This window comes from Hemiscyllium ocellatum, chromosome 4 (genome assembly GCF_020745735.1).
Source record: "Hemiscyllium ocellatum isolate sHemOce1 chromosome 4, sHemOce1.pat.X.cur, whole genome shotgun sequence".
Lineage (NCBI taxonomy): Eukaryota > Metazoa > Chordata > Chondrichthyes > Orectolobiformes > Hemiscylliidae > Hemiscyllium > Hemiscyllium ocellatum.
In genome coordinates, this window is record NC_083404.1 from 66302177 (window position 1) to 66374265 (window position 72089).

The following is a 72089-nucleotide window of genomic DNA, read 5'->3' on the forward strand; positions in this document are numbered from 1 at the left end:
AGAGGGTGGTGTGTGTATGGAGCGAGTTGCCAGAGGAAGTGGCAGAGGCAGGTTCAATTACAAAAATTAAAAGGCATCTGGATAGGAATGTGAACAGGAAGGTTTTAGAGGGATGTGGGCCAAATGCTGGCAAATGGGAGTAGGTCAGATTGGGATGTCTGGTTGGCCTGGCCAAATTAGACTGAAGGGTCTGTTTCCTTGCTGTAAGTGTGTTTCCTTATGCACTCTGAAATGGCCTATCAAACTGCAACAAAGGAATGAAACTGAATGGATAACCTGATATCCACTTAGGCATCAGAAACCACAACAGCACACATAAACAATCAGCTCAGCTCCAGGACATCTCTACAGGTATCTTTCACCAGAGTACAGTACACCCAATTATCTTCAGTTGTTTCAGTAGTGAACTTGCCTCCATCAAAAGGTTAGAAGTGGGGAGGTTTGTTGATGATTACACAATGTTCAGCACCATTTCTGACTCCTGAGAAACTGAAACAAGCCTGCAGCAAGGCCTGTTATAATAGTACATCTAAATGAATCTTTAGACAGCCACCTGAACCATCTGGGAAAGCTCTGGTAGATTCACTGCCACTAGTCAGTCTTCTTGTTATCATTGCACACATTCATGTTGTACAAGTGCCAAGCAAAATTGATTATTCAACACTGAGGGGCATCATACAAGTGCAAAGGCTGGCAGGGATTTGACAGATTAGGACACAAATTTGTGTTAGTATATCATGAATGATAATATTATTTCCTGCATTGCACAATCATCTTTTAATCATAATGAATTTTCCCCACAATTTCCAATTATTGTAGTGGCTGCTTTCTGGATGGTTGGTCTTGTAGTGGTGAACTCTTGTGTTGAGTGTTGCCTGGATCTCAGGAGTCCTGCTCTCTACAATATTTGATATTCCTGGAAGACAGTGGGCTGAGAAGATACAATATTTAGATGACCTCTTCTCTAGGCCCTCTTCCAATCTTATTAGTTTTTGTTTCTGTTTGCCTCTTTTAATCCATTCCAAAAGTCAGCCTCCAGAGGTCACAGCCATCTGCGGTAGTCTCCCGGTTACGAGTGTCACTATTATCTTCATATCTCACTTTCAGGTGTCCGTTTGGTAGAGATATGGATGTCCAGGAAGTTGTTATCCAATGACCACTTTACTTCCCAGTTGGGAATGTGAACTTTAGCCAGGTTGTTAATTTTACAACTCATTAATTTTAAAACAGTTATTTATTTGTGTCTGTTCTTCAAAAAGATGTTTTGTTTGCCGATAGGAAAACGTTTCATTCAGCAGTTTTACCTGTCCCTCTCACTGAACGCCAAGACAGGGCTGTTTGCCCTTCATTGTGGAACCCACATGGTATACAATATTGAAGTAGTATTTTGTATGGAGATTATCTTGCAAAGTGCTCTGTGTTGGCATACTGTATTCAGAGTGGGGAAGTGCGGTAGATTGTGCTGCAGTGGCGTGGTCTGCAGAATTTCTCTCTGGGAGACGATTTGATGAAGCTACACTCGATGTTTAGTCATACGTAGAGCAAGTTATAGTCTGTTGAGCGAGTTGAGTTGCCGCAAAGCCAGTGTCATGTTACAGCCTGTTGAAGCCGTCCCACTCGGTGTTGTGTAACTGTATGTGGCTAGAGGCGGAGACCAGCCTGTTATAAAAGCGAGTTGTTAAAAAAATATGCAACGTCAGCAGTTATTTTTTCTTCACATCTAACTCTCCCGCAGAAATCATTGCAAAGAGTATTAACAGTTCGCAGCTTGTGTAAAGTCTCCTGGTGAAGGATATTTTTTATTGACCAGTGTCTGCTCCAGTGAGTATTACTTTTCGTTCAAAGCCTCTAAATATGCCTCCGTTGCCAAAAGGAAGTGTCCAATTTCGCTTACACTGCTGTACATATATCCTTCTTAGTTCATTAACATTTACTTTTATACAAGTTTCATATAATATTCATAGGTCACTTGCAGGCCCAGTAAATGGTGTCAAGGTAATCCCAAACTAAAGCTACCCGTTTTAAAATTCCTCTTTTTTTTCTTTGGGATCACTATCTTGGGTACTTTCCTCCTCTCCCTTCCACATGTCTCCTACCACCCCACCCCACCCCCCAAAAAAACAAGCCTTTTGCCTTTAACAAGCTTTCAATATTTCAAAATCAGCTTTCTACTATATTCCAGGGAGCAGTAAATTTAGAGGCGGGAAGGGTACTTAATTAAACAATGTGGTGTTACAGGGTAGGGACGCTCCTGGTCACCCCACTGCCAATTCAAGCCCTCTTGTAGTCTTTTAAAGAGCACTTGAGGGCCTTGTTGCATCCCTGTGCTGCCAATGGATGGAGATTCTCTCAATCAAAGGCAACCAGTGGTTGATTGAGGGCCTGGACATTGTTTAGGGGTGTTGTGGCTGTCTGTTAGAACCCATGTTCCCCACCCTTGCAATGAAACTCCTACCCTAACAACCCTCAACCCCACAAACAACTCCTCCTCTCCACCCCAAAAGTAATTACTTGCCTTATACCCTGTTCCAGTTGCAGCCTGGCTTGCTGTGTGCTTCAGGCCTCCTGCTCATTTATCAGTTGCAGCTATGGCCTTCTCTAGATTGGCCAATAGCTCTCACTGTATGGGACTTTCACTCCTGGGATCCCAATGCAGATAAATGTCTGATTGACATTAGATTCAGCTGGCATTGTCTTAAAGAGTCCCTCACTAATAGTCACTCATATTCTCATCCTATTTTCTAGTACTTGGCCTGTAACCCAGAATTCTATGGCATTTCAAGTGTTCATCTAAAAAGTTCTTATATGTCTTGAGAGATCCCACGTCTGTCATCCTTTTCGATAGTGAGTTCAGATACCCCCAGCCCCCTTGGTGATAAAATGTTTTCCTGAAATCAACTTCCCTTAAAATGCACCTCCTGGTTATTTTTAGTCTCCACTAAGGGGAAAAAGCTTCTCACTATCACCTTAGTATTACCTCTCGAGAACTTTGTTCACCTCAATGAGGTGTTTTCTCCCCCCCCCCCTCCCCCCTCCTCACCAGCCTTCTTTGCTGTGAGGAAAACAACCCCAGTGAATCTAGTCTCTCTGTATAGTGGAATCCCTCCAACCCAAGGAATATCTTGGTGAATCTCCTCTTATGCAAACACATCCTATAGCATTGAGTACCTTCCAGGTGTGTGGTTTAACTAATGTTATAAACAGCCCTTATTATAACCTCCTTGCTCTTGTATTCAATGTCTTGAGTAATAAAGGCAAGTATTCAATATACCTTCTTACCCACCTAACTTATTTGTCCTACTGTCTTCAAGAACCTATGAATATACACACTGTTGTTCTTCTAATCCTCTACTTTCCAAGATTCTACCATTCACTTTGTACCCTTTTGCCTTGTTAGTCCTTACAAAATGCTTCACCCCATTTTTCAGGATTAAATTCCTTTTTGCCACTGTTGCCCATCTGACCAGCCAGTCCATATTGACCTGTAGTCCAAGGCTTTCCTTCACACTATTTACACCAACAATTTTCTTGGCTTCCGTGAATTTATTGAACATACCTCCTACATTCATGTATAGATCATTGATATCCACTTCAAATAGCAGGGGGCCCATTATTAAACACTGTGGTGCATTACTGAACACAGGCTTCCACTTAAAAAAAAACTTCCTACCATGACCCTCTGCATCCTGCCACTAAGCTAACTTTTGATTCAATTTGCCAAATTGCCCGTCGGCTTTTAGCTTTTTAACTAGTCTGCCATGTGAAATCTTGTCAAAAGTATGAATTTAAAAAGTTCATTCAGATTATGTCAACCGCTCAACCCACATTTAATCACCTAGACACCTCCTTGAAAAATTGAATTGAATTTGTTACACGTGAGCTCACCTTACAAAGCCATACTGACTATCCTTGATAATTTGTGACTGTCCAAGTGGACATTGTTTAATTCTGTTCCCCAATACTTTTTCAATAGTTTCTCTCCCAATAATATTAAACTCACTTAATATTAAGTCCAGTGGTTTCCTACTTTATGCCACCTTTCTTGAATAATGAAACCACGTTAGCTATCTTCCAATCCTCTGGCATCCCTCTTGTAGCCAGATAGGTTTTGAAAATTAATTTCAGAGTCTTTGCAGTCTATTACACTGCCTCTCATAGCAGCCTGGGGTGCATCTCATTTGGGCCTCAGGATTTGTCTATGTTCAAGCCTGTTAAAATCATTAATGCCTCCTCCCCCAGTGCTAATTTGTTCAAGTACATCACAGAGCACCTCTCTGATTTCTATACCTACATCATCCTCCATGAAAGTGAATGGAGGTGGAAAAGATTCATTTCAAACCTTAGCTATGTCTTCTGGCTCCACACACACACATTGCCACTTTGATCCTTTATGGGCCTTACTCTTTCCATGGTTATTCTTTCATCCTTAATATACCTATAAAATGTATTTGTATTTTTTTCGTGATGTTACTATCATGTCCCCCCTTTACTCACAGTTTTTTTTAAGCAATCCCTGCATTTCTAGGCTCCTCTAGAGTATCCACTGTTTTCAGCCCACAATATCTATGACAAGCTTCATTTATTTTTCCTCATCTGATCTTGTACATTCCTTAACATCCAGGGTTTCTTGAGTTGTTGGTCCCACACTTCACCTTTTTAAAGGAACATGTTGGTCCTGCACTCTCTCTGCTCCCGTTTTAAATGTCTTGCGATGATCAATATTACAACAACACTCCTCATCTACACCACCTACCAACCCACTCCAGTTTCATCTGAAGATTCTGTATCCTGGGATACTCCTCCACTTATAAGCACACTAATGTTGCCGTGCCCCTCCAGGCCCTCGCCATACCTCACTACACCTTTCTAATCTGGAAATCAGATCCAGAGCTCTCACTCCCCACCCACACTCCTGCACCGTGCTGGGGCAGAAGTCTGTCGAGAGTGGGTGAACTAACCCACATTAATGGGAACCCCAGGTGTGGGCAGAATATGATTGAGAGGCAACCTGAACCCCCCCCCACCTCAGTTTCTAGCACTATCCCCTTTCCCCTGCCACAACCATACCACTGCACAGCACGCTATGAATATCAATCCCATTTTGGCTTAAACATAACCCATCGTACATATATAGTTCCCATCTTCCCCAGAAACAGACCCTTTTCAACAACATTAATATTTTATTGCAATCTCTGAGGAGGCAATGGCCTAGTGGTATTATCGCTAGACTATTAATCCAGACATTTGAATTTGAATTCAATTAGATTTAAGAGTCTAATGATGATCATTGTTGACTGCCGGAAAAACCTATCTAGTTCACTAATGTCCTTTAGGGAAAGAAACTGTCTTCCTGACCTGGTCTGGCCTACATTGACTTCAGACCCACAACAATGTGATTGACTCTTAACTGCCCTCTGGGCATTTAGGGATGGGCAGTAAACACTGGCCTAGCCAGCAATGCCCTCATCCCGTCAATGAATATATGAAAAGTATTCCCTAACAGCAGTTTCTTACTAAGCAATTCATTTACAGATTTTCTGTGTTGTCACTCTCGTCTTTTTTTCAAACCTAGTGTGGGCTGGTACCCAGCAGCTGAATGGTGTGCCTCTGTGACTCGCGGGTAAGTTGTTGTTTCTCAGTTAATCCTTTTCACCGAAATAAACAGTTTTCAGTTATTAACCAATTAACCCAACACTTTCCTGTGATGTTCCTGTTTGAATTTATTTCTAAAATTGAGTGTTCTCCCAAAGTTACAACACCCAATTCTATGTTGAAGTTGAAGTGACAGGTTCATCCTGGGCCTTAATATTAATAACATTGAAGTAACTGCACAGAGGCCAATATCTCATCAACAAGTCATCCTTTATTTATATATGCATAATACAGTTCAGAGTCAGAGCCTGAAGTCTCAAATCCTCTATTTATTTATTTATTTATTATTTTAAACCCCAACACTGCCGCCATACAGCGTCTTATTTTCTCCAGCACCCGTGTTGTGTGTATGTAGGTGCAGGACACAGTGAAAAACACCAGTGGTATAAATAACTTTATTAATATTCTTCCACCAAGAAAAGCACCCATGTGACCAGGGAACCAATGACAAGTAGAGCCATGGCAGAGGCAGTGCTCGTGAAACATGAAGTGAAGGGGTGAGAGGGTAAGGATTAAATCAAAACAGCATTGGAGTAGGAACCCCCTGTTTATTATTCATCAGCCAGGGCTGCCTGATTAACCTCAGCCAATAACCCCAATGAAAGATCTCATAGTCAATGAAATCCACCTGGTTCCAATCATTACATTATTCCCCATACCTCTGTCCCTCTCCCAAGTCCAGGGATGTGCGTCTGGTCTTTCTCTGGTAGCTTCACCCCAGGTCTGGTTCCTCTGACTTGACTCAGACATGGGTGGCATTTACTGGATCGTAACCCATCTCCTGCATCTGGAGCATCCCGGGAGACTTGCCTCCTCATACTCAGTGGTAACAGTATCAAGGCTACATCCATCTCTGACTCCAAGGTTTCCTCAATGCTAGGTGGAGGGGACAAACCCATGGTTTTTGACAGGCTTTTTGGCTGTTCTGAGGAACCTGGTATGTTTTGCTCTTGCCCCATTTGTTAGGTAGCAGCTTTCAGGTGATCCAGGTGCTTGTTCAGGGCCACCTCACCTACATGAACTTTGTATGTTATGGGACCTGACTTCACATCAACTTCACCTTGTACTCATGCAGGGCCATTCCATTGGTCTTGGCACCAAACTTCATTCCCTGAAGTAAGCTGCCTCTCTTGCTTAGAGGAAGCATATGGTCAACACTGGCTTTCCTGCTGCCGTTTCACCCTCACTCCCCAGGTCCAGGACTATCAGGTCTAATCTGGTGTGGAGTTTTCTCCCCATTAGCAACTCTTTCTGGAACTATCCCTGTAGTTGTGTGAGGGGTGGTTCTGTAATTGAATAGCAGCCAGGACAGTTTGGCTCGTTCCCTGCCTTCAATGTTCGTTTGGCGATGGATGGTATGGAGTGAATGGCATTTGACTTTAAGAAATACTGGAATTCCCTGCTGGTAAATGACATCTGTAGATAATACTTCTAGGAATCCAAGTATCACAAATGCAGTTTTTCAATTGTGATCCCTGAGTTTGCTGAATGAACTCTATGAGCATCCAGCCACTTAAAATAGGCATCCACAATGACCAGGGACATTGAGCCCATTGAACAAGGACTGGCATTGACGACATGTAACCGAGTCCAAGGTTTATCTGGCCATTCCTACAAATGTGAGGGCATGGTAGTAGTAATTTTTCTTAGCACTCTGGACACTGGCCTACTAATGTAGCTATGTTGGCATCCAATCCTGGCCACCAGATATAACGTCTATCCAACATCTTCATTTTGGACACCTTTGGATGACCCTGGTGGGGTTTAGCCAGTATCTAGTCGCAACCTTTACTTGGGACAATCACTCTTATTCCACATAGTAATATGCCATGCTGGAAGGAAATCTGGTCTCACCAGATTCAGAAAGGTCTCAACCCTGTTATTGATGGCTCTTCTGTTTCCCCCATTACCACCAGCTGGTTTAGTTTGGCCAAGATGCAGTCTTTTTGTATCCATAGTTGGATATTATCAGCAATGACTGAAAGCATGTCCAGAAAGTTTAAAATTAAAACAAACTCTTCCAAGGAAGGCACCCCCAGTGGAGTAACTGCCAGTGGGAGGCAGCTTAAGGCATTGCATTTGTCACTTGGCCTCCTGGACGGTGTTCCAACTTATAATTGTACACACTGAAAATAAGGGCCCACTGCTGAATTTGACCTGAAGCTATGGAGAGCATGGCCCTGTCCTCAGTGGGAGCTGAGTCAAAGTATCAGCATTAAGCACTTCGCCTCCTGGATGCTGTTCCAACTTGTACGTACTGAGAGTAAGGACCCACCATTGAATTGGACCAAAAACTATAGGCAGCACTGCCTTGTCTTCTTTAATTAGTCCTACCAGGGGTTTGTGGTCTATTACTATGACAAATTCATGTCCATAAAGGTATTGGAGGAACTTCTTCACACCAAGATGTCCATGTGGACATATTTGCATTCAACATCAGCCAAAATCCAGAAACCTTATAGAGGTTTATAAAGTCATGAGGGGCATGGATAGGATAAATAGACAAAGTCTCTTCTCTGGGGTGGGAGAGTACAAAACTAGAGTGCATAGTTTTAGGGTGAGAGGGGAAGAATTTAAAAGGCTTCTAAGAGGCAAATTTTTCACGCAGAGGGTGGTGCGTGTATGAAATGAACTGCCAAAAGAAGCTGGTGGAGACTAGTACAATTATAGCATTTTATAGGCATCTGAATGAGTACATGAATAGGAAGGGTTTGGAGGGATATGGGCCAAGTGCTGGTAAATGGGACTAGATTAGGTTGGGATATCTGGTCGGCATGGACGAGTTGGACCAAAGGGTCTATTTCTATGCTGTACATCTTTATGACTCTATGACCATTTCCAAATGTAAGGCTACCAAGACGGTTACGTATAAATTTCATGCAATGATTCACCAACACAAGGGAAGACCTAAGCTCTGGTACAGACAAAGATCACTCTCATTTTATCTTCCAATGGATCTAACCTGATTTTGTCGTGTCTGTAGCCCAAGGGTGCCTGGAACATATTTTTAAACATATTTCTACCTGCCTGGGAGAAATTTCTAAACGCTATTTCCAAGATTTCCAAGTGCTCATTATTTGTCTCCCCGGTTAGAAAAACATCACCCAGATAAATTTCAACCGCATAAATGTTGTAAATGTTCTCCACCATCTGCTGGAAAAGGGCATAGGCTGATGATATCCCAAATAGCAGTCTTGTATATTGATACAACTCCTAATAGGTATTAATTGTGGAGTACTTCTGAAACTCCTCATCTAGTCGCAATTACAGGTAGGCAAAGCTCATGTCCAGCTTGTAAGGAAGCCTCCTCTCCCTGGCAATTTTGCATGCACGTCCTCTGTCAAGGGATTTGGTATTAATGCAGTTGTGAGAAGCGCTTTACTATTTGCTTAAAATCCCCACAAAGATGGACCAAGCCAGCAGACTTCACAATCAGCATGACAGATGCTGCCATTCCACAAGGTGTACTGATCTGATGGTTCCTTTACTTTCCAAACTCCTGATTTCTGCCTCTACTTTTATCAGTAAGGTAAATAGCACGGGGCAAAATCACAGATTTGCTTCCTGGTCAACACTTAAAGTGGCCGTGGCCCCTTTGATAGTCCCTAGCCCTTCTTGAAACACTGCTGGGTATTTAATTAGGACTTCACTCAGGCAGTCATTTTCTAACCAAACAATATTGAACCAATTTAGGTGAATTTTTCTCAACCAATTCCACTCCAATAGGCTTGGGCTTGACCCTCTTGCTACAATCGGTCATAACTCCACCAACAACATCTCAGAGGAGACCAGAACTGTAGTCGTATCCTTAATATCTTATGGTTCCCAGTATAAGTTATCAATCTGGCCAAAGTCTTGCACAAACGTAAGGGTTGGAGTCCAGAGCAAATCTTGTTAAAGACATGTTCTGCAAACTTCTGCTATCAGTCTCCATGAGAACCGGGGGACTATTTAACCAGACATTAATTTCATTTGGTTCTAATTTGAATGTTGCTAATTAACTTAACTATCCCACCCTACTCATGGGTGGAATTTCCAGGGTGTGCATTTTCCCAGATAATGGTCTATGCATTCTCTTACTGAATTCTGGATTAGTGCTGGAAGAGCACAGCAGTTCAGGCAGCATCCAAGGAGCAGCGAAATTGACATTTCGGGCAAAAGCCCTTCATCAGGAATAAAGGCAGAGAGCCTGAAGCGTGGAGAGATAAGCTCGAGGAGGGTGGGGGTGGTGAGAAAATAGCATAGAATACAATAGGTGAGTGGGGGAGGGGATGAAGGTGATAGGTCAGGGAGGAGAGGGTGGAGTGGATAGGTGGAAAAGGAGATAGGCAGGTAGGACAAGTCCAGACAAGTCAAGAGGACAGTGCTGAGCTGGAAGTTTGGAACTAGGGTGAGGTGGGGGAAGGGGAAATGAGGAAACTGTTGAAGTCCACATTGATGCCTTGGGGTTGAAGTGGTCCGAGGTGGAAGATGAGGTGTCCTTCCTCCAGGCTTCTGGTGGTAAGGGAGCGGCGGTGAAGGAGGCCCAGGACCCCCATATCCTCGGCAGAGTGGGAGGGGGAGTTGAAATGTTGGGCCACGGGGCGGTGTGGTTGATTAGTACGGGTGTCCCGGAAAGTCCACCCGTGTAGCATTCCTTGCTGTCTCAAGCCAGCATACTGACAGCAACTACAATGACCGGCCCAGATTCTGAAGAACGTTTTAGACATTTGGTCAAGGCTCAACTTTGTTCTAGGGTTTTGCCATGGGATGGCCTAGGGTCCCTCTGCTCAGGATATGTTCTGTGGGAGGCTTGGCAATTGCCTATACTCAAGTGGTATTCCCTCAGTCAGACAGATAAGGGAGTCCACTTCCATTGGGATGCGGTGTAACTCCCATGCTCCACTTGCCACATTTTCTAATGATAGAGCCAGTTGTAGTGCTTGTTGAAGTCCAATTGGGCTTCAGCTAGTAGATGCTTTTGTGTGGTTACATCATTAATCACAAACACCAGATGGTTTCTCAGCGTTCCATTCAGGGTTAACCTAAAATCACATAACCTTGTCAAAAATCGCATTTTGGATTCCCCTGGTTCTCGGACTGTTGAATAAAGCTGATAGATTCTCAGAATTGGAGGAGGTTTGGGATCATAATATTACTTAATCAAATCTGTCAACTTTACTGACTGGTGCCTCTGAGAAAGTTAAGCCCCTAGTTACCGAAAATGACATGAGTCTGCAAGCAGTCAGTAGGATTACTCATTGCTTTTCATCTGCCACAATGTCATTTGCCTGGAAAAGGTACTGCATCCTTTCCACATATTGAGCCCAATCTTTGATGACAGAATTGAACGAGTCAAGATTCCCAAATAAAGACATGATGCCAGAAATGCTTACCCAACTCAAAGACGACTGTTGCACGTGAACAGTTTTCTTTAGACACATCCTGTTTCTCCCTTTGCTGCTGAAATAAGTACACAAGCTGGTATTCTGTCACCAAATCATCCTTCATTTACATATGCACAGTACCCTGGCTGTAACCAGCCAGTTTGGAGTCAGTGCCTGAAATCAGGAGACACTCTCAGTCCTATGTTTACATCTGTCAGTCAGGGCCCCCTGAGATTAACAACCTCAATCAAAGATCTTATAGTGAGTGAAATCCGCCTGGTTTCAATCACTACCAATACAAATATGTGAACACACAAAAAAGGAAAACAGGTAGGTCACTCCAACCTTCAATCCTGCTCTGCCATTCAAGAAGATCATAGCTGATCAACTCTGCATTCTTGCATATAATCAAATACCTACCAACCACTGCCTTCAGAATTTTTGAGGATTCTGTATCCTCAGCCTTTTGAGGAAGAGAATTCAAAGACTCTGAATTCTCAGAGAGATAAAGTGTTTTCTTATCTCTGTCTTAAGTTAATGCCACCTTATTTTTAAACTATGAATCTCTAGTTATGGATTCTCCCAGAAGAGAGAACATGTTTTCAAGGTTCACCTAATCAAGTCCCCTCAGGATCTATAATCTTCCAATGAAATCACCTCTGACTCTTGCAAACTCCAGGGGATATATGCTTAGCCTGTCTAAGCTTTCCTTATAAAGCAATTTGTTTATTCCTAATATTAGGTAAGTAAACATTTTCTGAACCGCTTCCAATCCATATACATCATCTTGCTGCCTCTTCCAAAGTTTCTACGTTGAAGCTGAAGTGCTCGGCACCCAATCTGGACATCAATATGTCCTCTTTCTGCCTCCTGTCTTACTGCTGGCACCCTCAGAATGCCACCCCTGTCACCATTATGATTTTTCAACTAACTTAAACTGAGGCCTTATTTGCCATGTTAGTTGGTTGTAAAAGATCCCATGACAGTATTTTGAAGAAGTGTGGAGGACATCATCACATTTCTGCACACCAAATGGCTGCCAGGTTTCCTTTATTAGAAATGACAGCACTGCTTAAAATAGTTATTTGGCTGTGAAATCTGTTTGGGATGTTGTGAAAGGAGATGTGTGAAAGCCAATCTTTTTCTTTCTGGACTAATCATTCAACTACCCTCCCATCATTGAACGAACGAGAACAGAATGCCTGGCACATCTCTCACATCATACCATCACATACCAACAAGTAATATTCAAATGTCATGCAGCAAGCAGAGAAATCACACCAACATGGAAAATATGAACATATAAAGGTTGGTTCTAGATTGCAGATTGAAACTGGCAGATTCACTTGCAAGTTGCAAAGGTCCTCTGACCAAATAACATTTAATGATAATCAAACATTGTGAATTTGAAGCATAACATATTCCCCTTGTTCTAAACCAGTATATTATTGGAATACCCATGAGCTATGTTAAAGGTGATCTGTGAGTCACTAATCAAATACCACCAGGCTGCATTGTGAATATTATGATACTGATGATGTCTGAGAGAAATGAGGGATAGGCTCAAACCACCAGAAAATAACTTTCAGACGGGCAGCAAGGACCATACCTTCACACTTCACACAATTGTCACTTGTGGTGCACATTCTAGTAGCATCTAAACTCCAGAATCTTGCTTCCAGATAGCTGTTGTGCTGTGCTGTTATATATAACCATTTATGCTTACTAATATTAGCAAATGAGTGTTTTATCAGTTTCATATAGATTTCATATAGTGGTTCTCTTTCTGTACTCTGAATCTGTTTACTTCAGCAGATTGACATCTTTATAGAAGCAGATGGAGGAATGCCAGGTCACTGAGTGGAGTTTTCAATGGCATGCCAACAATTATTTACACACTTTCATGTCTTTCCTGTTGTTTGCTGAAAATGTGTTGCTGGTTAAAGCACAGCAGGTTAGGCAGCATCCAAGGAACAGGAAATTCGACATTTTGGGCCAGAGCCCTTCATCAGGAATGAGGAGAGGGTGCCAGGCAGGCTAAGATAAAAGGTAGGGAGGAGGGACTTGGGGGAGGGGCGATGGAGATGTGATAGGTGGAAGGAGGTCAAGGTGAGGGTGATAGGCCGGAGTGGGGTGGGGGCGGAGAGGTCAGGAAGAGGATTGCAGGTTAGGAGGGCAGTGCTGAGTTCAAGGGAATCGACTGAGACAAGGTGGGGGGAGGGGAAATGAGGAAACTGGAGAAATCCGAGTTCATCCCTTGTGGCTGGAGGGTTCCCAGGCGGAAGATGAGGCGCTCTTCCTCCAACCGTCGTGTTGTTATGTTCTGGCGATGGAGGAGTCCAAGGACCTGCATGTCTTCGGTGGAGTGGGAGGGAGAGTTAAAGTGTTGAGCCACGGGGTGGTTGGGTTGGTTGGTTCGGGCATCCCAGAGGTGTTCCCTGAAGCGTTCTGCAAGTAGGCGGCCTGTCTCCCCAATATAGAGGAGGCCACATCGGATGCAGCGGATGCAATAGATGATGTGTGTGGAGGTGCAGGTGAATTTGTGGCGGATATGGAAGGATCCCTTGGGGCCTTGGAGAGAAGTAAGGGAGGAGGTGTGGGCGCAAGTTTTGCATTTCCTGCGGTTGCAGGGGAAGGTGCCGGGAGTGGAGATTAAGTTGGTGGGGGGTGTGGACCTGACGAGGGAGTCACGAAGGAAGTGGTCTTTGCGGAAGCCGGGAGTGGAGGTTGGGTTGGTGGGGCCGGGAGTGGAGGTTGGGTTGGTGGGGCCGGGAGTGGAGGTTGGGTTGGTGGGTTCCTGTTGTTTGGCTAACTATGATAAGGAGGTGCTGGTTTTGGACTGGGGTGGACAAAGTTAAAAATCACACAACATCGGGTTATAGTCCAACAGGTTTATTTGGAAGTATGAGCTTTCGAAGCGCTGCTCCTTCATTAGGTAGCTACATGACGAAGGAGTAGCACTACAAAAGCTGGTACTTCCAAATAAACCTGTTGGACGATAAGTTGGTGTTGTGTGATTTTTAACTTTGGCTAACAATGACAGTTCAGATTGACCTTCATCATCTGTACTCCTTTTATGATCATGTCATCCAATCACAGCATTTGTCTTACAATAATTAACTGTTCTGTTAAACCTCCCCTAAGGTGAACTGAACAGAAAACTCTTGGGATACAAACAGAAAGTACAGAAAAAAAATCAGCAGATCTGGTGGCAGTGGAGAGTGAAACAAAATTAATGTTTTGTGTCCAGTATGACTATTTGGAACTCAAACTCTTGGGCAACTGCAGCCAAAGTGTTAAAATACTTGATTGATGCAATTCCTTTCTCACTTCTTCAGTAATTCCTTACCTTTAGAGATATGAATTGTACCTGTAAGTCAGATTGTTGTATGGGGGCTTCATTCTTTACCTAAAGCATTGTTACTTCTATTTAAAGTAATACTAATGTAATTACTGAAATAAAGAAATATAGGCCACATGGATTTCCTCTTGTTATTAGGTATTAGTGACTTTGAAAATATCAAAATTTCCTAAATTTATACCATGTTTATACATTCCTGGAGTTAGTAATCCAAGAGTATTTACCCATTAGGTAAATGTTTTGAAGGAATTAATGGCGAGGCTAACAGGTCTGAGGTTCACACATGAGCAATTAAATGCAGGAGGATATTACTCTCCAACTGGCCATGCCACAGAAATATATCATTGATGGATTTATCATTAAATCATTTAAATCACTTAAATCGTAAGTCAAAGGTATGAAGTTGCCCACTAAACATGCCAGAGCACATTATACATTAAGCATTCGACTGCAGTATGTTTAATGGAGCAAAAACAGAAGTTGCTGGAAATGCTCAGCGGGTCTGGCAGCCTCTGTGAAGAGAAATCAGTTAACGTTCTGGGTCCAGTGACCTTTCCTCAAAATTCCACCAGACCTGAAATATTATCTCTGATTTCTGTTCACAGATGCTGGCAGACCTATTGAGCTTTTCCAGCAACTCATGTTTTTGTTTGTGATTTACAGTTCTTTTGGTTTTTATAATATTAAAATGATATGTTAAGTCTTAATTGCTACTTAATAAGTAGTATAGGAGGCAATGGCCTCATGGTATTATCACTAGACTATTAATCCAGAGAGGTGAAAGTGAGGACTGCAAATGCTGGAGATCAAAGTCAAGAGTATGGTGCTGGAAAAGCACAGCAGGTCAGGCAGCATCCAAGAAGCGGGAGAATCGACGTTTCAGGCATAAGCCCTTCGTCAGGAATGGAGAACCTAGTAATATGTTGCCTCCCAGGTGCAAGGGTACATGATGTCTCTGATCGTGTTTTCCGGGTCCTTAAGGGGGAGGGGGAGCAGCCCGAAGTCATGGTCCACATTGGCACCAACAACATAGGTAGGAAGAGGGATGAGGATGTTAGGCAGGCTTTCAAGGAGCTAGGTTGGAAGTGTACGAAATAAGGTAGGTGACTTTGCAGTGTGGGTTGGTACCTGGGAGTTCAATGTTATGGCTATTACGGAGACATGGGTAGAACAGGGACAGGATTGGCTGTTGCAGGTTCCAGGGTTTAAATATTTTAGGAGGGTCAGAGGTGGGGGTAAAAGAGGGGGAGGTGTGGCATTGCTTGTCAAAGATAGTATTACAGCAGTGGAAAGGACGATGGATGAAGACTCACCATCTGAGGTAGTTTGGGCTGAGCTTAGAAATAGGAAAGGTGAGGTCACCCTGTTAGGAGTTTTCTATAGGCCTCCTAATAGTCCTAGAGATGTAGAAGAAAGGATTGCGAGGATGATTCAGGAGAACAGTGAAAGTAATAGGGTGGTTGTTATGGGGAACTTTAACTTTCCAGATATTGACTGGGAAAGCTATAGCTCGAATATGTTAGATGGGTTGGTTTTTGTCTAATGTGTGCAGGAGGGTTTCCTGACACAATATGTAGACAGGCCAACAAGAGGTGAGGCCATACTGGATGTGGTTCTGGGTAACGAACCAGGCCAGGTGTTAGAATTGGAGGTAGGTGAGCACTTTGGGGACAGTGACCACAATTCGGTGACTTTTACTTGAGTGATGGAGAGGGATAAGTGTGCACTACAGGGCAAGAGTTATAGCTGGGGGCAGGGAAATTATGATGCGGTGAGGCATGACTTAGGATGTGTGGCTTGGAAAAGTAGGCTTCAAGGGAAGGGTGCAATCGATCTGTGAAGCTTGTTCAAGGAACAACTATTGAGTGTCCTTGATAAGTATGTGCCTGTCAGACAGGAAGGAAAGGGTCGTGTGAGGGAGCCGTGGTTTAAGAAGGAATTGGAATCCCTTGTTAAAGGGAAGAGGGCGGCCTATGTAAAGATGAGGCGTGAAGGTTCAATTGGGGCGATTGAGAGTTATAAGGTAGCCAGGAAGGATCTAAAGAGAGAGCTAAGAGCAGCAAGGAGGGGACATGAAAAGTCCTTAGTTGGTAGGATTAGGGAAAACCCAAAGGCTTTCTATAGATATGTCAGGAATAAAAGAATGATTAGGGTAGGAATAGGTCCAGTCAAGGATAGTAGTGGGAAGTTGCGTGTGGAGGCTGAAGAAATTGGGGAGACACTGAATGAATACTTTTCGTCAGTATTCACTCAGGAACAGGACATTGTTGCCAATGTGAATATTGAGTCACAATTAATTAGAATGGATGGCTTTGAGGTATATAGGGAAGAGGTTTTGGAAATTCTGGAAAGGGTGAAAATAGATAAGTCCCCTGGGCCTAATGTCATTTATCCTAGGATTCTCTGGGAAGCAAGGGAGGAGATTGCAGAGCCATTGGCCTTGATTTTTATGTCCTCTTTGTCTACAGGAATAGTGCCAGAAGAATGGAGGATAGCAAATGTGCTTCCCTTGTTCAAGAAGGGGAGTAGGGATAACCATAGTAACTATAGGCCGGTGAGTCTTACCTCTGTTGTGGGCAAAGTCTTAGAGAGAATTGTAAGGGATAGGACTTATGAACATCTGGATAGTAATAATGTAATCAAGGATAGTCAGCATGGTTTTGTGAAGGGCAAGTCGTGCCTCACAAACCTTATTGAATTATTTGAGAAGGTGACTAAGGAGGTGGACGAGAGTAAAGCAGTAGATGTGGTGTATATGGATTTTAGTAAGGCATTTGATAAGGTACCCCATGGGAGGCTAATGCAAAAAATACGGAGGTATGGCATTGAGGGTGAGTTGGAGGTTTGGATTAGGAATTGGCTGGCTGGAAGAAGACAGAGGGTAGTCATTGATGGTAAAGGTTCATCTTGGAGTGCAGTTACCAGCGGTGTTACGCAAGGATCTGTTTTGGCACCATTGCTGTTTGTCATTTTTATAAATGACCTGGAGGAGAGGCTAGAAGGTTGGGTGAGCTTTGCAGATGATACGAAAGTCGGTGGAGTTGTTGACAGTGAGGAAGGATGTGGCAGGTTACAGCGGGATATAGATAAGCTGCAGAGCTGGGCAGAAAGGTGGCAAATGGAGTTCAATGTAGGTAAGTGTGAAGTGATTCACTTTCATAAGAGTAACAAGAAGATGGAGTACTGGGCTAATGGTCGGATACTTGGTAGTGTAGATGAGCAGAGGGATCTTGGTGTCCATGTACTCAGATCTCTGAAAATTGCCACCCAGGTAAATAGTGCTGTGAAGAAGGCATATGGCGTACTGGCTTTTATTGGTAGAGGAATTGAGTTCCGGAGTCCTGAGGTCATGTTGCAGTTGTATAAGACTCTGGTGCGGCCGCATCTGGAGTATTGTGTGCAGTTTTGGTCGCCATACTATAGGAAGGATGTGGAGGCACTGGAACGGGTGCAGAGGAGGTTTACCAGGATGTCGCCTGGTATGGTAGGAAGATCGTATGAGGAAAGGCTGAGGCACTTGGGGCTGTTTTCATTGGAGAAAAGAAGGTTTAGGGGTGACTTGATAGAGGTGTACAAGATGATTAGGGGTTTAGATAGGGTTGACCATGAGAACCTTTTTCCACGTATGGAGTCAGACATTATGAGGGGGCATAGCTTTAAATTAAGGGGTGGTAGGTATTGGACTGATGTTAGGGGTAGATTCTTTACTCAGCGAGTCGTGAGTTCATGGAATGCCCTGCCAGTAACAGTGGTGGACTCTCCCTCTTTATGGGCATTTAAACAGGCATTGGATAGGCATATGGAGGATAGTGGGCAAGTGTAGGTTAGGTGGGCTTGGATCGGTGCAACATCGAGGGCCGAAGGGCCTGTACTGCGCTGTATTTTTCTATGTTCTAAGTTCTGATAATATGGGGAGCTGTGCTTAAGTCCTACTATGTTGGATTGTAGATTCAATTAAAAATATCTGGAATTAAGAGTTTAATAATGACCATGAAACCAACAACAATTTTCAGAAAAAACCCAATTGTTTCACTAATGTCCGTCAGGGAATGAAATATGTCATCCTTACTGACCTGGCTTACATGTGATTCCACACATGTGGTTGACTCTTAACTGCCTTCTGAGCAATTAGGGATGACAATAAATGCTGGTCTGACCAGCAATGCCCACATCATGTGAAAAAATTATAAAATAAATCCTTAGGCCCTGAAAATTTAATTATCTTTTTTAAGTGCCTTTGTTTGATTTTTTTTAAAATCTCTTGTCGTCCTATCTTCCTCTCACTGTTTTTCATTTTCTAGGCATAATTTTCCATGAAATTAACTGTTGTAATTCATATTTCCTGATCTAGATTCTCTTTGTATCTGTGAGCATTCTTAACTCTGGTTGAAGAGACATGTTGCTTGTCCTGCTCTCCCATGTCATTACCTCTAGGTGTCTCTAAATAACAAATGTTACCACTCAAAAGCTCACAAGTCTGTTAGCTTAGTGACATGCATGAACACTCCTTCATACCCAATGCAAATTAGATTAGATTTTTTTAGATTAGACTTACAGTGTGGAAACAGGCCCTTCGGCCCAACAAGTCCACACAGACGCGCCGAAGCGCAACCCACCCATACCCCTACATTTACCCCTTACCTAACACTACGGGCAATTTAGCATGGCCAATTCACCTGACCCGCACATCTTTGAACTGTGGGAGGAAACCGAAGTAAACCCACGCAGACACGGGGAGAATGTGCAAACTCCACACAGTCAGTCGCCTGAGTCGGGAATTGAACCCGGGTCTCAGGCGCTGTGAGGCAGCAGTGCTAACCACTGTGCCACCGTGCCGCCCACCAAATATTGAGCAATTATATTTATGTTTTGAATAGTGCATACACTTTTGCTCTTAACAATGGTGGGAGGGATAGTTTACTGGAATAACCAAATGGTCAATTAATCATGGCACTGGAGTAGATGTTTATTTCAATAAAATCACTAAAGGTTTTTCTGGAGCAGCTCATTTCACTGATGCTCCACTACTCAGACTTCTTTGCTCAATTTAAAGTTTTAAAACGTTTTGCATAGACCATTGTTGGAATTGTGAGCTCTCACACAGCATAAACAATGGGGCAACTGGCAGCTGGGTGAATAACAGGATGAGCTCTCTAATTTGCTCACCAGATAGTTTTAAGGATTGAGCTCTAAACAGTGAATTTGCGTGGGGGAACTCAATGTTAAATCAGTACAGAAACAAAGATTGAATTGAGAGAGAGAGAGAAAAAGAGAAAGAAGTACAAAGCAAATCATTCATCTTTCATTTTTGCATGGAGTGAATATTTTTTCATCCATGGGATATGAGCATCACTGGCTGAGTCAGCATTTATTGTCCATTCCTAGTTGCCCTGGAAAAGGTGAGCTGCCTTCCTTCACTACTGTAGTCCATTGTGGTCAATGCTGTTAGAAAGTGAGTTTAGATTTTGACCCAGCAATGATGAAGGAATGGTGATATATTTCTAAGTCAGGACAGGGAGTGGTTTAGTAGAAAACTTGCAGATGGTGTTGTGCCCATGTATCTGCTGCCCTCGTCCTTCTAGATGGTAGTGGTTGTGGATTTGGAAGGGGATGTTTAAGGAGCATTGGTGAATTTTTGTGATGTGGATGGTACACTCTACTGACAGTGTGTGTGGAGGGAGTGTATGTTTGTGGATGTGATGTCAACCAAATGAGCTGCTTTGTCCTAGATGGCACCAAGGTTCTTGAGTGTTGTTCGAGAGGTGAGAATATTCCCTATATATTTCAATCATACAAGAATCTTTCTCTTACCTTCCTTTGCTGAAAACAATGGTTCTGGTATTATTGCCCCAGCACTTTCTGGTGCTGCATTCAACGAACAGTGTATCACAGTCAGTATTGATTCTGCTGCCTGACTTTGAGGTGCAATAGTGGTAATGTTAATGGACTGTAATCCAGACCTCTGGGTTAAATTTCTGGGGTCATGGTTTCAAGTCCCATTCAAATAACTCCAGAAGGACTAGTCTCCCATCATCAACTCACTTTTGTTTTAACACATGAATAATCCTTGACCTTAGTACTGTCCCATTTAGGATCAAGTACCAAAGTCAAGGACTGTTCATATGTAAATAAAGAGTGATTTGGTGATGGGAGACCAGTCTTTGTGGATTTATTTCAGAGACGATGAGAGTTGGATCATAGTGTGCTAATACCTTAGAGGATGATAACTAGGGCTTGACTACGTACCATTTCTAAGGTCGACCCCTTTTTAAATGTTCATGCAAAGGTGTCAGGATGGATGCCAGGTTATGTATGAACTTTCCATAGTAATTTACCAGCCCAAGAAATGATCTAAAGCTCCTGGACAGATGTGGGAGCCGGGATGCCTTTGATTATCCTCACTTTATCTTCCAACAGGTGTAACCTGGTCTTGTTGACTCTATAGTCCAAAAATGGCACTTGAATGGCCTGTAATACACATTGTTCCCTTCTTAGGTATTCACTGGCTTTGGAAAAATTTCTTAAGACTATATACTTATTGTTCCTCATTAGCTTTCCATATTATTATTATTATTATTATTAGGATGTCATCTAGGTAAATGGCAACCTGAGGTAGACCTTGCAAAATGTTCTCCATTGTCTGCTGAAAAATTGAACATAGCGACAATGCGCCAAATGGTAGTCTCATATATCAGGACACCCACTGTGGTAGATGGTGATATTTGGATTCAATTAAAAACAAATGGGATTAATGGCTGGCCTAATGATGACCATTTAACTACTGCTGATGGTCAGGGAAAAATCGATCGGATTCAGTTCCTTCAGAAAAATTTATCTCCAATTCTTACCTAATCTGCTGTACATTTGACTCCAGACGAAAAGCAATGCAGTTGATTCTGAAGTGGCCTAGTTAAGCGATTCAGTTCCAGGGCAGGAAGGGATGGGCAGTAAATGTTGGTCCTGACAGTGATGGCTATATTCTATGAAAAATTTTTTTAAAATGTATATATACATTTACTTTCCATCATATTGCCATTGAATAGTAATCAAGTGTGGGACTAAACTGAAATTTCAATAATGTATTGTGCCTGGGACACAGACTAATTTTAACCCATCCAGATAAGATCACCAGCAACATCCTCAGTAGTCTAAGTACTGCAATATATTTTGTTACAAAATGTTGTAGGCACTAATCAATACATTTTAAAGTATTTGTCTCATTGAATCCTTGTGCGTCCTTCCTGCCTTCATGTATTTATTGAATGAGTACTAGTGCCCAAAAGTTATGAATTCCCCAAGAACCAACACTAATCTGACTTTAACCAGATCTGAGCTAGAAGAAGCCCCAGATTGATTCCTTCATTTTTTTGAATTATAGAGGAGCAAATCTACTCTTCTGATCATTATACAGTAGCTCATGTTGGAACTGCATGTAAGTGAGCATTGGGTAAAGTGAAACTAAGATTGCTGTGGTGCTGGCTATCTTCAAAACTTACACAAATTTGAATACTTGAAAGAAGCCCCAAATGTAGAATATTGCACAATCATGAGTCAATGCATTCACATGGAAATCAGATAATTTATAAAGAATAATGAGTAGACAAGCTATTCACTGGCAGAAATGATGAAGAGTACATGTAAGCTCCCAATTCTGCACCTGTATTCCTGCCTTGTAGTATAAAGCTAGGATCTACCTTTGTAACAGCACAGCAAAAATGTTGTGAGTTATAAGAATGATTTATTACTAATTGTTAAACTGTAATGGAGGATTGGCATATATACTTTTGTATTCAAATTGTTAAGATGAATTATAGGACCGTTGCTTTATAGGAGCATTAAAGAGTCAGAAAAACAAGGTATTAGAGTAACTGAAAACGCTGTTTCTCTTCTGCATTTTTGACGTGCTTATCACTTAATGAAAATATTTATCTAGGATTCTCCAACGACCAAAATGAGTCCCTGGAAGATTAGTCTTCTGGTCCTTGCTTTAGTTGTCTACATCATTACTCTGGTTATGAATGCTCTTGCAGGACGAGGATCACAGTCAGGTAAGGTTTACCAAAAGCTGGTATGGTTCAACCTTAGAAACTAGAAAACACTTGAGCACATGATCTTGATCCATCTGAGGTCACTTAAAACCCACATTGATGAACAGAATAAAAAAAAGTGTTAGTCTGGATCAATCTTCTGCTTGATTGTATTAGTTTCAGTTTGCAAACATTCAGGCTAAAATTGCATTCAGCAGCCCCGTAAGCTGCTGCATTCATTTGCTCTGGTTTTAAAAATATCTTGTTGGAAGCAGGCACAACTCAAAGTTCTCCATATCCACCGAAGTCGAGTTCATTTCCATTGAGAGGTTCGATACATTTTGCCAGTTTTATAGTTCTATAGTTAGATTGCATTGAGACTTTTACATGCAAGAAGACTAATTTTCAGAAGTTTTTGATGATTTTCTTTAAATTTAAAACTTATAACATGCCATAATATAAGTGAAAAATAGATTTGTATATATTTGTAAGTCTTTTTCACCAACAGGTTACTCAAGATGGTATTTTTATTGTGGCAAACCCAACATTGACTGAGTTAATTAAGTTTTCTCAGCTCTGTGATGAAGCATCTGAACAAGTTGGACCCAGGACACTACCCTGAGAAAGGCCTGCTGCTCTGTTTTGTGATGAGATGGTTAACTTTCAGCAAACCTTACTCCTTCCTTTGTACTGGATATGACTCCAGTCAGTGGAGAGTTCCCTCCCACCTCATTCCTAAAGACTCTAGTTTCATTAGAGTGCTTTGATGCCATACTTTGCAAATATGACCTTGAGGTTCAGGGCAGTAAATCTCGCCTCATCTTTAGAAAGCACCTGCTTTATTTTTGTTTTGATCAAGGCTGTATTGTCCAGGAGCTGAATGGCCCTGAAGAAACTGAGAGTCAGTGAGCAAGATGTTCTTTTACAAATGTCACATGATAGCACTGTCAATGACCCCTTATATTATTTGATTGGATAATTGGATTTGTCCTTCCTTTTGAAGACTGAACATATCCAGTCTTATCCAGGCAATATTACATGATGTTAGGTAGATGTCAGTGTTGTAGCTGAACTGAAGCAAGTCTTGAGACTGGTTATGGACTAGCAGTCTCCAGTACAACAGCTGGGATGATAACTTTTGCAGTAACCAGTTACTTCATCAATTCCTTGACATCATGTGGAGTGAATTGAATTAGCTGAAGATTGGCATCTATCTGGTGACTTCTGGAGAAGGCCAAGATTGATCATCCACTTAGCACTTCTGGCTGAAGATTGTTGCAAATGCTTTGGCCTTGTCTTTCTCACTGATGTCTTGGCCTCCCTCCTCAATGAGGATGGGGCTATTTCTGGAGGCTCCTCTTCCAGTGAGTTTTATAATTGTCTACCACCATGCATGACTGGATGTAGTAGGACTGCAGAGCTTAGACCTGATCTGTTGATTTGTCACATTGCTTAATGTAGCTCTGCATATCGCACACTGTCTCTGCCATTATGAATATATATTGACTTGCATTGTAGCTTCAGGATGACACCTTATTTCTCAGTGTATTTGGGACTGCCTCTGATGTGTCCTCCTGCCTTCTTCATTGAATGAAAGTTGGTGCTGGTAGAGTGGGTAGAGTGGGGAATGGGTAGATGATAAGATTGTGAAGGAATTGACTGTGGTAGAATGCAATTCTGTTATTTCTGATGGTTTTTAGCATTCAAGGATATGGTCTTTAGTTATCCGATCTGTCCTCATTTGTATTTAATATGGTATTGGTGGCTAAAGCATGATTGCAGAAATTCTTAGTGTGAGGAATTTTCAATGTACAGTGGTGATTCCTGTCTATACCGTCATGGTGAGCTGCATCTGGCCCCATGGATGGGTCACCATTGCCGTGTCCCGTGCCAGACCCACACTCACACTACAACCAGGAGCCACTGGCTCTGCTTTCTGCTGCCTCACCAACAACCATGAGATCCTGGCTCGGGGTCTACGACAACCAGGTGTCCTTGGTTCTTCTGAAGTCACCACCCCACTGATGCCTGGAGTCCCTATTCCAGGCATACCATACCACTGCCGCTTCAGCCACCTCCTTGTCAATGCCTGGATTCCCTGCTCCAGACCCACCACAATCAGGAGTCCCTGGCTCCAACAAGTCTAGACCATCAGTCACCAAGTGTCCTGCTCCAGCCTCTTGCCTCTTCCGTCACTGCCAACATGAAGAAGATGAAGAGAAAAGAAAAGAAAGAAGACAACAGTGGTAGAAAAGAAAGGAGAAAGTGGGCACCTGGAGCTGACAGACCCAGGAGCCTAAGTGCTGTCTACCTTCCAGGCACTGCCTTTTTGGAGTTTCTAAAATGAGCATGACCTAATTTCACTAATTGGTTAAAAAGTCCTTAGCATGATTCTGCACCAACCAGCTCAAGTATTTGTTACCACTGTACAGTGTTTGTATTTGTTTAAATTTAATTAGAGTTATTTTCCTTCATATTATATGACCGTGCAGATTTTCAGTTGTCTAATAATAGCATTTGTCAATTTGCTAGGACCTTTTTATCAGTCTGTTGGAAACATATCAAAGAAATATGATACTGAGTTGACCCCTGCAGGATGGACCTTCTCTATTTGGGGAGTTATTTATACCTGGCAAGCTGTATGGCTTCTGTATGCATGCATTGGATTATGCAGAAGGTAATATGGTGCTCCAGTTAATGTACCTACATTCATTCCTCTGTATCTGCATGTGTTCTGTTCCTGAGAACCCACATGAATGATGAAATTTGAGAATGCTGACCTTGATAAAAAAATTGTTTAATAGTTTAAAATATCATGAATGTGCGATTTTTGCCTGCTGATATTAATTTTTGTTGTTTTTTTTGGTGTGTTAGGTGAATTCATGGTTTTGTGGATAGAAAGGATTTACTGTATTGTCTCTAATCTATGCATTTTCATAGAATAGAATCCCTACAGTGTAGAAACAGGCCATTTGGCCCAAGAAGGCCACACTGACTCCAAAACGCATCCCACACACATTTACTCCCCCTACCCTGTAACTCTGCATTTCCCACGGTTAATCCAACAAACCCACACATCCCTGGACAATATGGGCAAATAGCATAGCCAATCCACCTAAACTGCACATCTTTGGATTGTGGAAGGAAACCGGAAAACTCAGAAGAAACCCAAGCAGACATAGGGAGAACGTGCAAACTCCACACAAACAGTTGTCCAAAGCTGGAATTGAACCCGCGTCCCTGGTGCTATAAGGCAGCAATGCTAATCATTGAGCCACATGCCATAATAAGATTGCTCGTTGAATATCATTGAATATTGTTCAATCTCCACCCATAAGGGCAGTGCAAAAATAGGTAGATGTGGAACAACTGGAGCTATGAAATCAGGTTAATAAAACTGTAAATGCTATTTTATTTCGACATAAACATAGGTTGTCAACTTTACTCACTGCCTCCTGATCTGCGACCTCCACCTTTAGAAGAAATGAAAAGAAGTAGGAGAGAGGAGGGATACATGACTGAAATTGAGCAAAATATTCAACTTAAGTTGGAGCTTTGAGTTTGCTGTCCTTGTCCCACTCCTTCACTGATCAGAATAAAGTTAAATTGAACTAGTTATAACTGGTTTATCACTGAAACAAAGTTGCTCAAAAGCAGATGCAAAGATTACTGACAAACAATTTGAATTATGCAAATATTTAAATCTATCCTTTCCTAATAAAAACACTCACTCCACTCTGAAGAGAAATAAATAAATGAAAACTCTAGAGTGTAAACTTCAAAGTACTGTGTAACTAATTGTTAAATTCATTGTCCCAAACTGTGTTCTGATTCTGAAGGCAGTGGGAGTCTTCCCGGAAACTGGTTGACAGCAGGATTCTGAGCCTGTGTTGGAACATGATCATCTTGTTTGAAGGTAGTTCGAGCTTTCACTATAACAAGATTTCCATGTATGACTGGATTCTGAGCTTCCCTGGACTTTGTGAGGCTTCTATTAATTCCACAATGGAAGTGGAACCTCAACGATCTTACTGTACATCATAGTTAGATCTATGATGCTGCTGCTGGGGTTAGTCACCACTTCCAACAGTAAGGGATAGTTGCAAGCTCCGTGCAGACAACTGTGCCAAGTTAGTGTCTGATAATGAATCACTACCATGCACAGTTTTCTCTGTATGCCACCCTATGAAAGTCTTCAGCAGCAGAATTCATATATGCTCTCAACCTCCAGCAAGTGACACCCCCAGCACTCTTGCATAGGTGGCAAGCCCTTTGTGACCGTCTTCACCACATGGAAATCCCATCTCTAAGCTATCCTTTAACTTACACTCAATTTAATGTATCTGAGCTGGTGTGACTGTGGTGCCATTCCTTCATTATCCTTTTATCCCACCACTGGTTAGGTGGCAGTTCTTGGAGTATCTGAAAGAGAAGGGTACAAGGATATGGGGAGGTAAGCCAGAGTTACCCATTTGAAGATTGTAAATCAGAAGTAATTATAGAATGAGAGATAAGTGGATAAGAATTTAGGTATGATGATTCCATCATCTTTTGATTATTTCAGTTCTCCCTCTGGCCACAGCAACAGTGATGTCTGCTCCAAAATTGATTCACACAGTCTTCTCCAAAACCGTCATGCTTGTTCTCTGCCAGTTATCTCCAGATTGTATTAGAGTACAGGTTCACCCAGAGATGAGGAGGAATTTCTTCTCTCAGTCAGTAGTGAGTATGTAGAAATTTTTGATGATAGAAAGGTGTTGAGCTGGGTTGTTAACATATCCAAGGCTGAGATAAATGTTTAAATAGTAAAGGAATTTAGGATTATGGTAAAAAGCAGGAAAATGGAGTTGAAGATCGTCAGATTTAAACCTTCCCAGGGAGGTTAACGAGTATAGTACAATGAGTGACCTGGCAGTGTATGAAATGTGGTTATGAGAGTTGCAGCGGTGCTAAGTGTATGTCACTGAAACTGAAGGTATGAATGTTAGTTTGAATTATGAAAATTGGGCTAGTGAGGGATTGGTGTTTGGTACATTGAGTCAAATGTGAGGTGACAGATGCAGTTGTCTTTGACAGTGCACTAAATAATTTTTATGACTGGTCTGAGCTCTTGTGTAGCATTGTGACCAGGTCCTTTGGATGAGAAGTCTGACATCAACCAACATGGCTGTCTGCTGTCATTGCCATTGGAAAGTTTGTGTGAAAGTGGTCCTATTTGGAAAGATGTTTTCTCTTCAATCTCCACAAGTTGTTCAGTGCAATGTCAGAAAATTTTTGAACATGATCTCTTCCCCAGCGCAATATAATTTGCCTTGCTTCCTGTTCAGACTGCATTCCACAAGTAGCTGCTTGTCCTGAACAGAAACAAAGCTGGTTTTGATTGGTTCACTAAGCCTTGCCTCAACAAAACCACTCAGTAAGTTATTCAGCTCTGGCCCAGAGATCAGTTGTACGAGTTAGCGTCAAGTTACTATGCTGTCTGTGTCAGTGAGAATAGACATGGATTAGTTAAGCATCAATCCTCAAGCCTGCTTTTGGGGTCTGGCCAATTGAGGTACCAAGGATTTAATACCCATCAATTAGATTTCACCGTAAATCCCTTTAACTATTTTGAGGATTTACTTAGTTGTCTCTAAGCAACAAAGCTGGAGCAAGGACCAAACATCAACAAAATACCATGACCTTGTGATTTGTTCAATGATTTAAAAGACTGGCAAACAATTATATCTATAACAGGACATGGTTAGGAGAGACTGCAACTCAAATCCCAGAGTATTATGTACAGCTTTGGTGTCCTTGTTTTTGAAAATGAGAGATAATTATGTTGGAAGCAGTTTAAAGAAGGTTCGTGTTACAACTCAACTAGATAACATGCTGGAATTCAAGTCCCACTATTCCCAAAGTCATCACAAAAGTTAAAGATTTTAAAATTATGCAAAGTTCACCAAATTACCTGATTTTCAGGTAAACCCAAGTTGATATAAAGGTTTATACACAAACAAGAATGATTATTTATTGCTTGTAATTAGACACGAGCTACAGATAAGTAGTTATGAACCATCAGTATTTAATACTACTAATTACAACACCTATTGCCTTTGCACAGACAGAATTTGATAGGTTAGGGGCAGAGGGGATCAAAACTGGAAATACAGTTCAGTGGTCTTTGTTCCCAGGTTCTGTTATTGAGATAATCTTTATCACTCTCCTGCTGGCCAGCACGTTGCTTCAGTCTTCTCCTCAGATGCTTCCACGTGTTGATAAGAGACAAAGGCGGCTTGTTCCCTTATATAAGACCTGTCATTTATTAATTGAAACATCATAGAATGCCTACAGTGTGGAAATAGGCCATTCAGCCCATCAAGTCTACACAGACCGTCCAAAGAGTATCCTACCCAAACACCCTGTAACCCCTCATTTACCATAGCTAACCCACCTAACCTACACACTATGGGACAATTTAGCATGGCACATCCACCTAACATGCACATCTTTGGACTGTGGAAGTAAACCAGAGCACCCAGTGAGGACTCATGCAGACACAGGAGACACATACAAACTCCACACAATTGAATCTGGATCCCTAGCACTATGAAACAGCAATGTTAACCACTGTGCCACTATAACCTATAACAGTTACATGAAAAATAAGCTGATTCCTTCAGGTTTACAATGAGTTTTGATTATAGAGAGTGGAGAGGCTGCTCCTGAGCTGGGCAAGAATTGAAAATGTTTCTCTTTCTCTATCTATCTCTCCCTCTCTGTATGAATTGTTCCCAACTCCAAGCTGTTGAGTGACTTGAGAACCAATCACAATTGTTGTTGGCTGGTAAAAAGATCTCTATCATTGATGACTGCTAATTAGTCCATACACCAGTCAACTTTGTGAAGTCAACAAAGGTTTGCATTGTGTACTCCCTGGGCTCTAAATCATCATCACAAAGTCATAGAGATTTATAGCACAGAAACAGACCCTTCGGTCCAACTCATCCATGCCAACCAGATATTCCAACCTAATCTAGTCCCATTTGCCAGCACCCGGCCCATATCCCTCCAGATCCTCCCTATTCATATACCCATCCAGATGCCTTTTAAATGTTGCAATTATACGAGCCTCCACCACTTCCTCTAGTACACGTACCACCCTCTGCATGAAAAAGTTGCCCCTTAGGTCTCTTTTATATCTTTCTCCTCTAATCCTAAACCTATGCCCTCTAGTTCTGGACTCCTCCACCCAGGAAAAGACTTTGTCTATTTATCCTATCCATGCAACTCATGATTTTATAAACTTCTATAAGGTCACCCCTCAGCCTCTGACACTCCAAGGAAAACAGCCCAGCCTATTCAGCCTCTCCCTATAGCTCAAATCCTTCAACCCTGGTAACATCTTTGTAAGTCTTTTCTGAACTCTTTCAAGTTTTACAACATCCTTCCAATAGGAAGGAGACCAGAATTGCTCGCAATATTCCAAAAGTGGCCTAACCAATGTTCTGTACTCAATACTCTGACCAATAAAGGAAAGCATACCAAACACCTTCTTCCATGAGTCAATTGGCCCATCTGATCAAGTATCATTGTAATCTGAGGTAACCTTCACTGTCCACTACACTTCCAATTTTGGTGTCATCTACAAACATAGCTCCAACTAATTCTTGTTCAAAGAGTTCTTCACTATCCTATCTATGTGTGACTCTACTTACAAGGAGCTATGAACCTGCACTCCAAGGTCTCTTTGTTCAGCAACACTCCCTAGGACCTTACCACTAAGTGTATAAGTTCTGCTAAGATTTGCTTTCCCAAAATGAAGCATCTCGCAGTTATCTAAAATAAATTCCATCTGCCATTCCTCAGCCCATTGGCCCATCTGATCAAGATCCCACTGTATTGGGAGGTAACCTTCTTTGCTGTCCACTACACCTCCAATTTTGGTGTCATCTGCAAACTTAGCTCCAACTAATTCTTGTTCAAAGAGTTGTTCACACAGTGCCTGCAAATGCGTGATCACAGAATCAAACATTGATTTTAAAACAACCTAGTCCACTCATTTCAGTCCACAGTTTTTTTTTAAACACTTACTCATGTGATTTATTCCTGTAATGAAAATGTTATTTCACCATGAACACGCTGGGCATTTACCTATTGTTTGTTCAGAGAGTAAGGTGTCATCTTTATTGAGATCTATAATATGTTGAGGGAACTTAACAGTCTGAAAGGATGTTTTTCCATGTGAGGGAGTCTAGAAATTGGGGATGCAGTCTAGAATAAGATTCCTTCCCTCAATGTAGATTGGGCTGTTGAACTCATTCAGGGCTGAGTTGGATTTCTGTTAGACCAAGGAATGATGGTTAAGAGAATCAGGGTCAGGGTTCAGGGTAGATGGGAAAGTAGAACTAAGACCACAACTAGACCAATCATGGTGGAACAGGCTCGAATGTCTAAATGACCTACTCCTGTTCCTGAGACCCAGTTTCAAAATCAGTGAATCGTATTAGCACTTGCAGAGTGAGGCAATTGGTCAGGTCACTCCACTAGCTGTTAAGAATATAATGAAATAAAAATTACTGCAGATGTTAAGTGTAATTGTAGAATAGTAGATTGGCTGCAGATTGTGGACATTTTAGTTTCCTTCAACTAACATAATCATCAATTAAATATTAAATGAAAGTCAAGACCATATGCAGTCTGCAGCTAAATCAAGAGCAGCAAAGATAAATGTTTATCAACCAATGACACCAGGTACCTATTTTGTAATTTTAAAAAAATGGAATTAAAAGTAAATGAATAAGGGCACCAGGGTAATCAAATATGATTCACTTCCCATGTTAAAGTCGTGCATTCTGTTGTTGTTAGATAATAGTTTGTGTGTTCATGTGGATGGACCAAAACTTGGAAGTGTAGTAAACCGTAAGGAGAATATTGATAGACTTCAAAAGGTCATAACACAGGTGGAGGAATGGGCAGATAATTGACAGATAAAGTTCACTACAGATAAATGTGAAGGACTCAGTTTGTTGAAAGAATAGGAAGATGTAATTGAAATAAAGGCTACAAATAAAGGTGGCATGATGACACAGTGGTTGGCACTGCTGCCTCACAGTACCTGTGACCTGAGTTTGATCCCAGCCTTGGGTGACTCTGTGTATGAAGAGTATATCTTTTCTCTGAGTGGGTTTCTGCTGGGTGTTCCAGTGTCCTCCCACAGTCCAAAGCTATGTGATTTAGATAGATTGGCCATGCTAAATTGTCTCATAGCCACAGGGATGTGCACACTAAATGGATTAACCAAGGTAAATGTGAGGTTATGAAGATCGGGTGGGCGGTCTGAATTTGGGTGGGATGCACTTCAGAGGGACTTCAGGCTGCAGGTTTGAATAGAGTTATAGAGTCATAGCGATGTACAGCATAGAAACAGACCCGTCAGTCCAACCTATCCACGCCGACCAGATATCCCAACCCAATCTAGTCCCACCTGCCAGCACCCGGCCCATATCCCTCCAAACCCTTCCTATTCATATACCCATCCAAATGCCTCTTAAAGGTTGCAATTGTACCAGCCTCCACCACATCCTCTGGCAGCTCATTCCATACACATACCACCCACTGCGTGAAAAAGTTGCCCCTTAGGTCTCTTTTATATCTTTCCCCTCTCAACCTAAACCAATGCCGTCTAGTTCTGGACTCCCCAATCCCAGGGAAAAGACTTTGTCTATTTATCCTATCCATGCCCCTCATAATTTTGTAAACCTCTATAAGGTCACCCCTCAGCCTCCAACACTCCAGAGAAAACAGCCCCAGCCTGTTCAGCCTCTCCCTGTAGCTCGAATCCTCCAACTCTGGCAACATCCTTATAAATCTTTTCTGAATCCATTCAGGTTTCACAACACCTTTCTGATAGGAAGGAGACCAGAATTGCATGCAATATTCCAACAGTAGCCTAACCAATGTCCTGCATAGCCGCAACATGACCTCCCAACTCCTGTCCAATACACTGTCCAATGAAGGAAAGCCTTCTTCACTATTCTATTGACCTGCGACTCCACTTTCCAGGAGCTATGAACCTGCACTCCAAGGCCTCTTTGTTCAGCAACATTCCCTAGGACCTTACCATTAAGTGTATAAGTCCTGCTAAGATTTGCTTTCCCAAAAGGCAGTATCTCGCACTTATCTGAATTAAACTCCATCTGCCACTTCTCAGCCCATTGACCCATCTGGTCCAGATTCTGTTGTAATCTGAGGTAACTCTCTTCGCTGTCCACTACACCTCCAATTTTGGTGTCATCTGCAAACTTACTAACTATACCTCTTATGCTCGTTTATGTAAATGACAAAAAGTAGAGGGCCCAGCACCGATCTTTGTGGCACTCCACTGGTCACAGGCCTCCAATCTGAAAAACAATCCTCCTCCACCACCAGCCTCTGTCTTCTACCTTTGAGCCAGTTCTGTATCCAAATGGCTAGTTCTCCCTTTATTCCATGAGATTTGACCTTGCTAATCAGTCTCCCATGGGGAACCTTGTCGAATGCCTTACTGATGTCAATATAGACCACATCTACTGCTCTGCCCTCATCAATCTTCTTTGTTACTTCTTCAAAAAACTCAATCAAGAATGGTCTTTATCTGCACGGTCAGGGGCAAATATTAAAAATCAGTGAAAGTGGTAGGGTAGGTGGAGAGTCTTTAAAAATCATGGAATCCTGGGCTTTCTTAATAAGGGTGCCAAGTAGAAAAGCAAGGAAGGTGGGACAGTCTTCTGGAGGGTGTATAAGGTGCTGTCTAATGGCAACTTATTCCTTAGTATATTTTGATTTTTCCAGTCTTGCAAACAAATGCACCATTGTTATTAATTTGTTTCTTCTTAATATGTATTCACACAGGAGTGCCCTTACATGGATGCCTTCCATACTATCGTGCCCTTTTTACATCATTTGGATTACAAATAATCTTTTGAATATAGGTTGGCTTTTTCTTTGGGATAGAGAGTAAGTGACAGAAAGCTACTTCAATCATATTCAGTAAGATTGCCATAATTATTCTTGTAGTAAATGCTGTCTTTTTAATTTGGCAGAGTGTGTTAATATTCTACCAAGATGCTGGAGTTTGCATGGTTACCTTCTTCCTCAGCTTTAGGAGATCTCTCAGGAATTAACACTTCCCACTTTTAGTGAAACTGTTTGTATAGCAAAATTTTGCCATTTGTTAAAAGGTTTCCAGTTGGGAGGGAAGAGTAAACTAACATGGAAAGTTGAACAAGGTTAAGTGATTGTTAAAAGATTGTGTCATGTAACAATGACAGGTAATGCAATGCTATTCCTCTCAAGTTATGAATGTAGAAAGCTTGATAGTAAAATGAATTAATTTACTTTCTTTCCTGTAAAACAATAAGAAGTTGTTCCTTTGTGCTTTGAACAGGGCCATTGCGAGGTATATATGTTCCCTGTAAAACTGATGCCCTTTTCTCCCCTATCTACCACCACTGGGGAAAGCAGGATAAATCCATGGTAAATTCAGTTTTTGTTGGGACCAACCTGTTGTGTTACTCCAAAAAGTCAACCATACCCAAGGTTTTAGTTACTCCATTCCCCACCCAAATCAAAAATGGACATAAATTTATTGAATTGCAGTCTGCAGTTTGATTTCTGTTCAATCTTTTTTTCCAACGCTTAATCATAGTCACCAATTTTAGAGGGTCAGGCGTATTACAATCAGGAGTAAGGCCAATGCTAATAATATATATTACCTTGCAGAGTAGATAGAAAACTCAATAGACTAAACTAAAAGTGCCAGATCCAACCAACTGCTAAAAACAAATCTGTAAATGGAGACCTGGAGTTCTCTGTCCAAAATATGTTGAATGTGCTCAGATAATTTGGTAATACACGTTGGACAATTATCATTTTATTGTTCACTAATAATGAATTTTGGATAAACGTGCATAAATGGAATCACAATAGGGATCAGATTCCTGAGAGGTGGTGTCCAAAACTGAAAGTAATATTTCAGATACAATCAAACTGCTGCAAGGATGTCTTTTCTAATCCTTAAAGGTCCAACAAATGTATCAATCCTTTCTTATCTTTGATCTCCACCTATTTGACTCAAATGAACCTGTATTATTTTTACACCACTCTATTGAAAATATAGTACTTCCATCAATAGAGCATTTCTGGCTGATTCTGCTTCTCCTCTGAATATTGATTTAGTAATAGCACATTCTTATTAATTACAATTTGATCAACAAGTTCAGGAGATTAAGAGCTAATCACAATTTCAAAACTTCGTGAACTTCCTGGTCAGTTGAATGCTGTGCAGTTTCTCTTACACCATACAACTGACTTCTTACTCCGAATTTGCCCATTTATTTGCCATTAAACTCACTGCAGAATGTTACTGTTTATCATGTAAAATGCTTTGTGAATGACACGATACTTAATGCAATTCTGTTCAAATTATTTCGTTCAAACTGGGAACAATTGATATTGCTCAGTCCCATTGGTGTGTATAGTCAATTGCTGGAGATTTAACAGAATTTAAACATTTCAAATTTCAAATTTAATTTTCCTTGCCCTCTTCCTCTCTCTCTCAAATGTAGTCTTCCCTTTATCTCTCTTCCTGTATGAGATTTAAATTTAGCCTTTATTCCTTCCTCATTCATTCTCATTTCTGAAATCCTAATTCTTCATTGCTATCACAACACTGAAACATAATACAATCTGAAAGGCCCTGGCAAAAGTTTAGCACATATGGGGTACCAATAAAATATGTGATTTGATTTATTATTGTCACATGTACTGAGATACAGAGAAAAGTATTTTTCTGAGTAGTATCCAAGCAAATTGTAGCTTACGTAAGTACATCAGGGTAATAGAAAACAATGCAGAATGTAGTGTTACTGCTGCAGAAAATGTGCAGAGAAAGATCAATTCTAGTATATAAGAGGCTCATTCAAAAGTCTGATAACAGCAGGGAAGAAGCTGTTCTTGAATCTGTTGTTACATATTTTCAAACATTTGTATTTTCTGCCCAATGGACAAGGGTGGAAAAGAGCATAACAACAGTAGAAGGGGCTTTTGATATGCAGAAGTCCCCTACAGCAAGGTCGAGCTCAGTTTTTGCAGTCAGGTTTTCCAGTTGTATTTAAAGCTGTTAACACTGTGATAAATTAAAAGCAGAAAGTACTGAAAGTACTAGAAGGTCTGGCGATGTGTACAGAAAATTAGAGACAGTGTTGACATTTTGAGTCAGGTATGGCTCTTCATTAAAACTCTTACCTTTACATTTCAATTACCGGTTTGAATTTTTCCATTTTATTCCTACAGACTGGACATTACAGTACACATACCTTTGTTGTGCTACTGACTTGATGTGTCTTGATTTTGTTTAGTTCTCATTATGTTCTTATCGTGGCTGCCTTGACTTTGAGTCAGAAGGCTCTGGGTTCAAGGATTTGTACAAATGCAAGCTGACACTTCAGTACAGTACACTGAGAAGTGATGTCTTTTAGATGAGACAGTAAATGGACACCACCCAGGAAGCAGGTGATGCAGGGGAATGTGGTGATTCAAATTGATAATATCACAGGAAGTTATGGACAAAATAGTTATATCAGTAAAATGATGGAAGAAATCAACAGTGATTCCACCAGGGCCACTCAGCTCCTAATCTTATCACAGTCTTGATTCAAACATGGAGAAAAGAGCTAAATTCCAGAAGTGAGGTGAGAGAGATAGCCATTGACAGCAAGGCAACTTTTCACCGAGTCTGGCATCAAGGAACCCTAGCAAATCAATGGGCATCAGGGGTCAAACTTTCAGCTGGTTGCAGTCATTTTGGCGCATAGCAAAATGGTTCTGATTGTTGGAGGTCAGTCGTCTGACTTCTTGAACATCTCTGCATGAGTTCCTCAGAGCATCAGTGCTGGGGAAGAAGGGACATGTTCTGATGGAATGGTCTTCATGTGAACTATGTTGGGACCAGAATCCTACCGAACAGTGTCGCTTGGGCTGTAGACAGGGATTTAAACTAAATGGGTAAGGGAGGGCGGGGGGGTGGGTGTGGGAGGCGGGAGTGCTCAGTTACAGAAGAAATTAGAAAGCTTGAATTCAAGAGAGGTTATTAAAATCTTCAGCACAGACACAAATAGGACAAAGTGTATGGAAATGGTTAGCAATCAAACTTCAAGTACACTTGTCAAACGAATAACAATGAGAAATGAGAAGAGCAATGATTAATATGTGACTGAAGGTGTTAGAACTGAATGCACACAGTTTAAGGAATAAGGTAAATGAGCTTGTTGGCACAGATCAAAATTGGCAGGTGTGAATGGGATGGGCATCACGGAGACATGACTGCAAGTGGATCAGGATTGGGAGCTGAATATGCAAGGATATGCATCCTATTGAGAAGATAGGTAGGTGGGCAGGGGAGGTGGGGTTACCTTGTTAGTAAGAAATGATATTAAATCAATAATAAGAATTAAAGTATAGTCAGATGGTGTAGAATCTGTGTGGGGAGAATTGAGGAACCACAAAAGTGAAAAAAAACCATAGTTGGAGTTACATACAGGTCTCCAAACAGTAGTCAGGAGCTGGGGCATAAGGCACACCACAAGATAGAAAAGATGATTAGGAAAGGCAAAGTTACAGTGATCATAGGGGCTTTCAATATGCATGTGGACTGGAAAAATCAGGTTGGTAGTGGCAAGGAAAGGAATTTGTTGAATGACTGCATGATGGCTTTTTGGAACAGCTTATGGTGGAGCCCACTAGGGAACAGGCAATACTGGATTTAGTGTTGTGCAATGAGTTAGGGAATTTAAGGTGAAGGAACCCTTTTGAGGCAGTAATTATAATGTGATTGAATTTACTCTGCAATTTGAGAAGGAGAAAATAGAATCAGAGATAATGGCATTGCAGCTGAATAAAGACAACTACAGAGGCATGAGGAAGGAGATGGATAGAATTGATTGGGAGAGGAGCCAGCCGGAGAGACAGTGGAACAGCAATGGCAGGAGTTTCTGGGAGTAATTCAGGAGACACAGCAGAGATTCATCCCTCAGAAAAAGAAGCATGGAACAGGGAGGATGAGGCAACCAAGACTGACTAGGGAAGTCAGGGAAAGCATAAAAGTGAATGAGAAAGCATATAATGTGGTGAAGGGCAGTGGGAAACCAAAGGATTGGGAAGCTGACAAAGACCATCAGAGGGCATTAAAAAAAAAGTAAGGAGGGAGAAAATTAAATATGAGAGTAAGCTAGCCAGTAATATAAAGGAAGACTATAAGAGTTTGTTTAGACATATAAAGAGCAGAAGTGAGGCAAAAGTGGACTTTGGGCCACAGGAAAATGATGCTGGAGATATAGTAGTGAGGAACAAGAAAATGGCTAAGGAACTGAACAATTACTTTGCATCAGTCTTCACGGTAGAAGACATGAGTAATATCCCAAGAATTCAAGAGCGTGAGGGGGCAGAGCTGAGTATGGTGGTCATCGCCAAGGAGATGATGCTAGAAAAACCGAATGGCCTGAAGATGGATAAGTCATCTGGACCAGATGGGCTACACCCAGAGTTTGAAGGGAAATAGCTGAAGAGATAGTGGACGCATTAGTGATGATCTTTCAGGAATCAGTAGAATCAGAAAGGGTCCCAGAGAACTGTAAAATCACTAATGTGACACCTCTGTTTAAGAGGGAGTATGGCAAAAGAGGGAAAATTATAGACTGATTAGCCTAACCTCAGTTGTAGATAAGATCCTGGAATCCATTGTGAAGGTTGAGATTTCTGAATACTTGGAAGTGTATGGTAGAATAGGGCAAAGTTAACATGGTTTCATCAAGGAGAAGTCATGCCTGACAAATCTTTGAGAATTCTTTGAGGCAGGAACGAGCAGGTTAGATCAAAGAGAGCCAATGGGTATTACCGACTTGGACTTCAAGAAGGCCTTTGACAAGGTGCCACATAGGAGGCTACTGAGTAAGGTAAGAGCCTATGGTGTCAGAGGCAAGGTGCTAGCATGGATAGAAGCTTGACTGTCTGGCAGAAAGCAGAGAGTGGGGATTAAAGGGCCCTTTTCAGGATGGCAGCTGGTGACAAGTGGTGTTCTGCAGGCTCAGTGTTGGGACCACAATTTTTCATCCATACATTAACGATCTATATGAAGGAACTGAGGACATTTCGGCTAAGTTTGCAGATGATACAAAGATAGGTAGAGGGTCATATAGGTGAGGAGGCTGCAGAAGGAATTGGACAGTTTAGGAGAGTGTGCAAAGGAGTGGCAGATGGAGTACAATGTGGGAAAGTGTGAGATCATGTACTTTGGTAGGAAGAGTAGAGACATGGACAGTTTTCTAACTGGGAAGAAAATTCAGAAGTCTGAAGTGCAGCGAGACTTGGGAGTTCTAGTCCAGGATTCTCTCAAGGTAAACTTGCAAGCTGAATCAGTACTTAGGAAGGCAAATGCAATTATGGCATTTATTTTGAGAGGACTAGAATATAAAAGCAGGGATGTACTTCTGATCAAACCACATTTGATATGTTGTACGCATATCTCAGGAAGGATATAGAGGAGGTTCACAAAATGGTCCCAGGAATGAAAAGCTTAACATGCGAATGATATTTGAGGACTTAGGTGTATACTCGCTGGATAAGGAGAGATCTGATTGAAACATACAGAATCCTGAATGGCCTGGACAGAGTAGATGTTGGAAAGATCTGTCCATTGTTAGGAGAGAATAGGACTTGAGGGCACAGCCTTAGAGTAAAGGGAAGACCTTTTAGAATGGAGATAAAGAGAAACATTATCACCCAGCGAGTGGCAAATCTATGAAATTCATTGCCGTAGAAGGCTGTGGAGGCCATTGAGTATATTTATTCTGAGATAGATAAATTCTTGAGTGTCAAGCAGATCAAGACTTATGCGGAGGAAGAAGAGCCAGAAGGGACATGAGAAGTCTTTGGTAAATAGTACCAAGGAAAACCCGAAAGCTTTCTATTGGTATGTCAGGAATAAAAGAATGACTGGAGTAAGACTAGAGCCAGTAATGGACAGTAGTGGGAAGTTGTGCGTGGAGTACAAGGAGATGAAAGAGGCGCTCTTTGAATATTTTTCACCAATATTCACACAGGAAAAAGACAGCATTGTCGAGGAGACAATTTATGGGCGGCACGGTGGCACAGTGGTTAGCACTGCAGCCTCACAGCGCCTGTAGACCCGGGTTCAATTCCCAACTCAGGCGACTGACTGTGTGGAGTTTGTACGTTCTCCCCGTGTCTGCGTGGGTTTCCTCCGGGTGCTCCGGTTTCCTCCCACAGTCACAAAGATGTGCGGGTCAGGTGAATTGTCCAAGCTAAATTGCCCATAGTGTTAGGTAAGGGGTAAATGTAGGGGTATGGGTGGGTTGCGCTTCGGCGGGTCGGTGTGGACTTGTTGGGCCGAAGGGCCTGTTTCCACACTGTAAGTCTAAGTCTAACCTAATACTGAGATACAGGCTATTTGACTAGACCAGATTGACGTTCGCAAAAGGAGGTGTTAGCAATTTTGGAAAGTGTGAAAATAGATAAGTCCCCTGGGCTGGATGGGATTTATCCTAGGATTCTGTGGTGGTCTGGGAAGGATATTGCAGAGCCTTTGGCTTTGATCCTTATGTCATCATTGTCTACAGGAATAGTGCTAAAAGAAGGATTGCAAATGTTGTCCCCTTGTTCAAGAAGGGCAGTAGAGACAACCCTGGTAATTATAGACCAGTAAGCCTTACTTCACTTGTGGGTAAAGTATTGGAAAAGGTTACAAGAGATAGGATTTATAATAATCTAGAAAGGAATAATTTGATTAGGGATAGTCAACATGGTTTTGTGATGGGTACGTCGTGCCTCATAAACCTTATTGAGTTCTTTGAGAAAGTGACCAGGCAGGTGGATGAGGGTAAAGCAATTATTGTAGTGTATGTGGACTTCAGTAAAGTGGAAGGATGTTGCAGCTTACAGAGGGACATAGAAAAGCTGGGCTGAGCGGTGGCAAATGGAGTTTAATGCTGAAACGTGATGTGATTCATTTTGGAAGGTATAACAGGAATACAGAGTACTGGGCTAAAGAGATTTCAGTGTCCATGTGCATAGATCCATGAAAGTTGCCACACAGTTGATAGGGTTGTTAGGAAGGTGCTGAAAATGTGTTGCTGGAGAAGCGCAGCAGGTCAGGCAGCATCCAAGAAGCAGGAGAATTGACGTTTCGGGCATGAGCCCTTCTTCAGGGCTCCATTCCTGAGGAAGGGCTCATGCCCAAAACGTCGATTCTCCTGCTCCTTGGATGCTGCCTGACCTGCTGCGCTTTTCCAGCAACACATTTTCAGCTCTGATCTCCAGCATCTGCAGTCCTCACTTTCTCCTTGTTGGGAAGGTGTATGGTATGTCATGTTTCTTTGGTAGAGGGATTGAGTTTCGGAGCCATGAGGTCATGTTGCAGCTGTACAAAACGCTGGTGCAGACACACTTGGAGCATTGCATATGGTTGTGGTTGCCAAATTATAGGGAGGATGTGGAAGAATTGGAAAGGGTTCAGAGGAGATTTACCAGGAAATTGCCTGGTATGGAGGGAAGGCCTTATGAGGAAAGGCTGAGGGACTCTCTGTTTTCATTAGAGAGAAGAAGGTTAAGAGGTGACTTAATAGAGACATACAAGATGATCAGAGGATTAGATAGGGTGGACAGTAGGAGCCTTTTTCCTCAGATGGTGATGGCTAGCATGAGGGACATAGCTTTACGTTGAGTGGTGATAGATATAGAATAGATGTCATATGTAGTTTCTTTACTCAGAGAGTAGTAAGGGCATGGTATGCCCTGCCTGCAGCAGTAGTAGACTCGTCAGCTTTAAGAGCATTTAAATGGTCATTGGATAAACATATGGATGATAATGTAATAGTGTAAGTTAGATGGGCTTCAGATTGGTTTCACAGGTTGGTGCAACATCAAGGGCCAAAGGGCCTGTACTGCACTGTAATGTTCTAAGCAGGAGAATGTGGTTGAGAAACTTATCAGCCATGATTGAATGGCAGAGCAGACTTGAAGGGCTGAATGGTCTAGTTTCTGTTCCTATGTCTTATGGTCTTATGGCCTAGGGCAGTGTCCCTAGCTACTCACCAATGAACTTCCCTCCATCATAAGGTCAAAAGTGGGAATGTTCGCTGATTATTGCGCAATGTTTAGCACCATTTGTGATTCCTCAGATACTAAGGCAGTCAGTCCATGTTGTTATGAAAATGTAGGTGTACTGTACCTTTAAAGAGTTAAAAGCTAGCAGTGCTTTTAACCAAGTGTTCTCAATAAAATACAATGTAACATTTAGTTCAGAAGTGATATCACTGGCTGAGTTGCTATGAGACAATAAAATATAAATTCAAATTCAGCCAATCAGTTTAAATTATACCCCAAAAAAACCAAATTCCAATCAAGTTTGAATTTAGTATATCGACAATCTTAGAAGCCAATGACATAATCTGATGTTCTGGGAGTATGAGACTCGGGAAAATTGAACAGTTGAGAGGAGAACTGCCAAGCCAATGATATCTGTACACTGCCCAGCAAAATAGCTGTCTTAAAAGTGCCTTTATTGATCAGTAACCTGTGAAGCAGAATATTCGAGAAGAAAGTCAGGTCTGCAGATGCTGGAGATCAGAGCTGAAAATGTATTGCTGGAAAAGCGTAGCAGGTCAGGCAGCATCCAAGGAACAGGAAATTCGACATTTCAGGCCAGAGCCCTTCTTCAGGGCTTATGCCCGAAACATCGAATTTTCTGTTCCTTGGATGCTGCCTGACCTGCTGCGCTTTTCCAGCAATACATTTTCAGCTATGAAGCAGAATCCCCAAGAAGAAGAAAAGAAGACCAAAATACAGAGAAGAACCGAAAGCTGCCTAGTTTTGAGATAAGAAGTTTTGTTTTGTAGCTCGTAATCGGGAGTTTTATCGGACTAGTATTATAGAAGGGAAGGTAAAAGATAGGTTAGCGGAAGGAGTTGTAAATAGTTGTTAGTTAATTATTCTCTGTTCTGCTTTAAGAAATAAATTTGTTAATTTTTACTTTAAATAGATCTTGGCCTCTCGAATTTTCACAGATTGCTGCACAGGATAAATCTTTTCTGTGTTGCTGGTTTACATGAAACAGGAGAGTTTACCCCATGTCATAACAATGTTCAAATGCAACAAGGTCTGGATAATATCCAGACTTGGACTGAAAAGTAGCAAATAACATACATGCCACACAAATGCCAGGCTATGACCATCAGCAATAAGAAACAATCTAACCATCATTCCATGACATTCAATGGTGCTACCATCACTGAAATCCCCACTACCAAGATCCTTGGTGTTACCATTGACAAAAAACTCAACTGGACCTGCCACATAAACACAGTGGCTACAAGAGCAGTTCGGAAGCTGAGGATACTGTGGCGAGTAATGTACCTCCTGATCTCCCAAAGTGTATCCATCATCTACAAAGCACAAGTCAGGAGTGTGATGGTATCCTACCCCCTTGCCAGTATGAGCACAGCTCCAACAGCACCCAAAAAGCTAAACACCAAGCAGGACAAATCAACCTGCTTCATTGGCACCACTTCTTCAAGCATTCACTCCCTTCACCACCGATGCTCAGTGACAACAGTATGTTACTATCTACAAGAAGCACGACAGAAATTCACCAGAGATCCTCAAGCAACACGTTCCAAACACATGACACTATCTAAAAGGGCAAGGCAGCTGATATATGGGAACACTGCCAACTGAAAGTTCCCCTCCAAGCTACTCATTAACCTTAGAAATATATCGCCATACCTTCACTGTTGCTGTATCAAAATCCTGGAATTCCCTCCCAAACGACATTATGTACGAAACCACAACAGATGCACTGCAGCAGTTCAAGAAGGCAGTTCACTACCACCCTCTCACGGGAAACTTGGGACGGGTAATAAATGCTGGCCAGCCAGCAACGCCCACATCCCACAAATAAATAAAGAAAACATTCTACATCAGAGTCAATTTAAAATGTTAACTTTGTTTCCCTCTTTGATGGTGCCACCAGACCTGCTGAGTATTTCCAACACTGCTTTTAGTTTACTATTGGTATATTGAAACAGACAAACAAGTGACTGCATAAAATGAGCTAGACCTTGAAGGAATGGAGGATCCATAGCACACCTTTGGTAACAATTCTGAAAGGGAGAAATAAATACCTCTCTTTGTTCCATGTGCCAGTTTCTTTACATCTGTCTTTTCTGGTTACCAACCCACTTGCCAATAGAAACAGTTTTGTCCTACATACTTTTTATTGACCCCCTGAAAACTTTGAACACCTTTTGAAATCAGTGTTTGTCTGTCTTAGTGCAGGGAAGATTAATCACAACTTTAGTCTTCCCACATGACGGAAGCTACACATCGCTAATGATATTCCAGTTTGTCTCTTCCACAGACTTTGAAAATTGAGGCATTTTTCATAAAGCATGGTGCCCAAAACTGGACTCAATATTTGGAGTCTAACTTTGACAGCAATAATGGGAAACAAGATCTTGTGGGACCATATGCCAGAAAGGGCAGAGTTTTTAGAAAATAATGTAAAACAGTTGAATAATCAGCTAAGAGTAAACTACTATCTTAGTTTCTTGTGTGAGATTCATTTTTTTTCAAACAGGAAGATTGCTGTAGGTCTTTTTCATGCACAATTTTAACTTATAACCCAATCCAGAACTATGAATTTGAATTTTAAGCAATATGGTTTTCAGAGCAGAAGATTCGAGTTTAAATATATAGAGGAGGCAGACTCATTTCTTTTTCCTTTTCATAAAAAATGAAGCAGGAGAATTGGAACCCATTTATGTATGGAACAGACCCAATATTAGGTATAGCAGTGTCGCTATTATAAACAAACAGGGTGAATGTAGACCTGCTTCAAAAAAAAAGTTGCACCAACTATGTAAATGTTAATTCTCCCATTAAGTATCATTTTCCTCAGCTGCTTTCCATATCAGTGTTTGATCTGATTTTTTTTCCCTTTATTTCAGGTACATTATTCCTGCACTCGCTTTCCTTGCTTTGATTGCTTTCACCAATTACGTGGCTTTATTCTTTACTTATCGTGCCCTACATACTCAGCTCCCATGGATGCAAAAGTATCGAAAGATTGATATGTGGCTTGTCAGAATACTGGTATGTGTTTATGGAACATGAATTTGAAAAGACAAAGTTTATTAAGATGGAATGGAAAAATGCTTATTATTGATTCAATATATCTGTGCAAGAAATAACTGGATCAGCTGAGTTCGGAAAAAGAGTCATGCTATACTTGAAATATAAAGTATTTCTCTCTTCACAAATTTGGCTCAATCTTCTGAGTTTCTCCAACAAAAACAAATACAGAAATTGGAAAGACTCAGCAGGTCAGGCAGCATCTGTGGAGAGAAATCACAGTTAACATTTTGGGTCCTGTGACCCTTTCTCAGAACTAATGGTAGCTAGGAAAAAGTTGTTTTTTATGAAGAAGATACAAGGGTAAGGAGTAAATAATGGGTGGAGATAGAACCCAAAGAGAGACCAAAACAGTTGGGCAGATAAAGGAGTAGATAACGGTCAGCCTAGAAGAATGGCAGGGGACTCCTAGTGGCTAACAATGATTTACATGTAATAGCATTATATGTGGAAACAAAGCCTGGGTTGTGGGGTAGTTGAGTTAAAGACATGGGAGAAAGTGGCTCAAGCCCTAAAATTGTTGAACTCAATATTGAGTCCATTAGGGTGTAGAGTTCCAAAGCAGAAAATGAGGCGCTTTTCTTCCAGCTTGCTCTGAGTTTCACCAGAGCACTGCAACAAGCCTGAGACAGGGATGTTGGCCAGGGAACAAAGTGATGTGTTGAAGTGGCAGGTAACAGGAAGCTCAGGGTCTTTTCTGTGGACAGATCATAAGTGTTCTGCAAAACACTTATGCAAAACAGTCTAAGCTTTGTCTCCTCAATGTAGAGGAGACCACATTGTGAGTAGTGAATGAAGTAGACTAGATTGACTGCAAGGTATGTTTGGGCCCTTGAATACTGAGGAGGGAGGAAATGAATAGGCTTGAATTCCCAAGCTTGGGAGGTCGTAGGCATCTGGAAGTACAGCCAACAGCAATGGAGGGAATACAGTAGGGTAAGAGAGAGATTGAGGCAGTGATTGGATAAGTGTTAAAATCCAAAAGATATATGTTATTCAATATTGGAGAGGTGCTGAGAAAAATAAATGAAGAATTACTATCTCAGCTGTTAAAATATCAAGCTGGGAGCTGGTGTGATATGCTTTAGGGTAATTAGGGCACTGCGAAGGAAATTCATGGTTATTTTCTTTAAAAAATGACCTAGAGAGGTATTGAATTGAAAAATGTTCATATGTCAATATTCAACATGTAAAAAGAAACTCAAAGTAGATATGATAGGGTATGTTAGGCTTGGCAGACACTTGGACCTGGATTTTAGCCTGAAGGTGGCTAAGGGGCTTGGAAACACTGTTGTGAATCCAGCAAATCTCAAAAATCCAATCACAACACTTAAAAGGTGTGTGGATGGGTCTATGAATAGGAAGGGATGAGAAGGATATGGGTCAAATGCTGGCAAATGGGACTAGGTCAGATTAGGATGTCCTGTCGGCGTGGATGAGTTGAACTGAAGCATCTGTTTCTGTGCTGTATGAGGCTATAACTCATTCCCAGTATATGTTGTCAGATTTAATTACAAGACAGCTTTGAATTCCTTTCATAAGGGGCCTGCCAATAGCCTGACTTCTTTGAAGGGAGAAAGTGCTTTGATGGGATTCTTTCAACCTGCAAATTACTGCCATCAGTAGCAAATGCTTACCACATTTGGGTGAAATTCTGCCATTCATTATTTTAACATAGTCATTAATCTGTTTCTTTTAAATGAGTAATGTCCATACAAAGAACAAAGGGATTGCTCAAAAACCATATGATGAGTTTATCTGCCATGGCATTACTGGCAATTAATTTCATGGCTGTTGTTTGTGATATTATTTATAATGGTCTAATAATCAGTTGGTCATCAGGGATTGCTTAGTTTTTTTAGATTAGATTACCTGCAGTGCAGAAACAGACCATTCGGCCCAACAAGTCCACACCAACCCTCCGAAGAGTAACCCACCCAGTCCCATTCCCCTCTGACTAATGCATCTAACACTGTGGGTAATTTAACATGGCCAATTCACCTGACCTGCACGTCTTTGGACTGTGCGAGGAAACCGGAGCAATCGGAGGAAACCCACACAGACATGGGGAGGATGTGCAAACTCCACACAAACAGTCACCCAAGGCTGGAATCGAACCTGGGACCTTGGTGCTGTGAGGCAGCAGTGCTCACATCATGGGTTAGTTTGTTTTAAGCAATAAAACATATGTTGAGTTATGAAGCAGACACTGCCACAAATTGACAGATTTCTCTGTGTGTGCAACTTGCAACTCAGTGCAGGTCAACTATCAGCAAAGTCACAACTTTGTATACATAGTGTACATGGAATCCTTAAAGGTGAAAAAGCAAAGTATATATACAACAGTGTATGTTTGACAGACATGAAAAGTGATTGCATTCAGGATACAAGTTTCAATTTTACCTTAAGCATTTTAACATCACAGAGTATAGCGTCTTCTTTTCCAGTTCAACTGGTCTTATGGAAAAGATTTAATTGTTTTACTGAGACTGATTCCTTTCAATGAATGTCTATTACCTAATTTGTAGATACAGAATGGACTGGCTGTTTATGCGACATGGACAACCATAGCAACACTGATCAACTTTGCTGTCGTACTAACTTATAGTGGATGTATTTCAAATGTGACCTCTGGTACAGTTTCACTCTCTATCCTGGCCTTTGAGGTCATTTTATGGTATGCACAGTTACAATTTTAATCAGTTTTCACAATCTGGTGTTAAAATTGTCATTGCTGGAAATCTCTGTTATTGTAGGTCGATGTACCGTGCTACTGACACTGGTCTTTACAAAGCAGGAAGACCTAAGATTGCTTTTCAACCTGCTCTCTGTTATCATGCCACAATTAACTTCAGCATTGGGAAGAAGAGGAACAAGTAGGGGTTCCATTTATAAATTTAATGTTGAGGTTGAAGAAGTTTCAAAGACTGGGCTTTTAACTAATTGGGCAAGCACAGAGCTTTCCTGACAGCTCAACTACGTTTATATCAGGTTCTTGGGTCAAAGTTATGAATAGTTTTTAGTATAATTCTGAAATTAAAATTTCACAACCTTTTCTGATTCAGAATACTTCAGAGGACTTCCTAATGTCAAGATGCATTCAGCACAGAAGCCTATGTTCTTTTCACCTTCTCCATTGCTGCATTAACCACTTCTTAACAGATACCAGGCATTTTGCTCCATGCTCTGTTCAGAGGTTCATTCCACGTTGCTGGTCACTCACTGAATTCTGAAGATCCACCTGATACTTGTGCTAACATTACCTTTTATGAGTTTTGAATCTTCAGCTAAAAACCCTTCGTTTGATTTAAAGTAAGATTGCAGAGTTAACTTTGTCCATATCATTTGTTAGTTTAAATACATCACCATTAGTCTTTGAAATTTCAGTGAATACAAGCCTAGTCTGTCCAAAATTTACCTTTTCTGAACTTCTTCCAATGCATTTACATGTTTTCATAAATAGGAAAACATTACTGTGCTCAATATTTCAGATGTGGTGTCTCATCGGTTCCTGTATAATTGAAGTATAACCTCAACTTTTGTATTTAGTACTTTTCATGATGAATGATAATTTTCTATAAACATTTTAATTAGTTGCTTTACCTGCGTTCCAAGTACACTCGTGCACTGGGACACTCAGATCTTACTGCATCTTAGAGCTCTGCAATCTCGTGTCATTTAGGTAATAGGTTTCTATTTTAATCTTCCTGTGAAAATGGTGAACTTCCCAAATTGTAATCCAAATCTTTTCTATTCTTTTAACTTATTTGTGAGTGGGAACTATGTGGGCTATGGTGAGATGTGTGGTAGAATTAGCAGAGAAGCCTGTCAAAGTCCATCTCAACATTGGAATCATCTTGCCCCTGTCTCTTACACTTTTCAAAATTATCCTGATGATTCATGCTTGTTAATGTCCTTGTTGATTGCCTAACTCTCCTCATTAATACTCCAGCTGCAATTTTACAAAACTCATCCAACAAACTTGCCACCAAGAAAACCCCACATGGAAACGAAAATGGTTTCTTGATGGATTCTGTCCACCACCTCCTCTAAATGACCTCCAACTTGCCCGCAGCCAAACTGCACAGCAGGGCACAATCCATGAGCTCCAAGCACTTGCACCTTTGCACAGAGGATACTGGCACTAATCTTTCAGTAGCCATTGTCACCTTCCTGGCATATCTCCAAGTCTGGCATTGTGTCCTGCAATCCCAGATTTGTGTAATAAGACTCACCAGCCACCAGCAGTGTGCCACAATACTGCATAGGCAGATAAATGATCTATTTTACTTTTGCCCACAGGTTCTATTTGGAAAATGTTGTGCTTGATCAATATGTGCGTTACACACTTACTGTCTATCCAGTTGTTATAGTGGCATTATCAGGATCTTTAGACAAAAATTACAATGGCATATCTCCAACCAGAAACAACATCTATATTGGTAAGTGTCACAGACAAAATAATTCTTGGTAATATCACATTAACTTTCATTTCCTTCTGAACACTATTTTCAGAGAAAAACCGAAAGAACTGTTGCATGCTTTAAATCAGAAACAAATACAGAAGTTGCTGGAAAAGCTCAGCAGGTCTGGCAGCATATGTAAAGAGAAATCAGAATTAACGTTTTGGGTCCGGTGACCCTTCCTCACAAGGTGCTGCCAGGTCTGCTGAGCTTTTCGACAACTTCTATTTTTTGTTACTATTTTCAGAGATCTAGTTAAATTTATTTTGCATAAATTGATGTCTTCAGTTCCATGGCATTGACTTGTCGATGAACAGGTAAATATTTGTGCTGATGGAAGTTTATCCTGGCTACAATATCTAAAGATCCAGGAAAAGAATGTGCAGATCAAGTCAGATATTTTCTTGCCAACAACGTCTGTGAGTCATTTCACAATGACAGTAGCTGAAGTGCAACAACTGCCCAATATTCTTCCCCAGAATGACGTGTGAGATATTGCCCAAAGTTATTGAGCAAGTTATTCAGTAATTAATGACTTTGTGGAAATATTTCTCTCAAGAAATTGTAAGTCCTATATTGGGCATAAGACAAGTTTCAAGCTGTCTTTATCTCTACTGCAACAGACAGAAATATTTGGTGACCTTCTTCGAACCATTACTTCACAGCACTGACCTATCATCAGCAGGACATGGCTTGTAAATGCAAAGCCAATGTTGGGTTTTGATTTCTTTTGTTTGTGTGAGGCAGGCTAATTTACCAATGAAAGATTGTATACAGTTTTGTAATGGTACATTTGGATGGTGCAGGAATCCCCAGGTGAGGTTGTGACAGAAGAAATGTGAGCAAAATTGAGAGGTACTGTGAACTGGGCTGTTTCTTCCTCTTTTAGAGGAGATGAGATGGAGAAAGAGAAACAGTATATGTTACCTGATTTATCAATATCCACAGAATTGATAATCAGAGTGTCAGCTTTAACCCCAAATATCTTTCATGCTGTTCAGTATATGGTCCTGTCAGTTCTTTAGCAATTAGTACAAATGTCCAACTGTCTTCTCTGTACCATTGTAAGCAATTATTCTTTATATTTCTGCCTCCAAGATGGTATTTCCTTTGAAGCCAAGTTGCACTGCAGATTTTGCATCACCTTGCCAAGTGGCAGGCTCTGGGGAAATGTTTATGTCTTACCTGTTCACGTAGTATTGTGAGGGCAGCAGTATTCTAATGCATGAACTGGTTTGAGAGTTTAGGCTTAAGTAGAAAAAATAGTAACACTTGCAAATGGAGAGGATTAGATTAGATTCCCTACAGTATGGAAACAGGCCATTCGGCCCAACAAGTCCCCACTGACGATTACATAGACCCATTTTACCTCTGACTAATGCACTTAACACTACAGGCAATTTAGCATGGCCAAGTCACCTGACCTGCACAGACACAGAGAGAATGTGCAAACAGACAGACACCTGAGGGTGGAATTGAACCCAGGTCCCTAGTGCTGTGAGGCAACGGTGCTAACCACTGAGCCACCGTGCCACTCCTATTCTAAAAGCAATTATTCTATATTTCTGCCTCCAAGACTGCATTTCCTTTGAGGCCAAATTGCATTGTCTTTAAAGTGATGCTTCCACTGCAGATTTAAAAGGATTCTAAAATTCTTGAACTCATTTTACTAAGAGTCACAAAGGTATGAAGAGTACACCGATAAACATTCAGGATCCATTAACAACAAACAAAATTTGCTATCTCTTTCCAAATCTCTTTCAAAACAAAATCTCTTTCCATTCAGTTTTGTTATCATTTTATAAATATGCCACAGAAACTAAATTGTACTAGTCCACTTTGTGTTTACTTTTGAAGCCAAAGATCAACTGGCTCGTTTTATCCAGCTTCCTTTAAACTGAATTCAAAGTTTTACACATCCACATATCTACATTTATACACTCAAAGCTGAATCAATCTACACAGTCTCCACTTATCTCTAATCTCTTTATTTAAACCCATTGTAAAAACAACTGATCACTTTCATCCAAGCATTCTGTCACAAATGTAACCACAGAAAATATTATCACTTGCATCCAACTGTCAGCTCTAATTCAGCTAGGATCTGAACTAAAATCTGGTTTAATAGTAACCATATAACCACTGTTAACTAGTGTTTTTTAAAAAAATGTTTTCATTTAATGATCTTTAGGACAGGAAATCTGTCATCTATGTTTGACCTACATGTGATTCCATATCCACAGTGGTGGGGTTGACTGTTAACTGTCCTTTGAAATGGCCTGGGAAGGCACTCAGTTCAAGGGCAATAGAAGTGGGTGACAAACATTAGCCTTGCCAGTGATGTCAACATCCTGTACAAGAATAAGGAAAAGGAGAATAAAGGATAAGGGAAAAGAGAATAAAGGATTATATGTCCCTAAATGATGCTCACAACACTCAGTCCTGCTAGTCATATCCAGTCTCTGTTCACACCTGGAACACTGATCAGGTATCCAGAAGCAAGATAGAACTTCTATCATAGTCTGCAGCGAGGAACCAAAGAAAGCTTAGCTTTCCTTATGATACCTGTGTACACATGTTCAGACCCTATGATGATAAAGGGATTGATTAATCCTTATATCCCTAAAAATAGTTTCAAAATGGCTTTTGCAACTGTTACAGGACTTCTGGGGAGGTCCACATTCCACAAGTTGAGCTGAGAGCATCACCCAAGTATACGTCACATTGTTTCAGAGATTCTTGCTCCCCCTGACCTTATAATAACTTCATGAATTCTGAAAAGGTTTCCTTGATGTGACCAAGTGTCTTGATAAAGCTGTTTGCATGATTGGCATGCTTTATGATCCGCTGTAATTACAGGCCATCTGATTTTTAGTGCCCATATCCTGTCTTAAGAGTAGAACCACAATGCCAATGCAGACACAATAGGCTGAATGGTCTCTTTCTGTGCCATAACATTTCTACGATAGTGGACACAAGGTATTTCATAATGAACTCTCTTTAACATATGAACATACAAATCAGGGATAAAAATAGGCCATTCAGCCACTCAAACCTGTTCCACCATTTAATAAAATCATGGATGATTTGAGTGTAACCTTAGATTCACATTCCTGCCTATGTGATAACGTTTTACCCCTTCAACAAAAATTTATTCATCATGTAATCGTAGAATCCCAACAGTGTAGATAGAGGCTATTCGGCTTCAAGTCTGCATTGACCATCCAAACGGCATCCCACCCTATCCCTGAAACCTCACATTTACCATAGTTAACCCACCTAGCCTGTATATTGTTGATCACTATGGATCAATTTAGTGTGACCAGTCCACCTCACCTTTTTATCTCTGCTTAAAAGTGTTCAAAGACTCTGTTTTCAAGACCTTTTTAGGAAGAACATTCCAGAGGTTCATGATCATCTGAGAGGAAAAAAACACATCATCTATAATGGTGACACCTGACTTTTAAACAGTGACCCCAAGTTTTAGATTCTCCCAGAGGAAGAAATGCCCTCTCGGCATCCATCCTGTTAAGAACCCTCTGGTTCATATATGTTTCAATAAAGTTACCTCTCACTCTTTTAAACGATAATAAAAACAAGCTTATCTTGTCCAACCTATCTCATAAGACAACCCACTCATTCCAGATATTAACGTAGTAAACCTTCTCTGAACTTTCTCTAATGCATTTAACTCCCTCCTTAAATAAGGTGACCAATACTGTGCATTGTACTCCAGATGCAATTTCATTAGTGCCCTATATAACTGATGATGTGGAGGTGCTGGTCTTGGACTGGGGTGGATAAAGTCGGAAGTCACACAACAGCAGGTTATCATCCAAAATATTTATTTGAAATCACAAGTTTTCAGAGCGCTGCTCCTTTGTTAGGTGAAGTGAACTGTATAACTAAAGCTTAACCTCCTTACTTTTGCATTCAGTTTTCATCATGACACCATTCTATGTCTTTGCCTAATGAGTTTGCTGTACCTCTTGAGCAGCTATTTGTGATTCATGCAGAGTGCATTCGGATTCCTCTGTACCTCAGAGTCTTGCAATCTCTCAAAAGTTAGATGACATGCTTCTTTTTTCTTCCTGCCTAAAAAACTTCCATGATTTACCACATATTATACTCCATTTTCCATATCGCCCACTCACTTAACGTTTTGTAACCTCCTTCTGTTGTCTTCACAACTTACTTTCTTTCCATCTATGTGTCATCAGCAAAATTTGTGACCATATCTTCTGTCCTTTTATCTGAGCAATTGTGTAAATTGTGAAACGTTTAGATCCCAACACAGTTGCCTGTAGCACACCACTCATTACATCCTGCCAACAGAAAAAAAGACTCACTTATACCTAATCTCTGCTTCCTGTTAACCAGCAGATTTTCTACCTATAAAAACGCAAAACACTGCAGATGCTGCAAAACTGAAATGAATATAGAAAATGCTGAATAAATTCAACAGGCCTGGCAACATCTGTGGAGAGAGAAGCCCAGTTAACATTTTGAGTGCAGTATGACTTCTTCTGAACTTCTGAGGAAGAGTTATTTTGGACTGAAATTGTTAATTCTATTCCTCTTACCGTGCATCTGTCAGGCCTGCTGAGTTCCTCTAGCATTCTTTGTATTTATTTAAATCTTCTACCCATGTCAGTTTAACTACTGGTTGGCACTGATAAACTGACTATAACTATTTTTGAATCCCTGAATCCATGTGTTTTCTCAAAGGTTAAGCTAGTAACCATATCCATGGCCAATTAAACTTCATCTACCACGTCTTATGTGCCAACTGACAGCTTATTAGATGTAAAAATGCCCATGATATATAGCCAAATATTGATCAGTTCTATTGTCACCTCAAGTATTTTGGTCCATATTACAGTGGTAATGTCCACATCTCTGAGCCAGGAGGCCTGGGTTCAAGTCCCAATAGCTCCAGAGGTTATGCAATCAGCTCTGAAGAGATTGCTTAAAACTATCCATAAATTTTGGTACTTCTTACCCCAGCTATGGATAAAGTCTGTGTTTTAAGCCAAATGGGATTGCAATATTGTGATTCCTTGTAAAAAGGTTTGAAAAGGATTTAAATTAGGTTGAGGGGGAGAGAAAGAGAGCAGTTAAGTTAGCTTTCTGTTTCTCAAGACCATCATGATGGCCTTCTACCCAGCCAACCATGCTTTACATTACTGTTCACCTCTTCTAATGCACTTCCCGACAGTCAGCACAACATAGTAAGGTAGAGGTCCGGGGCAGAAGTAGGCCTTTTTCTGGTCAGGGGGAAGATGTGCAAGTGGAAAGAGTGGCTTGTGGCTTGTGGAGATGGTGGTGCAGAAGCAACGTCAGGAGGTGTGCTTCAACAACCAGCACCCTCTATCCCTGCACTACCATTTATGCCATAGATCACTTAAGAGTCTCCGTTGATAGTTAAAAGTGGAAGAACCTAATTTCTGTGGTGGCAGGAAGGCAGCAGGAATTTCCATGACACTAATGGCCACACAATCCACCATGTTCTTGGGAGAGGAAGTTTCTACCCAAACAGTTTTTAAAATTATTTCAAGGGAATCACTGGTAAGGCCAAAATTTATCACCCATCGTACATTACCCTTGATTTGATTGTCTTGCTCAGACATTCCAGGGTACAGTTAAGAGTCAACCACATTTCTGTGGATCCAGATTCACGTATCAGCCAAGAATTTTCTTCCCTGAAAGACATCAGGAAACCAGAAATGTTTTTTATGACAATTGATGCTATTTTGTGGTCACCATCACTGAGCTTACTGGATGAAAGATTATGGGAGATATGCAGCAATGTAGAATTGAAATTGAATTTAGATCAGCCTCTATCTTATTGAATGATGGAGCAGGCATGAAGGACTGAGTGGCCTACTCTGTTCCTTGCTCGTATTAACTTTTGTTCCAGATTTATTTTGTTCTAGCTGCTTGGAGTAGCAGGATTCTAACCAATGTCCTGAAAGCATTCGCCTGGGCCTCTGGATTACTGATCCAGTGATTAAGCTACCATGTGATTATCTCCTCAGCATGTCTCCAGAGGTCAAAAGAATAATGATCTATTTAAAACAATACTGCTTTTGTACTGTGATCATGTTCTCCTCACTCTGCATGCCATTCATAATATAATGGAAATGTGACACACTAACACTAGTCTTCTTTCATTCCCAGCTACACTGCTAGCCATTGCCTGCACTGCCTTTGCAGCACGCATTGTCATTGTGACTTGGAAACATTTCAAACATCCTCTGCATCAGAATATGGAGCATTGAGGTTGCTGTGGAAAAGCGATTGAAGTGAAACAATAAAAGGGATTCACTGCCAAAAACAAAGTGCTGCAGGAAATCTAAGCTGTAGCCAATAAACAAATTTTAAAGAATACTTCAGCCAGCAGAAAATCATTGCTTATTGAAATTCGAATATAAGATTTGTGGTACTCACCCTGCTGTCCATTGTATTGCTGTTGTAATGATATACATTCAGACCCAGACAGACTCCTCACTTCATCCATTATAGCTTGTTCCCACTTGGTCCAGTGAAATGATTCATCAATAAAAAGGGAGTAACTCGATCCAGGCAATTGGATAAATTGATGTTTGAGAACATTTGTGCATTTTGGTAGAATTTCTGCTGTGGATGGTTGATGATGGATTGTTATAGGCAGCAGTAAATTTATCTCAGCTGAACATTTCGAAAAGCCTTTAGAGAATAGCCTTTATTGTCACGTATCCTCAATGAGTATGGTAAAATGTTTATTTGTTGCCAATTACAGTAGCTGATAGCAGCCAATGACTGTAAGACCCCAAGACACAGGAGCAGATGAAGGCTATTCAGTCCATCAAATTTGTTCTGCCATTCAATGAGATCATGATTGATCTGATAATAATCAACCCCACTGTCTTACTTTTCCCATATCCCTTGATTCCCTTCCTAACTAAAAAGCTGATAATTTCACCATTAAATATATGTGATGACCCACTGGTAAAGAAATTCACAAATTCATTACCCTCAGAAGAAATTCCTCCTCCTCTCTTCTTGAATGTGTAACCCCTTACTCTGAGATTATGCCCTGCAGTTCTAGACTGTTGCAAAGGGGAGACAACTTCTCAGCATCTCCCCTGTGAAGTCCTCTAAGAAGCATATATGTTTCAATAAGGTCTCCTCTTGTTCTTCTGAGCTCCAATGAGGCCCAACCCACTCAACCTCTTCTCATAAAACAGCTCCTCCATACCCAGGATCAGCCTAGAAAATCTCTTTGGGTTGCCTCCAACGCTGGCATATCTTTCCTTAGGTAAGGAGGCCAAAGCTGTGGAATATTACAACCCCAAGCCTCCTCTAATTGTGAGACATTATGCATTTTAATCAGCAGTTCATGAACTAAGGGAATCTGTATCAGGATTTTTGACAAAATTAAGGTGACTAGTGGAGGCTGCTGAGAGACCATTTGGTAAGTGGGATCAGTGATGTAGCCATCCAAAACTGCCTACTAGCTGAAACCCGAACGAATTTCAAGTAGGCACTACAACTGGCTTTATCAATAGAAAATGCAGCAAGTGGAGCTTATGAGTTGGGGGATATTCTGACAGAAGTGTACACCCTCGCCAGGCTGACTGAGCTTGGGGAACATCACTTGAGTGAAGGGAATTGCACACCCTCACTCGAATTGAGTAATCATTTATTGTCATGTGTATTCAATATAAAATACAATGAAAAGTGTGTACTATTACCATGCATAGGTGGCATTTACATTAACTTAAAATAAAATAAAAACATAAAGAAATGTGACAAAGAGAGTCCAATGTTTCCTTCTCTGCTGCTACTGGCCCACATGGGCTTCACCAGCCCATGATCTTCCCTGGGCTTCCCAGCCTATGCTGTACCGGAACCAGAGGCCCACTCTGGGCTACACCAGCCCACACTATGTGGAAGCAAGAGTCCAGCTTCAGGCTTCACAGCCGACACCATGCAACCACCAAAGTCCCTCTCTGGGCTATACCAGCCCACTCCAGACATATCCTGAACAGAGGGATTCTAGGTCAGCACACAGCAAAACAAAGCTGAGCCTCTACCAAACCGTTAAAACTTTCTTCATGATCTGGGCTGGCGAGCCATTGTACATGCTGCTGGTACGTGGGCATGAAATAGCAAAAGAGTCCCACCTTGAGTAAGAGAACTTGTAAATCAATAACCAGGAGGGCATACACCATGGAAAGTCTGCTGGTTTGGAGCAGTGGCTGACCTTTTATTTCCATGTGCATTCAAATCAGAACCAATCATCTGGTTAAATGGTTAGCCCAGGATGGGACCATTTGTCACAGCAGATTCGCTGCCGATGATTAGTAACTGACCTTTGTCTGCTGAAGATGCTTAGCCACCGCCCATTGGCCACTGAAGACGATTCACCACCGCAAATAAGTCATATATTTTTAATGTTGGTGGTAGCGTTTACTTGTTTTAATAACCATTTATTTTTGTTAATAGATTTTTTAAAATTTAACAACGTTTAAAATGTTAGCGAACAAGCATATCAAAACTATATAAAATTTCATTATATTGCTTAAGGTAGTGTTTGTGTTGCGTTGTTCTTGAATACGGTGAAAAAGATTGTTTGGAATATCTTAGAGGAATAGCGCATAAATATCAAATGAACTGAAATTTCATTGTTTAATATTAATGTGAGATTTTACTGCCATTATAAAGATTTTAAAAATATACTTCCTTTATCTGGTTAAAGTTTGTGACTCATTTTTATATATAAACCAATAAAATGATATTTATTTTACCTCTTTTTTATCAATATGTAGTGTATAGTTGTTTAAATAAAGGGGACTGAGAAGTATGAAAGAATAGGCAGGAGGGAAAACAATCAGTACATTTATATATTTCCGGAGGTGAATATTCTCCAGAGGTCAAACGACCCCAGTGGAGAAACACTGGTGGAGAACCGGCAGTGGCTAATCATTGGCGGTGAATCTTCAGTGGCGAATCGTCACCAATCCGGTTAGCCACTTCTATTGAAAGTTGATAGCTGTGTGGTTGTATCAGTGATTCCCGAACCAGTCTTCACTCTGGACTCCAAGCCTAAGGTTTGCGTAAGACCTCAGTCAGGCTCAGAACCTGAAGATTAAGGATACAATTTCATTTCCAGTCTCTTATGAGAAGCAACTGATGCAGTTACCACTCATTGTAATGAAAGGCTTGATGAGATGAAATTAATTGAGAAAGACTCAACTAGATTGGCTTAACATTTTTTGATTAGAAAATTGCTGCCTGGGGGGATCCAAGATGGCGGCGACCCAGCAAGTCTGAGTCTATAGTGCTCTTCCCAAGACTTGGGTAAAGTGGGTAACCCACCCCCACCACACTCACCAAATCATTCATAATAGCTGTTAAATTTAAATAGTTGCTTAGTATTACATTTAAATAGTCTAATATTTAGTAAAAATGACCAAAGGGAAGGGAGCCCGCAGCTCTCAACAATCAGGACCCCCTCCCCCACCCGCTCCCTCTTCAGCTGCAGCAGAGGCGTCCACAGCCGCCCCGGGGGACTTACCAACAGTAACAAGCCTTGTGGAGATGATTACCAAACTGGACGGGAAGATCGACGCCTTTATCGAGGAGTCCCGAAATCAATGGGACTCACTCTCGGCCACGCTGCAGAAGCACGACCGAGACATCCAGGAAACCAAGCGCCGAGTCGGAGGGGCGGAGTTAAAGGCCGCGACCACCGAAACTGCAGCTCAATTGGCCGTGGATCAGGTCTGGGCTCTGGAACAGCGAGTCCGGACCTTAGAAAGTCATATTGATGACCTCGATAACCAAGGTCGTCGAAAAAATATTCGTTTGCTGGGCCTTCCCGAACGGGAAGAGGAAGGCTAGCTTACAGCATTCCTGGAGCAGTGGCTGCCACAGCTTTTAAATCTGCATGCTGGATCAGGCCAGAAAAGGGTGGAATGGGCCTACCGGGTTGTAATACGTGGGCCTGGCTCAAACCAGCGCCCACGCCCGTCCTGTTCTGGCTGCAGAGCTACAGGGAGAGGCAGATGCTCCTAGAAGCTTCTCGAAATCTTGGAAAAGATCCCCAAGCCATGATCTATAAAGGATCCAAGATCATGTTATTCCAGGACTTTTCCCCAGCTCTGGTCCGAAAGAGGAAGGCATTCGATGAGGCGAAGAAGCGTTTAAGGGACTTAAATATTCAGTACTCCTTACGCTACCCAGCGACGCTACACTTTAACCATGAAGGATTCATATATAACTTCGGATCGCCAGAAAAGGCTAAGGAATTCTTGGATTCTCTTAGATAAACTGTAAGAGATAGTGGATGGTGGTTTGCCTTTCCCCCTGCTTTGGTCTATATCCACCCCCCTTTTTTTCTCTTTTTTCTTACCTTACTGTTTAATATTATCATGGGGGGTGGGGAGAGGAATTTGATTTTCTTCCCCCGGGGTTGTTTTCTTTTATTATTTTATGTATATATGTGGGTATGTATATGTGTGTATGTGTGTGTGTGTGTATATATATATATATATATATATAAAAAAGTTGGGGCGTTTGGTTAATGTTGGTGGGGGGAGGTGGTTACCTTATTCTATTTTACCTCTGTCTTTAGGAGCGGGGTTGTTTCTCCCTTGTTATTTTGTATTATTATATTTAATTATTACTTGTTGAGGTTGTAATTTTATAGTTATATATTTATATATGGTATTAACATTCCCAAATATATCCAGGTGTTGGTGTGGGCGGGGGTAGGGTGCTCACTGTTAACTCTAGCTTTGTATTATATTTGAATTCTCCTCATTTTATTGAGGAGCACCTGGGTCAAGAGTGGGGCATTGGTTGGGAGAGGATAAGATGAACTTTTGGAGAGGAAGTGACACCCCCTGGGAACAAGGGGGAAAATCTCCACTTAGGTACGTTTTATATTTTTTTTTATTTAGAAATAGTTTTTTATTATACTGTTGTGAGTGTATTAGAGAGCCTTTATTTTTGTAAATTTTATATGCTCTATGCTCGGGATGTTCCAGATAGGGTTTCCCCTCCCAAGGCATCTCGGATTTGTCCGGATGATTATGGTTAATCAGTCGGTTAAGTGGTGCACCTGGAATGTCAAGGGGAGTAATTCGCCAGTCAAAAGGAAGAAAATATTATCAAATCTTAAGAAAGAAAGAGTTGATATAGCTCTCCTACAGGAGACACACCTGCTGGATAAAGAACACTTGAAATTACGACAGGGTGGATTTGATCAGGCCTTTATTTCTTCTTTTAGCTCAAAAAGCAGGGGAGTTGTTATTCTTGTTCGGAAGAATTTCCCTTTCAAAATCCTAAATCAGATAAAAGACGAATCTGGACGATATATTTTGATTAAAGCCCTCATAAATGGAGAGGAATATGGGATATTAAATTTGTACTGCCCCCCCCCGGCACACCCCTTTAAATTTATAACAGAAGCTTTTTCAAAATTGATGGCTTTTGGTGCCCGTCATACAATTATAGGGGGAGACTTTAATTGTATTATGGATCCGGAAATAGATAGGATTCCCAAGAGTGCTGCCGGAGTATCTCCCAGATCTAGACAATTGGCGGATCTGAATAAAGAATTAGGATTGGTAGATATATGGAGATGTCTTCACCCACAGGGCAGAGATTTTTCTTTCTATTCTAATCCACATAAATGCCATACCAGAATTGATATGTTTTTGTCCCCTCGATTTTTTTAAATTCCATATCATCCTGTAAAATAGGTACTATAGCAATTTCTGACCACGCTGCTGTATATATGGAAACTAAGGCGAGGAACAATGGGACATCCGCTCGGCATTGGCGTATGGACCCCTTCCTGATGAAAGATAGTAAATTTGTAAAGTACTTCTCCCAAGAATTTAAAACTTTTTTAGAAATTAATTCAGGTACGGCTAGCAACCCATCAATGATGTGGGAGACCATCAAAGCTTACGCACGAGGTTTGATCATCTCCTACTCAGCGACCCAGAAAAAATTGAAGGGAGAACAACAGCGTCTGCTCAAAGCACCCTTAAAAGCAGCTGAAACACCATACGCTGATAGACCTTCTATTATAAAATTGCAAAGGATTACGGCTGTTAGGACAGCTCTAAACACTACGCTTACTCAAACGGCTAAGAGGGAAATATTATTTGCAAAACAAAGGTTATATGAATATGGCGATAAACCGGGTAGATACTTAGCATTTCCTGCAAAGGAAAAAAAAGGCCCCTCAGACTATTACGACTATCAAGGAAAGTACAGGTATTTTGACTCATGATCATAAAAAGATTAATGCGATCTTTGTAGAATTTTATTCTGAGTTATATAAATCGCAGGATTGTGAAGATAGGACTAGGAGGATGCAGTCATTTTTTAAAAATTTGACCTTTCTGGGCCTAACTCCAGAACAGGTATCGGTCCTAAATGCTCCTCTAACAGTCCAAGAAATACTTGATGCAATTAGGCAACTTCAGAGCGGTAAGGCACCGGGCCCAGATGGTTTTCAAGCTGAATTCTATAAAGAATTTACAGAAATATTCGCTGGTCCACTTATGGACATATAACTATGCATATAGTCGGCTGTCTCCCGCCTTCACTGAAAGAGTCAAATATCTCTCTTATCCTTAAAAAAGGAAAAGATCCAGAAGATTGTACATCATATAGACCAATATCCTTGCTAAATGTAGATTTTAAAATCCTTTCTAAAACGTTAGCACTGAGACTAGAAAAAGTACTGCCACATATCATAAAGGAGGATCAGACAGGGTTTATTAAGGGCCGTAGATCATCCAATAATATTAGAAGGGTTTTGAATATGATTCAAGCCTGCCATCAGGGAAAGATACCAGGAATAGTAGTTTCATTAGACGCGGAAAAGGCATTTGATAGGGTTGAATGGTCATATTTGTTTTACACATTGGAAAGGTTTGGCGCTGGACAGGTGTTTACCAGATGGGTCTCAACATTGTATAGCGATCCCAAAGCAGTTGTGGTTACCAATGGATTAGGTTCAGATAGCTTCAGTGTGGGTAGGGGCTGCCGTCAAGGATGTCCTCTCTCGCCATTGTTATTTACGCTAATAATTGAACCACTAGCAGAAGCTATACGGGCTGATCCTAATATAACGGCCCCGAGGATTGGTACAGGTAAACATAAAATTACTCTTTATGCAGATGATGTCCGTACCTCGCCTAATCCAAGTTATTAATACATTTAGTGCATTCTCAGGCTATAAAATTAATTTTTCAAAATCGGAGGCTATGCCAATGGGTGGCCTTGCTATGATACCCCACTTAGTGGACAGATCCCTTTTTCCCTTCCGTTGGTCCCTGGAGGGTTTCTTATATTTAGGCATTTTTATTACTCCAGTATTTGGTCAGTTGTATAAGGCTAATTTTGTGCATTTACTAGAAAGGATAAGGCAGGAGCTCCAGCGATGGGGAGACTTTCCAATTTCCTGGTTGGGTAGAATAGCACTAATTAAAATGAATGTTCTGCCCCGTCTCCTATATCCTATGAGAATGCTTCCAGTGATGCTGCCAAGGATGGCTCTACGTAAATTATATGGCTGGCTGGGTTCCTTTATCTGGAATCATAGACGGCCCCTCATTAAGCTGAAGAAGCTACAGCTTCCACAAGCAAGGGGAGGACTGGACTTCCCAGACTTTAGGAAATATCAGTTAAGTTCCCTATTAAGTTACATAGCTGATTGGGTCTTGTCTGATCCACAATCAATTTGGCTGGACATCGAGGCCTCTCAAGTAAAATACCCACTTATTAACCTCTCATTTTCAGACAAGAGGAAAATCATTACAGATCACTGTAAAAACCCCATAATACTAAACAATCAGATTTTAAACTAAACACAATTAAGGCTTGGAATATAATGCGGCAAAATGAGGGTAATTTACATAAAACATCCCCCTATGCACCGATAGTAGGAGCATGGGGATTCCAACCGGGGTTTACAGATGCCACTTTTAAACTTTGGAGATCCAGGGGTATCTCATGTTTAGGGGACCTATTTAAAGATGGGGTCCTGATGTCTTTTGAACAGCTGCGTCAGAAATTCGGATTACCTAATGGAGACCTCTTTCGATACTTCCAAATTCGAGATTATATATAGAAGAAGACTACGTTATTAGATAGTCTTTATAAATCAGATAGAGAATGTAATGTCCTACAACCAGTGGGGTATCCTCCATCAGTACTATTTATCATTTACTACATGATGAAGTATCGGGAGATATGGACAATCTGCTTAATACATGGGATCAGGATTTGGGACTAGAAATCTCTATAGAAATGTGGAATGATATTTGGGAAAATGCTAGAAGAATTACTATCTGTAACAGAACCCAGGCTATCCAGCTGAAGATACGTCATAGGGCCCATATAAGCACCGGTTCGATTGGCAAAATTTAAGACAGGAGCATTTCCAATGTGTCCCAAATGCAAAATAGAGGTGGGCACTCTTGTACATTGCCTATGGACTTGTCAGAAGATCCGTAGATATTGGACTAAAGTAGCAAGTACCCTGACAGAAATTTTAGGAACGGAAATTAGAGTGGACCCTATATCTCTCCTTTTGGGCTTTTCAAACTTTCCCTCCCTGGACATGTACGGGAAGAAACTATTTTCTATTCTCTCTTTCTGTGCAAGGAAAAATATTTTGGTGAACTGGGTGGCTGAGGGCCCCCCTGGACTTTCAAATTGGCACAGATTAATTGTGGAATGTATTCCCCTTGACTTCCTTACAAATATGGTGCACCGAAAAACCAAATTATTTTATAAAATATGACAGCCCTTCTTGAATTACATAAATACGGATATTTCGGCCATCCTAACAAGGGCTTTTATTTAATGGAGATTACAAACCTGGCTGCTCCGGGGCCCCTTAGGAGAGGAATCCCGCACGAATACGGGTTTTATTACATTTGATGTTAACACATTCCGAGCATGTAAGAGACTTAAATATACACTCTGGTTAGTTGTAGGTCAGATTAGTAGAAAGTTGAGTTTTCTTTTTCTATTTCGGTATTTTTTTTCCTTTGTTAAATTTTGACTATTGTATATTTGATTTAATTGTATATCAATGTTTGTATTTGAGGGTTTTGTTTATTTTTGTAAACTTGTAAAAATGTTAAATTTCTAATAAAAATATCTTTAAAAAAAGAAAATTGCTGCCTGAGTAAGTCCTAATTAAATACCCAGATGTTTTTCAGGAAGGTCTAGGGGTAACCAAAGAGGCCAAGGCCATCTTATATGTTGACCAAGAAGCAATTCTGTGATTCTGTGCAGCCGACACAGTGCCATTCGCCTTACATGCAAAAGTAAGAGGCAGAAATCAGGAGGCTGGAAAGCAAAGGGATCTTTAAACTAGTACAGATTGCATAATGGCCAGCATCAGTCATACCAATTTGTGAAACTTAATGGGTCAGTTCACTTTTGTGGGAATTTTGTGGGAATTTCAAACAAACAGTAAACCACTTTTTGCAGTTGGATAAATACCCAGTCCCTCATATAGAAATATGCAAAACTGGCAGGGGGGGCTGTCTTTCACAAAGCTGGACATGAACCATACATACCTGCAAGGGCGATTAGATGAAGATTCCCAAAGGTATGCTACAATTAATATCCATTAGTGTTTGTACCAATATATGAGACTGTCTTTTGGCATATCATCAGCCTATGCCATTTTCTAGTTGATGATGGAGAACATATTACAAGGTGTACTCCAGATTGCCGTTTACCTACTCGACACATTAATAACTGGGAAGACAAACAAAAGGCATTTAGAGAACTTGGCCACAGTGCTTAAATGTTTCTCCAAGACAGGTGTAAGCTTTAGGAGGGATAAATGTGTGTTCCAGGCACCCTGAGAGACCTTGGGCTAGAGTTGACAAGATCAGGTTACACACATGGGAAGATAAAGTGAGGGTGATCAAAGTTGCCCACATCTCTACCAGAGCTTAGGTCTTTCCTTGAGTTAGTGAATTAATTTCCTGTATTACGGAAAATTCATATGTAGCTTGGCCTCCATTTGGCACCCTTACATTTTTTATTGAAAAAGGGTTAGCCTTGGAAATGGTCTTGCAGTCAACATGTAAGCTTTTGGGAAGTGAAAAAGCATCTACTGTCATCTAAGGTGTTGGCACACTATGATCCAAAGTGAGATGTGGTACTGACATGCAATGCCTTCCCTTACACTATTGGAGTAGTGTTGGCTCACTGGTAACCCAGTGGAGAGGAATATGCAATAGTATATGCTTCTCAGACTTTGGCTGATGCCAATTGAAGATATGCCCAGATGGAGAAGGAAGGTTTGGCGGTTATCTTTGGTGTGAGAACGTTCCATCAGTACCTCTATGAACATGAATTTGTAATATTAACAGACCACAAATCCCTCATAGAGCTACTAAAAGAGGTCAGGGCTCTACCACCCATAGCTTCAGGTCAAATTCAGTGGTCGGCTATTATCCTGAGTACATTTAATTATAAGTTGGAACACAGTCCGGGAAGCCAAGTGTCAAATGCAGATGCCTTAAGCCACCTCTCACTGTCGGATACACTACTGGCAGTGTCACTACTAGAAGACATTTTTCTGGTTTTAAACTTTCTGGAACATCCTTCCTGCCACCACTGACAGTATCAGATGGTGGACACGAACTTTCAGATGGTGGACACGAAAAGTTCCCATCCTGGCAAAACTAAAACAACTGATTGTGATGGGGGAAACTAAAGGGCCATCACAACTAGAATTGAAACCTTTCTGCATATGATGATGGGGAGCAAGAGTGAACACAGGTCACCACCAAATATTAGCTGAACTCCACCAGGGTCATCCAGGGATTTTCAAAATGAAGATGTTGACAAGAGGTTACTGGATACCAACACAGCTGCATTGGTGGGGCAGTGTAATCCAAGATGGAGGGTGGGAAAATTTTCTGGCTGTAACAGCTGCTCCTTTTTTGAGGTATTTTAGGTGTTGGAGGTGATTTCCTCGAATTCCAGGATCAGCAAGTACTGTTTTATATGCTGTTGCATTGTTTTGCAACTTGGGAAAAAAAAGTCAAAGCAACAGCAGTTTTAAAAGGGAGAAGAACAGACAAAGGAAGCACATGGTGCGATCATTGCAGGAAAGAGAGAGAGAACCTGCACAGTTACTGCTTTTGATGTTTGAATTCATGTATCGCTGGACATCGGAGTGCATCTGGGAAAATTAACAGTGAAATTCACAACTAATCTTGGAGGAAGTGTTGGGCGACGTTCACAGCACAGAATCAGATAAGTTCATCGTTGTTTGAAGTGTGGCCCACAGAGAATGTGCAGTAGTGAGTAGAGTGGATTCTTTCTTGATTATATGTTTTTGGAGATATGTCTCTTGATTAAATTTAAAATATATGCCATAACTATTATTTTAACCTGGGGCAGTGTCTGTAGAGGAATAAGACAGTGGTATTTTCTGGGTCTGTAGGTTATGAAGGAGTAAAAATGACCTTTAATAGAGTGATATGTACTTCTTGTCAGATGTGGGAGTTTAAAGAGAGTTTAAGGGTTACTGTGGATTATAACTGCCATAAATGCTGTTGGCTGCGAATCTTATCAGATCGAATGGTTCGGTTGGAGAGACAACTAGAAGTAATGAGGAATTTGCAACAGCAACAGTATGTGATGGATGGCAGTTATAGGAAGGGGGGAAAGTCTCAGATACAGTCACACAGATGGGTTAACTCCAGGAAGGGTAACAGAGGTAGGCAGCTAGTGCAGGAGTCTTTTGTGGATATACCCATTTCAAACAGGGTTTTGCTGTTTTGGAAAATGTAGGGGGTGATGGATTCTCAGGGGAACATAGCACGAACAGCCAAGTTTCTGATACATCGGGGTCCAAGAGATCAATTGGTTTAGGGGATTCTCTAGTCCGAGGTACAGACAGACGTTTCTGTGGCCAGCAGCGAAAAAAGCAGAATGGTGTGTTGCTTCCCTAGCGCCAGGATCAAGAATGTCTCAGAGAGGGTGCAGAATGTTCTCACCGGGGAGAAAGGCCAGCAAGAAGTCATTGTCTACATTGGAACCAACAACATAGGAAGGGAAAAGGTTGAGATTCTGAAGCGTGACTACAGAGAGTTAGGCAGGAATTTAAAAAGGGTGTCCTCAAGAGTAGTAATATCTGGATTACTCCCGGTGCTACAAGGTAATGAGGGCATGAATAAGAGGATAGAGCAAATGAATGCATGGCTGAGAAGCTGGTGCAATGGGAGGAGGATTCACATTTTTGGAATCTTTTCTGGGGTAGAAGTGATCTGTACAAGAAGGATGGATTGCACCTAAATTGGAAGGGGACTAATGTACTGGCAGGGAAATTTGCTAGAACTGCTTGGGAGGATTTAAACTAGTAAGGTGGAGGGGAGGGGGGGGGGCAACCAAGGGAGGTAGTGAGGAAAGAGAGCGATCTGAGACGGGTACAGCTGAGAACAGAAGTGATTCAAACAGTCAGGGCAGGCAGGGACAAGGTAGGACTAATAAATTAAACTGCAGGGATATTGACTAGAGCTGCTTGGGAGGATTTAAACTAGTAAGGTTGGGGGTGGGGGGTGCGACCCAGGGAGATAGTGAGGAAAGAGATCAATCTGAGATTGGTACAGTTGAGAACAGAAGCGAGTCAAACTGTCAGTGCAGGCAGAGACAAGGTAGGACTCATAAATTAAACTGCATTTATTTCAAATCTAGGGGCATAATGGGGAAGGCAGATGAACTCAGGGCATGGTTAGGAACATGGGACTGGGATATCATAGCAATCACAGAAACATGGCTCAGGGATGGGCAGGACTGGCAGCTTAATGTTCCAGGATACAAATGCTACAGGAAGGATAGAAAGGGAGGCAAGAGAGGAGGGGGAGTGGCATTTTTGATAAGGGAGGATATTCCCAGAAAAATGTCCAGGAAAGTTATTTGAGTGGAACTGAGAAATAAGAAAGGGGTGATAGCCTTATTGGGGTTGTATCATAAACCTCCTAATAGTCAGAGGGAAATTGAGAAACAAAATTGTAAGGAGATCTCAGCGATCTGTAAGAATAATAGGGTGGTTATGGTAGGGGATTTTAACTTTCTAAAATAGACTGGGACTGCCATAGTATTAAGCGTCTAGATGGAGAGGAATTTGTTAAGTGTGTACAAGAAAATTTTCTGATTCAGTATGTGGATGTATCTACAAGAGAAGGTGCAAAACTTGACCTACTCTTGGGAAATAAGGCAGGGCAGGTGACTGAGATGTCAGTGTGGGAGCACTTTCAGGCCAGCGACTATAATTCTATTAGATTTAAAATAATGTTGGAAAAGGATAGGCCAGAAAGTTGAAGTCCTAAATTGGAGAATGGCCAATTTTAACGGTATTAGACAAGAACTTTCAAAAGCTGATTGGGGGCAGATGTTTGCAGGTAAAGGGACGGCTGGAAAATGAGAAGCCTTCAGAAATGAGATAGCAAGAATCCAAAGAAAGTATATTCCTGTTAGGGTGAAAGGAAAGGGTCATTCCTGATGAAGGGCTCTGGCCCGAAACGTCGAATTTCCTGTTCCTTGGATGCTGCCTGACCTGCTGTGCTTTAACCAGCAACACATTTTCAGGGTGAAAGGAAAGGCTGGTTGGTATAGGGAATGCTGGATGACTAAAGAAATTGAGGGTTTGGTTAAGAAAAAGAAGGAAGAATATGTAAGGTACAGTCAGGATAGATTGAGTGAATTCTTAGAAGAGTATGAAGGAAGTAGAAGTATACTTCAGAGGGAAATCAGGAGGACAAAAAGGAGACATGAGATAGCTTTGGCAAATGGAGTTAAGGAGAATCCAAAGGGTTTTTACCAATACATTAAGGACGAAAGGGTAACTAGGGAGAGAATAGGGCCCCTCAAAGATCAGCAAGGCGAGCTTTGTGTGGAGCCACTTAAAATGGGGGAGATACTAAATGAATATTTTTCATCAGTATTTACTGTGGAAAAGGATATGGAAGCTATAGACTGTAGGGAAATAGATGGTGACATCTTGCAAAATGTCCATATTACAGAGGAGGGAATGCTGGATGTCTTTAAACAGTTAAAGGTGGATAAATCCCCAAGACCTGATCAGGTGTACCCTACAACTCTGTGGGAAGCTAGAGATGTAATTGCTGGACCTCTTGCTGAGATATTTATATTATCGATAGTTACTAGTGAGGTGCCAGAAGACTGGAGGTTGGCTAACGTGGGGTCACTGTTTAAGAAGGGTGGTAAGGACAACCCAGGGAACTATAGACCAGTGAGCCTGACATCAGTGGTGGGCAAGTTGTTGGAGGGAATCCTGAGGGACAGGATGTACATGTATTTGGAAAGGCAAGGACTGATTAGGGATAGTCAATATGTCTTTGTGCGTGAGAAATCATGTCTCACAAACTTGATTGAGGTTTTTGAAGAAGTAATAAAGAGGATTGATGAGGGCATGGCAGTTGATGTGATCTATATGGACTTCATTAAGGCGTTTTACAAGGTTCCCCATGGGAGACTGATTAGCAAGGTTAGATCTCATGGAATATTGGGAGAACTAGCCATTTGGATACAGAACTGGCTCAAAGGTAGAAGACAGAGGGTGGTGGAGGAGGGTTGTTTTTCAAACTGGAGGCCTGTGACCAGTGGAGTGCCACAAGGATCGGTGCTGGATCCTCTATTTTTTGTCATTTACAGAAATGATTTGGATGCGAGCATAAGCAGTACAGTTAGTAAGTTTGCAGGTGATACCAAAATTGGAGGTGTGGTGGACAGGGAAGAGAGTTACCTCAGATTACAACAGGATCTGGACCAGATGGGCCAATGGGCTGAGAAGTGGCGGATGGAGTTTAATTCAGATAAATGCGAGGTGCTGCATTTTGGGAAAGCAAATCTTAGCAGGACGTATACTCTTTATGGTAAGGTCCTAGGGAGTGTTGCTGAACCAAGAGATCTTGGAGTGCAGGTTCATAGCTCCTTGAAAGTGGAGTTGTAGGTAGATAGGATAGTGAAGAAGGGGTTTGGTATGCTTTCCTTTATTGGTCAGAGCATTGAGTACAGGAGTTGGGGAGGTCATGTTGCGACTGTACAGGACATTTGTTAGGCCACTGTCGGAATATTGCATGCAATTCTGGTCTCCTTCCTATCAGAAAGATGTTGTGAAACTTGACAGGGTTCAGAAAAGATTTACAAGGATGTTGCCAGGGTTGGAGAATTTGAGCAATAGGGAGAGGCTGAACAGGCTGGGGTTGTAGGCTGAGAGGTGACCTCATAGAGGTTTACAAAAATATGAGGGGCATGGATAGGGTAATAGGCAAAGTCTTTTACTTGGAGTCGGGGAAACTAGAGGGCATAGGTTTAGGGTGAGAGGGGAAAGATATAAAAGAGACCTAAAGGGCAACTTTTTCACAGAGGGTGGTACATGTATGGAATGAGCTGCCAGAGGAAGTCGTGGAGGCTGGTACAATTGCAACATTTAAAAGGCACTTGGATGGGTATAAGAATAGGAAGGGTTTGGAGAGGTATGGGCCGGGTGCTGGCAGGTGAGACTAGATTGGGTTGGGATATCAGGTCGGCATGGACTGGTTGGACCAAAGGATCTGTTTCCATGATGTACATCTCTATGACTCTATGTCTCTATAAGAACAAAATTTACCACCAGTAACTCCTCCATTTTTGTGAGAATGGTGAGGAAAAACCCTGGACTCATTTATATGACAGCTATGGCAGTCTTTTCATGGACTCAATGTTTTAGTCATTGTGGACATGTGTTCAAAATGGTTGGATGTGCATAGAGTTCATTCACCAAACAACGGGACAATGATCAAAAAGTCAAAAGCATTATTTGCAATGCATGGACTCTTGATCACAGACAACAGGCCATCATTTACCAGCAGGGATTTCAAGTATTTCCTCAAGTCAAATTGCATTCAGCATACAAGGATAGTTCCATACCATTTGTCTTCCAATGTTCTGGTGGAAAAAGCAGTCCAAACTTTATAGACAACCTTAAAGAAACAGACCTTTGCCTTGATATGAAACGTTGATATACCTGCTCCTCGGATGCTGCCTGACCTGCTGTGCTTTTCCAGCACCACTCTAATCCGGAACCTTAAAGAAACAGCCTATTGGTTCATTCAATACCAAACTGCTTGGTTCCTATTTGATTATAGGACTGTTATCGATGCAAAAACAAGGACGGCTCTGACAGAGATGCTAATGAAGAGAAGACACTGAACCAAATTGAACCTGATCTTCTCAAAGTTTGCAGGGGGAGGGTTAAATAGCACCAGGAATGCAAATGCCGGACGCAAGACGCCTGCGAGTGAGAGAGCTGGTCTACAAATTTTGGTGTTGAAACCATTGGAATGACCCTGCATGGGCAACAGGCATGGCCAACACAAGGTCAGGTGCAGTTTGGAAGGGGTCACAGTCCTGAACAAGCACAAGGACCACATGAAAGCTGCAATCTCACAAACAGGGCAGGAGCAAAACATACCCAGCCCATCAGAGCATCCAGAATCCATGGGCATGGTATTCGTATTGTGCCGAGAGAACCACATTGGTTCTGCCTCTCCATCTAGTGACAAAGAAACTTCTGAGGCTAAGATGGACACAGCAGATGTCAGAGTCTTAACACTGTTCTTGCCTGAAGATGACGAATTTCATGCCCAAGGACAACTGCAGGAGAAAGAAAAGGCCTCTGTCCCAGGACTTAGAGGGAGGAATATAGTGATTGGAACAAGGTCAGCCAGAGATCTCATCAACTATGAGCTCCCTGATTGGGGTGTTATCCTGGTCCAATTAGGAGAGCCAGTGCTGAACTAGTTGGGTCAGTGTCATGTACTATGCACATGATCATAAAAGGTGGCTTGGTGACGGATACCAGCCTTTGTGGAGTTCTTTCACCATGGATACTGGAATTCTGAAGTAGAAACAGGAAGTGTTAACAATGTGAGCATTCTTG

At 41.4% G+C, this 72089-nt stretch overlaps 1 protein-coding gene across 2 annotated transcripts; it reads left to right on the plus strand.

Moving 5' to 3' along the window:
- The first annotated feature begins 1686 nt into the window (after positions 1 to 1686).
- On the plus strand, positions 1687 to 57791 carry si:ch211-161h7.5 (uncharacterized). 2 transcript variants are annotated; one of them, XM_060824300.1, is made up of 9 exons: positions 1687 to 1821; positions 5573 to 5620; positions 22313 to 22427; positions 24939 to 25083; positions 33282 to 33386; positions 44450 to 44594; positions 47162 to 47310; positions 48936 to 49075; positions 55277 to 57791. In XM_060824300.1, the coding sequence occupies exons 2-9, from the start codon at positions 5597 to 5599 to the stop codon at positions 55375 to 55377; spliced, it is 924 nt and encodes a 307-aa protein (XP_060680283.1). In that variant the 5' UTR covers positions 1687 to 1821; positions 5573 to 5596; the 3' UTR covers positions 55378 to 57791. The 2 variants fall into 2 exon arrangements, with proteins under 2 accessions (XP_060680283.1, XP_060680284.1); XM_060824301.1 differs by lacking the exon at positions 1687 to 1821 and adding an exon at positions 16848 to 16933 and having other exon boundaries at positions 5585 to 5620.
- The last annotated feature ends 14298 nt before the right edge of the window (positions 57792 to 72089 follow it).

Coding starts and splice junctions, on each gene's coding strand:
- si:ch211-161h7.5 (XM_060824300.1), top strand. CDS start 5,597: ATGGTGTGCCTCTGTGACTCGCGG. Junction 47,311..48,935: donor GCCTTTGAGGTCATTTTATG/GTATGCACAGTT, acceptor TTTTGCCCACAG/GTTCTATTTGGAAAATGTTG. Junction 49,076..55,276: donor CAGAAACAACATCTATATTG/GTAAGTGTCACA, acceptor TTTCATTCCCAG/CTACACTGCTAGCCATTGCC.